A 72,089-nucleotide genomic window follows, 5' to 3' on the forward strand; every position below is an offset into this window, starting at 1 on the left:
CACATCTCTCAAACGTATCCTATAGGTGTGACTTTTAGGGACCAGTTGATCACCGCCATCTGTATGACAATAACGTCAAACTTATCTAGCAAGCCAACCGTTATTGATAAACGTGGATCAACTGATAATAATACCAAACGTATGCCCTTTGATCCTTTTAGAGATTTGTAAGTCCTTGCACTAACTGTAAAGGACACCAGCCCCAACAACTAATCCTTTTCCCTTTTTCTCATTTTATTTAATGTTTATTTTTCTCCTTTTTGCTTTTATTCTTCCCTTTATTATGTCTAGCTAATTTCTCTGCTAGGATTAGGTGATTCGATGGACTATTGTTAATTGCTAATTAGGTTTATAGATTTGTCGTTGTTGTTTTAGTCTATGTTGTTAATCACTGCTATAATTGTATCCTGCTAGTTGAGTCGACGTAATTAGCTTATTTAACTTTGGTAAGCCTTGACCTAGACCGGAAGGTTGGAAGGGGTGAGACCTGCAGTGAGCAATAGGATGCTTTAGTGAGGGCGGAAGTTAAGCTAATAGCATTTTAGGGCGAATTGAGACCGGAAGGAGATATTCGTTGCCCCTTAGACTGACACATCGACTAATCTGTGACCTTAACTGCAATTAGTTGACGTTCATTGATGACCCGAAATCCTAGTTCCCTCTTTCTCCTGTTAATTTCTCTTATTCCTTTTTCTCATGCTTTAATTCCATTAGTTTAGTCAAAACAATTCAAAACCCCCATTAGTGACACTAGACAGACCGAATAGACAAGTAGATAGTGACCGCCTCCCTGTGGAGATCGACCCTACTTACCGCTGACTTCTGTTAGTAGTACCTAGGTATTTTATTTTTGGTACTTGACGACGGTATCAAATTTTGGCGCCGTTGCCGGGGATGACTCGATCGAGTACTTTTTGTACTCGATGGAGAACTTTTGCTGCTAATTTCACTCGATCGAGTATTTATTTTACTCGATCGAGTTAATTTATGTGCTCGATCGAGTGAATATCATGAGGAAAGCTTTCGATCGAGTAACAATTCTACTCGATCGACTGATTTGGCCAGTGAGAGCATTGATTCGTCATGTGGGTTTGTTCTAGATGACGATTTTGATGATGATAATGGATACGGTGAATCCCCCCTTTTCAAGGCCGAGCTGGATGCACTTGAGGTTGCGATTTATGGGACGATATCCACAGAAGAGGGTGACGAGCAGACAACTGAGTCGGTAATTGCTCCTAGCACGGATGAGGTAATATATTCTTTTGTCAATGATTCCGACATTGAGAGCAACCCATCTGAGGTAGTTAGCGATAATTTTATTGTTGTTAATATTAATAGTACGCTACCTCGTATGACTCGTGTTTCTTCTTTTAATGCCATACCCCCTCCCAGTTGGTCAATTAATTTAACGATTTTTCACCGTTCTTATCATTTCAATTTTGTTAATCTGAAACGATATCCTAATTTATTGTTAATTGCTCCTGAGCTCCTTCATTTTGTGGACAAATTTAGGAGCTGTCATAGAAAATTTGTTAGGCTTAAACAGTTGTACATTGTAATTTCCTATATCTTTATTCCACTGTGGTGCTACTTACATTTTTGTGTAGCACATGCGCAGCTATTTAATCGGTTTCTGCGCGCTTTGAGTTGTTTTGATTATGACTGATTAGAGAGGCTCGAAGAAAAGAAGGTCGAGCTGGGACCTGTCTGAAACTAGCGCTACTCGGGAGGCAACCCGGAGATATTAATTTTAGTTGTTTTTCAAACATTGCATTTTATTTCAGTTTTAGTTGTAATAATTGGTCTTCGTACCATAGACTATTTGGCTAAGCTTGTTTTGTTAGTTTTGCGGGCTGTTTTGATGCGTCTTTGCAGGAATCCACTGAGAATGGCTCGATCGAGTACTTTTTGTACTCGATCGAGAACTTTTGCTGCTAATTTCACTCGATCGAGTATTTATTTTACTCGATCGAGTACCCGCAAAGAGAGAAGTCTTCGATCGACCACTATTCCTCTCGATCGAGCTGTTTTTGACGCCCATTCCACTCGATCGATTATTATTCCCTTTCGATCGAGTGGTTTTGACTTAGATTCGCTTCTTGTGACGATATTTGGCAGCTGTTTGCGACCTCCCATGTTCATGGTCGGTTTGGGGAGGTCCCTTATTCGCGTATTTCTCTGAGATTTCCGTATTTACTCTCTTTCTCTTTTAGTTTGCATTTCCTTTCCATGTTTTGGTACAATGGGGGCATTGTACGGTTTGGTTTGGGGAGGTTATGCATCCATATCTGTGTCTGCATGTTGTTTTTATTGCACTTCTGTTGTCACGTTTAATTTCTGTATGCATTGTTATTTATTTTTAATAAAAATTCAAAAATCTCATAAAAATTGGAAAAATTCAGAAAAATTTCAAAAAATGCAAAAAATTTCAAAAATTTCACGTTTATTTTAGCATGTAGGTTGAGTCGGAACGGTAGATTTCTATGATGATATTGCACTAAAATTGTCTTTTCGCTTAAGCCCTGCATTTAAACTAATTATCTTTTTCGCTTTGTCTTTTTGCATATCTACGAGTTCATGTTAAAATTTAGCCGAACGAATAGACTTGACCTGAAAATTTTGGCAAACTACTTATAATTTCTAAGGAATTAGAGCCGTATAAACTGGTGTCATTTGTGACTAGTTTCATGTAGGATTGTGAGTAGTTACTTCTTGCATAGCATGTTCATCAATTTGCACGTATATGAAATTCAATTGCTTTTTGCCTACATACATTCGGGTTAGTGGTTGGTGTCACATGCAGGGAGGTGCTTACATTCCCTTTTCTTTCATTTTTACCCATTTAACTCCACATTAGCCAAATCTTCCTGTTGACCCTTAGCTACATCCAAATTTAGCCTACCTTGTCAAGCTAGTTTAGATTTTTTTGCGGTATATAATTTATTGTGCCAAGTTTGGCTTGCATTATTTGATTTGGAGTTGGTAGAAAAGAAAGGAGGATGAGATGAAAAAAGAAGAAGAAAAAAAACGTGAAAAAGAAAAAGTGAAAAAAAAAAGAATTTGAATATGAAAAGAAAAAGAAAAGAAAGAAACCGTAAAAAAATGAAAAAAAATGAAGAAAAAAATGTTGTTCGACAAGACGGTTTCACTCCTATGCTTTATTTTCATTTATTGAGGAGTATTTTCAGTTCGGTTTGGTGAGTTTTGTGCCAAATGAAGGGCATTGTGCTTAATTCTATAATTGAGCTGGAAATGGATGTTGTTATTTGGTATTGTTTAGGTACTAGCTTGGCCGCCTATACCTCCACATTCCCATAAATGTTTTGCCTTTTCTTACCCATTGCCTCACTTAACCATCTTTTTGTAAGCCCTCGGCTGTGATGGACCTTCTTTGGTTGGAATGTATGTACGGTAGCTAGAATTGTCTATTATATTAGTTGCATGCATGTTTATGTAGGTCGTAGTTTAGGTGAGCGACTATTTTCTTTCTCTCTTACATTTATATGTTCACCCTTTGCTTCATGAGAGAAGAGTGACCCGTGAGAGTCCATTATTAAAGGTCTTGCAAGGTCGACGGTTCAGCTTTATTATAAACATCTTACAACTCATTTGCATTTGACTATTTTGCTATAAGTGTTAGTTTGCTTGCATTAAATTGGCTTAAGTGGGCATTTGTAGCTAGCTCTGAGTTATCTTTTCCGTTCCATTAGTTTGCATTTAGTTTACTCGAGGACGAGTAAAGGTTTGGTTTGGGGAGATTTGATACGTGCATTTTATATAGTCCTTTTTGGCCTTTCTATGCACGTATTTCTATGCTATTATCGTAGTTTTATGCTACGAAATGCCCCAAATATGCTACTTTGGTTTGTTTTGTTCTATTTGCAGGAATGGACCAGAAAGTAGTGAAATCAAGCCTTTTACCGTCCGTTTTGCATGCATTTGGAGGAAGAGTGAATTTGGAGCGGAAATGTAGCTATCTTGGAATGCGTGAAGCCGTTTCGGGAGCTAAAAGACAAGTCAAAGCTGAAACTAACGAGATTTTGAGCTGCTGAAGTTAGATATCACTCGATCGAGTACTTTATTGGTCGATCGAGTGGTTTTAGATCAAAAAATAGGTCGATCGAGTACTTTTTCAAGTCGATCGAACAATGTCTATTTAGTGTTTTCTCGATCGAGTATTTATTGGTCGATCGAATGGTTTGAGTCTGATTCTGCTCGATCGAGTGGTTTTAAATCACTCGATCGAGTGGTTTCTCTAATGGGCTCGGGCTTTTTAGTTTTATTTCGTCATTAGGTCAAATAAAATCGTCTCCTCTATAAATAGGACAACGAAAAATACATTTGGGAATCTCTTATCATCGAATACTGGATCGGACGCTGCTTTTCTCCTGTTACTTTGCTTTCTCTTTAATTCCGGATCTACTGTAACTAATCCTTTTCCCTTTTTCTCATTTTATTTAATGTTTATTTCCCTCCTTTTTGCTTTTATTCTTCCCTTTATTATGTTTAGCTAATTTCTCTGCTAGGATTAGGTGATTCGATGGACTATTGTTAATTGCTAATTAGGTTTATAGATTTGTCGTTGTTGTTTTAGTCTATGTTGTTAATCACTGCTATAATTATATCCTGCTAGTTGAGTCGACGCAATTAGCTTATTTAACTTTGGTAAGCCTTGATCTAGACCGGAAGGTTGGAAAGGGTGAGACCTGCAGTGAGCAATATGATGCTTTAGTGAGGGCGGAAGTTAAGCTAATAGCATTTTAGGGCATATTGAGACCGGAAGGAGATATTCGTTGCCCCTTAGACCGACACATCGACTAATCTGTGACCTTAACTGCAATTAGTTGACGTTCATTGATGACCCGAAATCCTAGTTCCCTCTTTCTCCTGTTAATTTCTCTTATTCCTTTTTCTCTTGCTTGAATTCCATTAGTTTAGTCAAAACAATTCAAAACCCCCATTAGTGACACTAGACAGACCGAATAGACAAGTAGATAGTGACCGCCTCCCTGTGGAGATCGACCCTACTTACCGCTGACTTCTGTTAGTAGTACCTAGGTATTTTATTTTTGGTACCTGACGACGGTATCAGTTAACTTATAAATTGATTGTTAAATTGCTTTTGATTGTTGTTTAATTATTGTCTTACTTCTAATTAGTTAATTACTGATCAGAATTGATTAATTAGCCTTGCATAAACTAGGATTTTCACCGACCGGGTTAAGACTAGTATAGGCCACGATAATTGAATTAGACCGACTTAATGATAGAGATTGCATGTTAAGTTTAGATCTAAAAAACATATTAGAATCGACCGATCATATGACTTTCAACAATATAAATTTCTCAATCAATGAACTAAAACTTACCCTTGGATGACTACCTAGTGAACCCGATACCTAGACTCTTTTAATATTATTGTTACCCATCTTTATTTCACTTGCAATTAGTTATTAGAAATCAAACAAACAAAACCCCCTTGAAATTGTTACTTTAAGACGAACTTAAATATAAACAAACTAGATTAATTACCTCGCCTCCCTGTGGATTCGACCCTGACTTACCACTAGCTATTTTGTTAGTACTAAGCTAGGATTTATTTTGATTAAGCACAAACGACTAAAATAACGTTATCAGAATGGCCCCATGAAGTCAATGCCCCACACATCGAATATCTGACAATATATCATCGGAGTTTGTGGCATTTCTCCTCGTCTTGAAATGTTGCCAACTCTTTGGCATTTATCACAAGCCTTCACCAAGGAGTATTGTGCGTCTCTAAAAAGTGTTGGCCAAAATAAACCACTCTCCAACATTTTCTTAGTCGTCTTCTTGGCCCCAAAGTGGCCTCCACAAGCATACTCGTGGCAAAACCGGAGAATTGACATGATTTCGGTATCCGGCACACACCTCCTCACTACTTGATCGGCACAAAATTTCCACAAGTAGGGATCATCCCACACATAATACTTGTAATCACTCTTGGCTTTGTCTTTTTGATTTCGAATAAAACCCGAAGGAAACTTGTTCAAGACCAAGTAATTCACTATGTGTGCATACCAAGGTTCGGTAGACATCAGGGCAAAAAGGGCTTCATCCGAGAAGGTCTCCTTTATTGGAGCTTGTGGTACCAAGGAGTCTTCTTGGATGATTCTAATAAGGTGATCCGCCACCGTATTGGTGGAGCCTTTCTTATCTTTTATTTCAATATCAAATTCAGTTAAGAGAAATACCCACCGCATCAAACGGGGCTTAGATTCTTTCTTGGAGGCAAGGTGCCTAAGGCCATATGATCGGTGAAAATGATAGTTTTGGCTCCAAGGATGTAAGAGCGGAACTTCTCTAGTGCAAATATTACTGCAAGGAGTTCTCGGTAGTAGTATAATTTCATTGAGCTTTATTCATCATGGCGGAAGCATATTGAATAACATGAGGTAACTTCCCTACCTTTTGGCCTAAAACCGCGCCAAGGGCATAGTTGCTTGAATCCGCTATTATTTCAAATGGCTCATTTCAATTGGGTGCTTGACTGATTGGGGCCGTGATCAACTTCTCTTTGAGTGTATCAAAGGCTTTCTTGCATTCTTCACTCATGACAAATTCACTTTCCTTTTGAAGAAGCTTGCACAAAGGGGCGACAATCTTGGAGAAGTCCTTGATGAAACACCGGTAGAAGCCGGTATGACCTAAAAAAGATCTCACTTTATGCACATTAGTAGGATAAGGCATGGTGCGAATGGTATCGAGCTTGGCCTTATCGACCTCAATTCCCCTAGAGGACAAAAGATGTCCCAACACTATTCCTTCCTCAACCATGAAATGACATTTCTCATGGTTAAGTACAAGGTTGGTTTCAATGCAACGTTGGAGAACCCATGTTAAGTGACTCAAACAATCCTCAAATGATTCACCGTGAACGGTGAAATCATCCATGAATACTTCAATAAAATCCTCCACATGTTTCGAAAAGATGATCATTATGCACCTTTGAAACGTTCTAGGCGCTTTACAAAGGCTTAAAGGCATTTTACGGTACGAAAACATCCCAAAGGGGCATGTGAAAGTTGTTTTTGTTTTGTCCTCGGGTACTATATGGATTTGAAAGTAGCCCGGGTAACCATCCAAAAAACAATAATAAGATTTTCCCGTTAGCCTTTCCAACATTTGATCCTTGAAAGGAAGAGGAAAATGGTCTTTCCGAGTGACCACGTTTAGCCTACGGTAGTCGATACAAACTCGCCACTCATTTGAACTCGGGTGGGATTCAAGACACCGTCTTTGTTTTCTACTACCGTTAACCCGGACTTCTTTGGAACAACTTGGGTGGAACTAACCCATTGACTATCCGAGATAGGGTATATCATACCTACATGTAGAAGTTTGAGTACCTCTTTCTTCAGAACCTCCATCATAGGAGGGTTCAAACGCCAATGCGGTTGGCGAACGAGTTTGGCTTCTTCTTCCAAAAGAATCATACGCATACACAATGTTGGGCTTATCCCCTTGATGTCGGCCATTGTCCACCCAATAGACTCTTTGTGCTTCCTTAAGACTTGAATGAGAGAGTCTTCTTGCCTACATCTAAGCTTGCTCGAAATAATGACGGGCACAATTTCTTCTTCCCTTAGAAAAACATACTTCAAGTGACTTGGCAAGGGCTTTAACTCAACAATAGGAGCCTTCACTATTGAGGGAACAAGTCTCTCCTTTGGTAACTCTTCTAACAAAGAGGAAGAAACGAAACAAAAATCATGGACAAGGGTCTGGGCGCACGGTGCGCCCTAATGGACTGGGTTGGGCGCACGGTGCGCCTGGACTACTGCCCTGTTTTTTGTTTCAATTGCTTCTCACTCTTCTATGAATGGGGTTGCTTCCAAGTCTTGAATAGTTTTATGTAAATTACAAGACAAAACATACTCGATATCCTCTCCAAGCATTCCATTAGTCAATGCAATATCCAAAGAATCATCTTTACTTAATTCATAGAAGGTTTGGACAATAGGTTCGAATATTTCCAAAAAGCATAGTGAAGAAGTCTCGGTGGGGTATTTCATTGCCTCATAGATATTATATTTAATCTTTTCACCTTTAAATTCCATGGTAAGACATTCACTAGACACATCATCTTAGTGTTTGAGGTATTCATGAAAGGTCTTCCCAAGTGGATGGGAGTGGAACCTTTTTCGGGATCCATCTTAATCACATAGGAATCGACGGGGAAAATAATGTCCCCCACCATGACCAATACATCCTTAATGATGCCCATGGGGTATTTATTAGAGATATTGGCTAAGGAAATAACTACATGAGTTGGTTTTAAAGGTCCTAACTTAAGAGACTCATAAAGATAGTGAGGCAAAACATTGATTGAAGCTCCCAAATCGAGCATGGCACTTTGGCACTCCAATTCACCAATCTTGCAAGGAATAGTGAACATGCCCGTATCACCACACTTTTGTGGTAAATGCTTTTGAAACATAGCCGAGACATGTTCACTAGCCCTCACTCTCTTCATACTCTTAGCTTTGTTGATCCTCTTAGCAGTGCACAATTCTTTCGAAAACTTAGCATGTTTTGGCACACTACTAAGAAGGTCAAATAGAGGGATGTTTACCTCCATCATCCGCAAAATTTCATAGAGGCTTGAGGTCTTCTTATCCATGACTCTTGTGTCATTCAAATCACTTGGAAAGGGAGCTTGTGGCTCGTTCCGGAAGTGGTTCATTAATCCTCAATTTTCCAGGTGTAGATGCTCTCTCATTAACCACCACCACTTCAATTTCATCCTCAATTACATCCTACACTTCATGGACAACCAGAAGTGGCCTTGATTTCTTAGGAGCCTTGGGCGCCTCTACCAACTCCCTACCATTCCTCAAGGAGACGTCTTGTTCTTGTTCCTTGGTGGGTGGAGGAATGGTATGAGAAGGGAGATTCCCTCCTTGAGTAGGTTGTTTAGTGAGTGTGTTGATAATTTGACCCACTTGGGTTTCAGGTTACCAATCCTAGAGTCGGTGAGCCAATTTTGTTGAAGCATGGCGGTTTGGAACTCTTTGGTATTGGCTTGCAAAGCTTGGGTGTCTTTTTGCATTGCCATTTGATTCATGGCAAGTGTTTTCATCATGTCTTCCAAGGAATTTTGTGATTAGTTTTGATTTTGATTTGGCTTTTGAAATAAAGAGTTTGAGGGTCCTTTTTTATTTTGGTTTTGGTTTCCACCCCACCCAAGATTAGGATGAGCTTTCCACCCTTCATTGTAAGTATTGGAATAGGGGTCAAATTTCCTAAACCCAAGAGCCTTCACCGCTTCACTTGCTTATTCCGTTTGCAAAGATGGACACCCATCGGTGGGATGGGTTGGATCATTACAAAGGCCACAAAATTTCACATGAGATGTACTCCCATTTCCTTTTGCAAGTTCCTTAACCAAGTTGGTAAGAAAATCAACTTTATCTTCCATATGGTTGGAGTTTTGCCTTGAAGAAGATGCCACACTTGCGTTCTTGAATCTCCTTCCAAAATTTCTAGAACTTCCCACTATTCTTTCAATCAAATCATTTGTTTCTTGGACCGACATGTACTCAATTCCTCCTTGAGTAGCGGCCTTAATCATCCTAGCATCATCCTCAAGGAGTCCACCACAAAATTTCAAGAGCAAGTCATGATCTGTATAACCATGGTAAGGACAACTAGCAAGAAGTTGCTTGAACCTCTCCCAATACTCATATATGTTCTCCCCATCCATTTGCTCCACATTATTTCTCTCTTTCTTGAGTTAAGAGGAGAGACTAGCGGGGAAATATTTCTCCAAGAAAGCCTTCTTCATATGGTTCCATGTGGTAATGCTTCTGGTGGGAAGATAATAAAGCCAATCATTTGCGACATCCTTGAGTGAAAAGGGGAAGGCTCTTAGTTGGATTTGTTCATCGGTAACTCCATTGGGCTTCTTGCTAGAGCAAACCACATGGAATTTGTTCAAATGCTTATTGGGATCTTCCGTACTCGTCTCATGGAATTGTGGCAATTGGTGGATAAGCCCGGATTTGAGTTCAAAGGTGGCATTCTCCGCTAGGGCCGAAAAAGAGATACACAAGGGAACTTGTGTAAGGTCCGGAGCGGTGAGCTCTTTGATAGTCCTAGGCCTTGGTGGATTCTCGGCATCTCCTATGATGATATTTATGGGTTTTGGATTGGTTTCTATAACAAAAGTGATGTTGTTATCTTCCTCTCGGTCTTCTTGGTCTATTAGATCAATTTGTTGAATAACCGGGTTATCTCTTCTTATGCCTCCTCCTAGCCAAGCGAGATATCTTTGAATTTCCGGGTTGATGGGAAGTAAGGGCTCACTTGAATTCCTAGTGTGGACCATAAAAGACTCTACACAACAACACACAATTAATAACAATAACACCAATTGAGGAAAGATTAGAGTGTCTTACAACCAAAGATAACAACTTTGAGTTGGATTAAGAAGAGAAGATTAGTTCTCCATAATAAATCTCAAACCCAAATTAGATGATAATTCTTCAATTACAACTTGATTAACAAAATTAAGCATAAGATGATGAATTCATATTCTATATATAGTCCTAGGTTAAAGAGGAAATGATGGTCTTAAGTTGGATGGAAGCTCGTAATCAAAACGCGTAATGCCCAGGAAAGGCGCACGGTGCGCCCTATAGCATAGGGAGGGGCGCACGGTGCGCCCAACATGCTGAACTCCGCTTTAAACTTTCTCCTTTACTTCTTCACATGGAGAATTATTTCATTGTTCTCTTGTAGCTTGCTTCCATACTTCACTTGGGACTTAGAACCACCCCGAGCTTCCTCTAAAACACGACCAAATCCTCTTTAACAACTCGACACTCGAAATTGGCTAACAAGGACATAAATCAAGCAAAACCGCTTCCTAGTGTCGCTTATTATGCATAAAATACGGTAAATAGATGGTAAATATATGAGCTTATCACCACGTTATCAAGAAGACTTTCGACACGAGGAACCACCACAATCACCAATCGCGAGGTCACATAGGGGACTCATCCACATGGTCAAACACAATCCGTTACCTTGGGCTCCTCCACACACTAGACGCAGTCCAACCATTTGCTCTAATAATACTTGTTTGGGCCGGCGCTCCTAACACTCCGTCACATTAGGATTATATTGTTCGCTTTTGTTAAGCCTGCACTGATTTATAACTACCTTTCCAAAAAGGTCCCATACTAATAGATTTTTAAGTCTTTTATAAATATAAAGAAGACAAGACGACTCTACTTTTGTAATATGTGACTTGAGTTACTATCCCAACGTTATCAATGGTATAGTCTCCTTATATAAATTGAGCAATTTGCAAGGGAAAATTGTGAAGAATCTCATATTATCCCACATATAAGTGTCCACATTGAATAAGAAAGAGAGATTGTACCACTTTATAACCAAGAGGGCTACTCTTGCTATTGTCAATTGATTTTAGGATGGAACCTCCCTTGTGTTGTTGAATGGTTCGTCTCTCCTCCATTCGGGTAAGGATCAGACCCATTTGCATGATTTAACAAAAATTCTCAAAGAATCATCATCTCTTAATATATATGGGATGAATAGTAATTCGAATAAATAAATGAAACTAAAAAAGTCGTACCAAAAGAATTTATTTGCGCTGTCTTGTTGAATTTTACATAAGAAATTCGAACTTTTATACTTACTAATCATTTTAAAAAATGAATAAGATGTTGAGAAACATCAACGTTCTGGCGTCCGAGAATCCCGATCCGGATACGGGCGAGTAATAATCCCTGTTGGACGGGTACCCTCGTCAGACGCCTGAGCGACTAGGGTACTCGGAAAAGAGGGTATAAATTAGGTTATTAGTTCACATAATGCTACATTGATTTTCATCAGGAGGAAGCGAACACATGTAATATTGAGGATTTTGATAATGATACTGTGGTGGTGGTGGACAAGGTGGATAGTAATACATTCCTGGGCTTGGACAAGAACAAGGGCAAGCTGGTGCCTTTGACTCTGGCTTTTTAGTTTCCTTTTTCTCCTCCTTTTCAGCTGGTTTCTTTTCATCTGCTTTTTTTTGTTCTTCTTTCTTCTTCTCCTCTGGTTTCGGATCCTTCACTTCTTCTACACTTACTAAATTTGCGCTCCCCGTTTTCTTTCTCAATGCTGTGCATAGCCCCGCTGAGTCAACCTCGCTTCCCACCACCACAATTAGGTCTTTGTCATTCCCTTGTATCGTTACTGAGATCACCCCTGCATCCCATTTTAATTGTTCTTGTGTTACTATAACATGAATCAATTTTTTTGGTCGCAACCGTGAGCGCAAGTGCACAGCCGTGTCTCCATCCAAGATCAACGGTAAGCAATGTTACAAACAATATCCGTGATAAAAGAATAAAAAAAGTAAACATATAACTGAGACTAACGGAGTACTATATTACGTGTCCATTTTTATTATTTGTTTAACTTTTTATTGTTTGTAAGATGTATTTTAATAAAAGTAAATAGATAAGGTAACGCTCTTTACCATCTGTACTAGCGGCAATCTTCATTGCCTCCTTTCTACACTTTCCACAGCGAAAATGTACTTTGATAACAATTTTTTGCTGCAAATAAATACGGATTATATATGTCATAAAATCCATTTTTAAGAATGAATATGAAATGTGACAATGCAAATAGTTGCTAAACTAACCTTCATTTTCTATGCGAATGCTGGAGCTCGGAATCAAAATGGAATTTTAGAACTTTAGATATCTAATAATAATGCGATTCCAATTTTTGATGGAATTTTGGTTGATTGGAATTATAGCAATGATGGGGATGTTAAAGTCGATCACTGGTTTTGTAGGTATGTTATTATTTTAAAATTAATAAGCATGAATATGCATGTCCAAACGTTACGGATGACTTGAGATTAAACAAATAGTTGTTTGACGACTTGATGTTGTCATATTGTATGTATGAGGAAAATCACTCTTTTGTGTACGAATACTTAAGAACATAATAAATTGTTAGTTTGTTGATCTGGATTATAAAAAAAAAAAGGGTGGTTGGTCAAATAATGCAATGAAGAATGATCTGTAAGCTACGAGAGACAACATGGTAGGATGTTATGTTCGATAACGCAAAGTCAACCACGCTAAAAGGGTCCCTAATCCATCCAAATGCCGACAGTGCAGATTATTTTTCTGTGCCCGAACCCAAACTATTTAAGAAAATTGAGCGGGTTTGAACTGTTTATCAATAATGAATTCACGTTATCAAATAATGAATTATATAAATATATTTTAAAAAAATTACAGAGCGCCGCTAGCCGGATCAATGACTAGTCACGAGCACACATGGAGCAAAACAGATAGAATGATTTGTTTCGTAATTTTGAACCGAGATGTTTGAGACAATCAATACTATATATTAAATCCAGAAACCAAGAGACTTCCATGTAATTAAAGAAAGTTATACAAATTAATTATACTATATAGTTTTAAATCACCAGCACCGTGTGATGGACCCGATTAAGGGATCTTCAATGCAAATATTATATAGTTTGGAATAAAATTAAATTATATAGAAGTTTGGTAATTTTCCTAAACATTTGTAAGAGACTAAAACATGGTCAATTTTCTTAAAATAAAATAATTAATTAAGAAGGTCAATTTCTTTAAAATAAAATAATTAATTAAGATGGTCAATTTCAAGGAAACTGAAAAAAAGATGTTTGGTAATTTTCCTAAATATTTATAGAAGACTAGAAGATGGTCAATTTCCTTAAAATAAAAAAATTAATTAGTATAAACATGTACACTTATGCTATTAATTATTATCATCATAAAATTATATATTAAATTTAAAATCTATGCAATTTTATTAAACTTTATAGTTTAATAGATGCATAAAGATGTTAATTATTTAACATACAAAAATATAATATAAGTAGGTTATAAATAATTCAAGTTAGATTCCATAATATATAATATTGCATAATTGTTTCGATTTGATTTAATGCATGTATGTAATATATTTATATAAATATAGAATCCTCTTAAAATTGCATGCTTAAGTAGTAAAAGTAATTTCGTCAGTAAATAAAAGAATTGTAGTAACATTATTGGATATAGTTATATGATAGTAATCACTTATTTGAATAGTAAAAGTAATAATATTATTAGTGAAAGTGGTAGAAACAACAACGAGAGTAGTGAAATAATCAATATTAATGCGGCAATAGTGAAAGTAACCATAATTACGGCGGGAGTAGTGAAATAATCAATATTAATGCGCGTGAGTGACAAAAGAACAATAATTACGGCGGGAGTAGTGAAAGTAACAATGATTACGGGCAAGTAGTGAAATGTTATTACTATTGTTTCATTAATAACAGTAAAATATTAATAGCGAAAGTAGTGAATTTGTCTCAAAATTTATTTCATCTTAATTTTAGGATGTCATAAAAAAATATATTAATGATAAATTTATGGGTTATGCAACTTTAACTAATTTTATTTAATGAAAAAAAATTAATGGTAAATAGATGTAGCCCGGGCGAAGCCGGGCACCAATACTAGTGACTAGCTTAAAAAGACACTAATCGCTATCAGGCACAACAAGTGCTCTTGACACATCCTTAAAACAAAACAAGACCCCTTCCCCATTCACTTGTTTGAAATCAAGAAAAAAAAATTCTCTATTGATTTTCTGTTTAAATTCATCTCAAATCACTTCAATATCGCTTTCTCTCTCACTAAAAGGTAATCATTACACTTCTTTCTAATTAAATCTAGGGTACCCTTAAATCTACCTCATTACATATTAGAGTATATTTATGAGAACATTATTAGGCTTTTAGGTTTTTTCTTTTGTTAGTATAGATTGATATTTGGCTTTGCTAATTGCTTTTTAGTCTATTTAATTTGAGTAATTAAGTTCATTACTCCCTTCGTCTCGGTCATTTGTTTACTTTAGATTTTGACACAAAGACTAAAGAAAGAGGAGGGGGCCAATTACTAGATAACAAATGGACAAAATTGAGTATGAAGATCAAATTGCGCATCAAAGGCATTCCTAAATAAAATGGTGAAACATTAACTGATACACCAAAAAATGAAATAGATAAACAAATGATCGGGACAAAGGGAGTACATTATTTTGTTGTAAAAATTTTAAATGGAGAAAAGTAACAATCCTTTATGTTGTTGCGGTAAAAATAAAATATTGGTAGAAAGGAGAAAACATAAGTTATCGTGACGATGAACAGTTTTTTGATATGTTAATTGCACATGTAATACCCTTGATGTGGTACAAATTTACGGCTCAACCCCTTAGCGAGTCCCAATGACGGGATCACCCCATTATCCGAAAGGCCCAAGCCTAAGATCCGAACGCCTATACTCAGATAGTGTTGACTGCAACCACAATGGTCATATAAGTCGGCCCAACGCCTCCCATCCATCAAGTCGGCGCCGAGCCGACAAGGTGAAAATGTTTCTAGCTCCACGACATGCCTCCGCACCATGATGTTAGACGAGAGATACTCACCATTTGCCCTAGAAATAAGGGCTATTGTAATACGCCCACTTACCTAGGAGCCATAACAAGACCTTCCCTAATACGTAAAGGTGTTATCATCTCGGTTGACCGAGTTAAGTATATCAAATAGACCATAAAAGAAAAATTAATAATCTCTTTACAACTTACAGCAGAAACAAAGAAGAAGAACTCAACTATGACAACAGTAAGAAAATACAACCGGTGAAACTACTATCGACCAAGACCGACTCTATGTCATGCGACCTCTTCAACCAAGCTGCTACATCGAGACAGCAACCATAGAACCTGAAAAGTCTCACAACTCACCATTTGCCGGCAGTATCAAATGAATCACCGCAGACACAGACAAAAAGATGAAACACAAGAAACACACCACACAAGTCAGTAACAAGATATAAAAACAGTAATATAAGGCAACTCAACGGAACAGTACAAACCGAAGACCACCGATTACCGAGCTCCACCTCTCCAACCTCATAGTATCCAATGGTCCCCATCGCAACGGGTAACCTGCACCGCCAGTGGGAGACCACATCCAAAACAAGTAATACGAATAACGCCACCGTGTCACAATCTCATACTGTAACTGAACTAACACAAGAAGATACTTATAACAATGGTAATCAAATAACACGATTAAACAAACAACCATAAACTAAAACTGAGTAGGGAAACCCTATATTTTCACTACTCTATAGAAATGCATCAATCACATGCCTAGAAAGAATCCACATCATACCCTACAATCAGTAATCATGCCTTCTCACTATGCTATTAAGATTGACTAAACGATAATCAAATATCCACAAACTCACCTCGAAGAATAATTAGATGCCGGCGGCGGTGACCACCCGACTCGATGACTCAATGCATCAGCTATCTCCCTCCCCGGACTAGGGTTCAAGGTTAACTCATGATTGGGTAGGGAGAGATGAGGGAATTGAGAGACAGGGAGAGAGTTAGGTTTAGAAATGATAAAACACACCGTAGAAATGTTTTAAGTCGTAACCTCCATGTTATATAATAACACGCTCTCAGACGCGTACTCGGTCAAGTATGACATATTCGGCCGACTACACTGCATTCGGTCGGATACCTTAGCTACTCAGCCGAGTGACCTTTACTAGGTCGAGTATTTAGACAAGAACGTGATATGACTCCCCCTGTCCCATCTCCACTAAGGGTCCCCATGGTCAATAAGTCAGTTAATGGGTCCCTAACATGGCGGGTATTATAGTCTTACCCCTTAAAAGGAACTTCGTCCCCGAAGTTCGTCCCACACATCAACCGCAACACGACAAGACAACTCGAAGGATCACGCAGTACTAAACGCAATCATTAGATCAAGACAACATGTATATGTAATACTACGGTTTTCTGTGCTGTTGGGTACTCTATCGAGTAAGGCTTACTCTGTCGAATAAGTGAGTTTTGCGTGAAATAGTGTTCTGTCTGATGGGTACTCGATCGAGTAGGGGCAACTCGATCGAGTAGGGGCAACTCGATCGAGTAGGGGCCACTCGATCGAGTAAGTCACTAACTCGATCGAGTAAGTGGGTTTTACGGGTTATTTTGCCTGGTTTTGATAGCAACGCGAGAAGGATATAAAAACACTTTTCGTCAGTTTCTTTTCCCTTTTACCCTATTCTAAACTTCACAAAGATAAAACAAAAGTTACGTTGCTTTTCTCTTTCGCATTGCTATCGAATCCTAAGGTTTGTCTCGTCGGAATTCAAAGTTCTTTAAGCCGTTGAGACCGTCGCGTTGTGGGTAAGATCCTAGTACAGTTTTTATATTGTTATGTTGATTTTGGTTGAAACCCTAATTGGGTAATTTGGGGGGTTTGGGAGTATTTTGATATTAGATGGTGATTGTAGGATTGTATGATTGATAGGAGGTGATTTCGTAGAGGAACGTTTCTGATTCGCTGTTGTGACAATTGTGGTGATTGCATTTCCAGGTGGGATTTCCTACTCAGTTATTGGTTACATGTATATTAGATGGTTGGTTGGTTGTTGATGGTTGATTGATGTCATTGATCTATATCGTATTGAATTGGTAATTGTTGATGTTGTAGTTGATTGTTGTTGTTTGTATGTGGTTCGCAAGGTGCGCCCTCGGCTGAGTGGAGCACTTGCAAGAGTGGCTTCACGCCCTTGATTCGCCCCTTGTGGAATCCGCCACAAGAGGGGATGTGTACATTAAGGAACATGGGTTTACGCTTGGTATTGATGAGCGGGGCTTAGGTGGGAACGGTTGCGGTCCCCCACTAGCGGTGTGGATTACTGGTTGCGGCCGTAATCTGGCAGGACTAGACCTTCAGGCTAGTCAGGTGATTGGTGATGTGACGGTGTTGGAGGATTGTATGTATTGTTGATATTGCGTTATCTTATATTGTGTAATCAGCAACTGACCCCGTTTAATTGTTTTAAAAACTGTGGTGATCTATTCGGGGATGGTGAGCAGTTATTGAGCAGGTATGATATGCGCGGGGGATATCTGGGCTTGATTCATCACGAGTTGTTTCGAAGTCTTCCGTTGTGTTGTCAAACATTTCATTTACTTTAGTTTGTTTTGGTTTTGGAACAGTTGTATCACGTTTCTCAGTTTTGGATTTTGTTATGTAATCACTTAAACTTATCTATTAAAGTACATTCTTTTATGGTCTATTTGATATTTATTGCCTTGGGTAACTGAGATGGTAGCACTTTCATGCATTGGGTGGTCTTGGTAAGGCACCTTTGCGACACCTCGCGATAAAGCGGAAAGTAAACTACTAAATATATGCGAAAAATGTAAAGTTTTTAAAACTTTTATTTAGAAGACAGAGTTTAGTATGCGGGAGTCACTAACATTCGACAGAAGGAAAAGCGGAAATAAAAACAAGGGTCCATACAAATAAAATGGTCAAAAGTGAGGAAAACATATCCCTCGAATGACATAAAGAAATAGGTGAGTCTAAGCGGTGAATAAGAAATCTAAAAGTCCGGGGTACTCGCTAGCTCACACGTCAAACCCCATATAAGCATCTTCACCAACCTGTCATTCATGTAAACATGAAAGCCACAGTCAGTGGGGAGTAACTCAAGGTTCTCCCAGCCACAATATGTCGAAATGCAAGTAACAAACACTTAATTAAACAAATTAATCATGCCTCATATATGAAGAATAAAGAACAAGGAGATATAATGAATAATCAAGATGAGATAGGCATATTACTTTCTTAATGGAATAGGAATGGTAGGTTAGAATGAATATGCAATCGAGGGTGTAGAACAACCAAGTCAACCAACACATATCGACCGACTCAACACGTGTAAGACATATACCTAGTATGAACTCACAAGACAAACCATCTAGACTCCAACCTCTTGGTAGGACGACGATCATAATACGGTCCTAGTCTAAACCTGGATCCAGACTCTCGGGATGGACGTCACCCGATTCGACAAACGATATACCAATCATATCCAAGACTCGAAACATGGCACACACTCGTAACCAAAGGTCGAGTAACCTCTAATCGGAAACATGGCACACACTCGTAACCAAAGGTCCGAAGAAAGGCGGAAGGATATCCTAATTCGGAAACATGGCACACACCCGTAACCAAAGGTCCGAAAGAGGAAAGATAACCCAATCCGGAAACATGGCACACACTCGTAACCAAAGGTCCGAAAAGGGTAAACAAGGAATGTCAAGTAGTCATACAATGTAAAACGTCACACTTGAGTCACAATAAGAGTAAGAATGATCATGCAAACATCATATGACACGGGACCATTAATGTCACATTCATACTCATGGCTTGCATCTCACCATGAGTACGGATGGGAACATCAATCCCGACGATCATATCGCAACTAGAGGGCTTATAGCTCACCCCTAGTATCCGATAGGACCGAGACTCTCACAATGAGAACAATTTAAGACATTATTAGGAATATGACTCTTCACCAAAATAACCATTTAATAACTCGCACAGGTCCAATAATAATAAATATTTCATTTTATAAATTAACATGCCGGTTAAATAAAATATAATAAGCTATAATGAATAATTTACGTTATATGAAAATTTACGGAAGGCACACAAAATTTCAATACAAGAGGCAAGATGGACCCAACCATTAAATTGTGGTAAGCCCACCAATTTAATAGTGGTGATCCCAACCCACCAACCAAATGAGTCTAAAAGAAGTAAGTAAGTGAGTCCAACAAGAATTAGAAAGTGAGTCCAAATAGAATAAAAGATTGAGTCCAAAAGGCATAAGAAATTGAGTCCAAAAGACATGAAAACTTGAGTCCAAAAAGGGTATGAGAAATTGAGTCCAACCATTTAATCACAAAAACAGTGAACCACTAAAGCACAAATGAGAAGAGGGAAGCACGTATGAATTATGAAAGCATACGACCTCACTTCAAGCAAGAAAAACAGTCCAATGCCGAGTTTTCCAGGAGGCGAAGATTTGATATACAGGTGACGGCTTTTACACGAAAACACAAGCAAGTAAACAGAGTCGAGGGACTATTTAATCCGTCCCAAAACAGTCCTAGTAATGCATACAACCCGTCCCTAAAACTCAGCATGTACCCGTCTCAATTTCAGCTTTTAATAAGCCCATTTCGACTGCCCATAGAACTACTCAAACCATACCAAAATGGTACCCCAAAACAGAGTTCAAAACAGCATAGTCACGGCTTAAAACAACATTCAGTGGCTCTCTTTCGACCCAGTTTTAAGACGGAATTAATTCGGAAAATGGGTTAATATACTACCAAATTTACAGGAATGGATGTTAACTGCGGTTCCTACCTGAAACACTATACAAAATCAGCAGTTTTAGAAAGAAAAGTAGCACAAGCAGAGGTAGACAGGGCCCTCATAAACTTGTTTGCAGTAAGAATGAGATTGGGTTTGTTTAATGGTACCCCAAAAAGGCTACTATACGGGAATATTGGGAATAACCAAGTGTGCACCCGAGAGAACCAAGCGTTAGCTCTTGAAGCTGCTCAAATCGTGGAAATTACTTAATCTTCAGATTATGTGAGCACTTATCTGAATCATATAATTCCTATCATAAACTAAAATCTACAAGCTAATATTTGCCTAATAATACCAAAAGACAACACCCAAAATCAATAATCTATTCCAAGATGAAACCTCAAGTTTTGCAACTTCTAAAATTCTCATTCTTTTTGTGGGAATATCAAGTATTCAAACTTTCATTAATCATATCCAAAATGAGTGACACCACAAAGCAATGATGATCTCGAAAAGAAAAGCAACGGCCTAAACCCGAAAACCACCACACCCGACTGCATTATGCGGGTTAAGCCATGAAACACCCAAATAAACTAACCACAAGCATCACAAAATCATCCTCATACATGAGGGACACAGAAAGATTAAAACTGTAAGACAAAAGAGTGTAAAAACCGAGTTGAAAGGATGGAATATCGACTCATTGTCGAGTAACCTATCACCGTTACCTTAACTTTCTTCAATCTTCAAGAGAATGGTCTATTATGAACGAGTTTCCTTCGGGGTCCTCAAAGTCTTCACCTAAAAACCGTAATAAGAGCCGAGTTAGCTTAAAAACGTCACATTTATGAGACGGGTCGAGACGGGAACTCCACAAGGCTATGCCTTTATTACCTTAAAAGATGAAGGAAGAGATAAGGAGAAGAATGGTGCAGGAATTATTGAGTTTGGTCGAAAATTGAGCGAGAAATCTAGGATTTTAGGACCGCCATTAATGGGTTTCTCTCTTTTTTTTGAGCTTGCTTGGGTTACGTTTTTGGCTGCTGCAAATGTTGGTTGCAGGTACTTTATGCATTCACAGGGAACTTGAAAAATAAAGGGAGGTTTTGATGGGTTGGGATTGGTCAGGGGAGTGTGAGAGAAAGAGTAACTTAATTATTATTATATTAGTTGGGTGCCAAAAATGAGGGGTGTGTTGTCGGCACGGGGTAGGTCGAGAGTAGATAGGTCTAGTCTCACATGAGACGGTTCTTTGCTAGACGGAAATTCGTCTTAAACCTACTATAATTTAAGACGGAACTTTATTATTATTATCGCTATTATTATTATTATTATTACTATCCGACTAAAACACGTATTTTTATATAAATTAAGCTTTAAATATTACTTTTATAAAAATCTTGTTTAAAAATAAATCTAATTAAATTAAATAATTTCAAAAATATAAAATAAAGTAATTAAATGGTTAAATAGATTTTAAATGTCAAAATGAGAAATTCGCGGGTGTTACAATCACCCCATCTTTTAAAAAGTTTCGTCCTCGAAACTTGAAAGTAGAAATGAAAGGTTATAAAAATAAAAATAAAATTGAACTTTTAAATTTGGTAACCAAAACATTAAAAGGTTACAAATAGTAAGAAATAAAAATTCTTTCAAAAGTTTCAAATAAAATTTTCGACAGAACCAGATCCTCATCAAAGGAACGAAAGTGTTCTCGTTACGTATTCAATAACATCACATTCCAAATCAAAGATAAGGTCAAAAGGCAAATCATTCGTGTAAATCGAAAATCAAAATACTTTCAAAAACATTAATGAAGAGTTTTCAAAAGTACAAGCCTCTTTCATGGAACGAAATTGCTCTTGTCGTGCACACAAGACGCTAACTTTCCAAGTCAAGGACAAATTTAAAACAAAATTCATTCGCCGACAAGCGTAGAACAAGTTATTAAACGTCTCTAATAACGAGTTCTAACATCCGATCAACCTTAAAACCAATTGAAAACGATAATCCACTCAAATTTGCTTTTATAAAAGCCAAAGTAAAAATAAAGGCTCCACTTTTAAATTCAAAAAGGAGTTAAGTTCTTAAGAATGTAACTTCAAACTTGCAGAGAAATCATAAATAGATCAAGGTTAGTTAGAAATTGAGCAAAATTTAAAAGAAATTCAGGTTTAGTAATTAAAATCATGAGAAAGAAATTATATTCAAAGAACAAAAGGAGAATTAAAGCAAATTTTCATTTTTTTTTCAAATCTTTACAAATAGATAAAGTTTTGTAATAGTGATATAATTTTTTAACAAAGAACCAAAAATGGTACCTTGAAATGTTTAGAAATTGTACGAAATGGAAAAACAACTTAGATACTACGTTTACAAAGCACGCTAAGAGAATTTAAACTTAACCAGTAAAAGAACTATGACGAACTTTCTCGGGGTAAGAGTCGAAGTAAGCTCAACAAGGATGTCAAAGATATAATTTTTCATAAGCCTCTAGATTAGAATCGAAAGGAAAAGCACAACCAAAAGAATAGGAGATGCATGAACAATAAAGCTTATGGTCAAGGAAAAGGGAAAGGTACAAAGGTGACTTGAGAGGAAGAATTACAAAAGAATTCCAAGGTAAAACGGAAAGAATAATATGAGAGGAACTCCCAAGGTAAAACAAAAAGGGGTTTAGAAGAAGGATGAGTATCATGGGATAAAAGTAAGATAAGGTTGATCAAGGATTGAGAACATACCCGTAATGATATCGGGATGAGCGGCGGCTTCGGCTCGACTCATGACAAAGATGGTTCCTCTTGGCCTAGCATTTGGAGTAGGAGCATCCTTCTTCTCGGGGCAATCCACGGCACGATGTCCGGGCTTCGCACAATGAAAGCAAGTCAAGGGCTTGCCATAGCATCCAATTCCGGGGTGTAGAGCTTGCCTACAATGGTAGCACTTATGGTCTTTCTTAAGCCTATTAGTTGAGGTGTGAGCTTGTCCTCTGGTTTCTTGAGCTCTTGGTTCTTGTCCTCCATGGTCTTGTATCCTTGGTACAAACCTCCTCTTGTCGGCATAGTTGGAAGTAGAAGGTACAAATGGTCTCTTGCCATGAAAGTCAGGACGGTAAGAATGAGAAGAGGAGTGGGGCTTGGATTCTTCTTCAATGGCCTTCAAAGAGTTTTCGGCCCAAATAGCATCATCATAAACTTCCACAAAGGTAGTTGAGCTTCTTCTCACCATGCTTTCCACCTTAGGATTCAACTTGTTCTTGTAGAAGTAGACACGATCCTCTTCATCTTTCACGAACTTGGAGGCATAATGAGCAAGTTCATTAAACTTGTCGGTGTAGGCTTGAATTGATAGCTTCCCTTGCTTGAAGTCCATGAACTCCTTCAACCTTTGTTGCTTGAGCTCCTTAGGGTAGAAGCGGGTCTCCACAAGTGACTTGAAGCGGCTCCAATCAAAGTTGGGGTCTTGAGTAGCGGTAGGACCGGTCAAAGTCCACCACCTATCGGCTTCCTTCACAAGAAAGTGAGAGGCTAACCTCACCTTGTCCTCCTCTCGGGCATCAAAGAGAGAGAAGTTCTTCTCCATATCACGAAACCACTCCGAGAGAGCAACGGGATCCACTTCACCACCATAGGTCCTAGCCTTGTTCCTTGCTAGTTGACTTGCAATCCAAGCATAACATCCTTGACGGTTGGCTTCATGTGTAGGGGGAGCGGGTTGAGCATTTTGTTGATTAGCAAGCACTTGGGTGAGGGCTTGCATGATAGCATTTTCCACATTGGTTGGTCGTACCATCTTCTTAAGACACCAAATAAATCAATCAAGTTAGCACCTAACAAATAACATACACAAAAAGACTACCAACTTAGGTCCTTATATCTACCCATCTCTCATTCATTATTTCAAGGTCAAGTTCAAACTAAGTTTGGGGTACACGTGTGTGCGTCGGGAGCAACAAAGGCTCTGATACCAACTGCGACACCCCGCGATAAAGCGGAAAGTAAACTACTAAATATATGCGAAAAATGTAAAGTTTTTAAAACTTTTATTTAGAAGACAGAGTTTAGTATGCGGGAGTCACTAACATTCGACAGAAGGAAAAGCGGAAATAAAAACAAGGGTCCATACAAATAAAATGGTCAAAAGTGAGGAAAACATATCCCTCGAATGACATAAAGAAATAGGTGAGTCTAAGCGGTGAATAAGAAATCTAAAAGTCCGGGGTACTCGCTAGCTCACACGTCAAACCCCATATAAGCATCTTCACCAACCTGTCATTCATGTAAACATGAAAGCCACAGTCAGTGGGGAGTAACTCAAGGTTCTCCCAGCCACAATATGTCGAAATGCAAGTAACAAACACTTAATTAAACAAATTAATCATGCCTCATATATGAAGAATAAAGAACAAGGAGATATAATGAATAATCAAGATGAGATAGGCATATTACTTTCTTAATGGAATAGGCATGGTAGGTTAGAATGAATATGAAATCGAGGGTGTAGAACAACCAAGTCAACCAACACATATCGACCGACTCAACAAGTGTAAGACATATACCTAGTATGAACTCACAAGACAAACCATCTAGACTCCAACCTCTTGGTAGGACGACGATCATAATACGGTCCTAGTCTAAACCTGGATCCAGACTCTCGGGATGGACGTCACCCGATTCGACAAACGATATACCAATCGTATCCAAGACTCGAAACATGGCACACACTCGTAACCAAAGGTCGAGTAACCTCTAATCGGAAACATGGCACACACTCGTAACCAAAGGTCCGAAGAAAGGCGGAAGGATATCCTAATTCGGAAACATGGCACACACCCGTAACCAAAGGTCCGAAAGAGGAAAGATAACCCAATCCGGAAACATGGCACACACTCGTAACCAAAGGTCCGAAAAGGGTAAACAAGGAATGTCAAGTAGTCACACAATGTAAAACGTCACACTTGAGTCACAATAAGAGTAAGAATGATCATGCAAACATCATATGACACGGGACCATTAATGTCACATTCATACTCATGGCTTGCATCTCACCATGAGTACGGATGGGAACATCAATCCCGACGATCATATCGCAACTAGAGGGCTTATAGCTCACCCCTAGTATCCGATAGGACCGAGACTCTCACAACAGAACAATTTAAGACATTATTAGGAATATGACTCTTCACCAAAATAACCATTTAATAACTCGCACAGGTCCAATAATAATAAATATTTCATTTTATAAATTAACATGCCGGTTAAATAAAATATAATAAGCTATAATGAATAATTTACGTTATATGAAAATTTACGGAAGGCACACAAAATTTCAATACAAGAGGCAAGATGGACCCAACCATTAAATTGTGGTAAGCCCACCAATTTAATAGTGGTGAGCCCAACCCACCAACCAAATGAGTCTAAAAGAAGTAAGTAAGTGAGTCCAACAAGAATTAGAAAGTGAGTCCAAATAGAATAAAAGATTGAGTCCAAAAGGCATAAGAAATTGAGTCCAAAAGATATGAAAACTTGAGTCCAAAAAGGGTATGAGAAATTGAGTCCAACCATTTAATCACAAAAACAGTGAACCACTAAAGCACAAATGAGAAGAGGGAAGCACGTATGAATTATGAAAGCATACGACCTCACTTCAAGCAAGAAAACAGTCCAATGCCGAGTTTTCCAGGAGGCGAAGATTTGATATACAGGTGACGGCTTTTACACGAAAACACAAGCAAGTAAACAGAGTCGAGGGACTATTTAATCCGTCCCAAAACAGTCCTAGTAATGCATACAACCCGTCCCTAAAACTCAGCATGTACCCGTCTCAATTTCAGCTTTTAATAAGCCCATTTCGACTGCCCATAGAACTACTCAAACCATACCAAAATGGTACCCCAAAACAGAGTTCAAAACAGCATAGTCACGGCTTAAAACAACATTCAGTGGCTCTCTTTCGACCCAGTTTTAAGACGGAATTAATTCGGAAAATGGGTTAATATACTACCAAATTTACAGGAATGGATGTTAACTGCGGTTCCTACCTGAAACACTATACAAAATCAGCAGTTTTAGAAAGAAAAGTAGCACAAGCAGAGGTAGACAGGGCCCTCATAAACTTGTTTGCAGTAAGAATGAGATTGGGTTTGTTTAATGGTACCCCAAAAAGGCTACTATACGGGAATATTGGGCCTAACCAAGTGTGCACCCGAGAGAACCAAGCGTTAGCTCTTGAAGCTGCTCAAATCGTGGAAATTACTTAATCTTCAGATTATGTGAGCACTTATCTGAATCATATAATTCCTATCATAAACTAAAATCTACAAGCTAATATTTGCCTAATAATACCAAAAGACAGCACCCAAAATCAATAATCTATTCCAAGATGAAACCTCAAGTTTTGCACCTTCTAAAATTCTCATTCTTTTTGTGGGAATATCAAGTATTCAAACTTTCATTAATCATATCCAAAATGAGTGACACCACAAAGCAATGATGATCTCGAAAAGAAAAGCAACGGCCTAAACCCGAAAACCACCACACCCGACTGCATTATGCGGGTTAAGCCATGAAACACCCAAATAAACTAACCACAAGCATCACAAAATCATCCTCATACATGAGGGACACAGAAAGATTAAAACTTTAAGACAAAAGAGTGTAAAAACCGAGTTGAAAGGATGGAATATCGACTCATTGTCGAGTAACCTATCACCGTTACCTTAACTTTCTTCAATCTTCAAGAGAATGGTCTATTATGAACGAGTTTCCTTCGGGGTCCTCAAAGTCTTCACCTAAAAACCGTAATAAGAGCCGAGTTAGCTTAAAAACGTCACATTTATGAGAGGGGTCGAGACGGGAACTCCACAAGGCTATGCCTTTCTTACCTTAAAAGATGAAGGAAGAGATAAGGAGAAGAATGGTACAGGAATTATTGAGTTTGGTCGAAAATTGAGCGAGAAATCTAGGATTTTAGGACCGCCATTAATGGGTTTCTCTCTTTTTTTTGAGCTTGCTTGGGTTACGTTTTTGGCTGCTGCAAATGTTGGTTGCAGGTACTTTATGCATTCACAAGGAACTTGAAAAATAAAGGGAGGTTTTGATGGGTTGGGATTGGTCAGGGGAGTGTGAGAGAAAGAGTAACTTAATTATTATTATATTAGTTGGGTGCCAAAAATGAGGGGTGTGTTGTCGGCACGGGGTAGGTCGAGAGTGGATAGGTCTAGTCTCACATGAGACGGTTCTTTGCTAGACGGAAATTCGTCTTAAACCTAATATAATTTAAGACGGAACTTTATTATTATTATCGCTATTATTATTATTATTATTATTACTATCCGACTAAAACACGTATTTTTATATAAATTAAGCTTTAAATATTACTTTTATAAAAATCTTGTTTAAAAATAAATCTAATTAAATTAAATAATTTCAAAAATATAAAATAAAGTAATTAAATGGTTAAATAGATTTTAAATGTCAAAATGAGAAATTCGCGGGTGTTATAACCTTGGTATATGGGGGTGTTATAGTATACCACAATGTTATTATGCCATCACCAAAACAACCATGAAACTAATGTTTGCCAAATATAGAACCAACGTTTGCCACACAGCTACATTATCACTATGCTCTTATCTACCAATTAGTAAAGAAAGTTGGTACGATTAATAGCAAAATAGCTTAAGGAAGTTTTTATTGCCGCGATCTTATCTATACCTCGTCCCCGAAGTTCACTCCCAAGTTGTAACAAAGAAAGCATAAACACATGAACACGACAAGTAAACCAAATCAATTATCACACCTCATTGTCACATATAACTACACACGAAATTGATCCAAAGCAACTATGCGTAAAGATTGAATGGAATTAACATGAGTTCTATAAAAAATTCATGTAATGATATATAATAAATCGAAACACGCAAAATAGTACCACATTTTTACCATGTTTCTATTTACACCGATTCACATTCCACATCCGACCCAATTTCCAACCATGTTGCTAAACCATCACGAAACTGTCATGCCAACACCACATCGTCCGTGCCTCAGGCCCACATAAATCACACTAATTATAAGAAAACCACCTCAAAACTCAACAAAACGTTATACAAACAAATAACGGAATAACGAGCATAAGTCACGGACACCATCCCATAGTAGTTGGTCGAGTAACAGAGGGCATTCGGCTGAGTATCCGGTAGTCGGTCGATTAGTCAGTACTCGGTCGAGTACTCCGAAAACAGAATGTCGTTTCATTAATTATCGTCATCGAAACTCAAAGTTCACCTGCAACGTGAAGTCTAACCATCAAATAACATAGGAAATCAAGTCCTAAGCAAAACATAGTCTATGATAACGTAAAGTTTAAGCCTTATGGCCTGATTACACACACCTTAAAGAAATCCAAATGTCAAAATGTAAAACCAAATCCGCAACAAGTGCAAAATCAATACAACAACAATAAAACAATCTCAAGGGTCCATGCCCACATCATCCTGCATGTCATCATCACCACCAGCACCCGATGTTCCAGCTCCATGATACCCTCCAGCAGGGGCGTCACCACCAATTCATCTCCCCTCCTTACCAAGCTGGCTACCATAGTTAGCTCCCCACGGCCCTGCAAGACAACCATATTCGTAACTAGTCGAGGCTCCCCATGTAGCGCGGTTCACCCCGATAGCTATCGAACACTCCACTATTGTCTCCCAGTCCTCTACACCACACCGACTGAGCAAGGTTAGTCCCTACGTTCTGAAGATGTGCCATCTCCTGCATGTTCCACAATACTAAGGTGATGGACAGCCTCTCGGTGAGCTTGCTAACGTGCATCCTAGGGTCATGAACCATTGGATAAGACGGGTACTGGTATCGGGAGTAACTCTGCGGGGTGTAAGATGCCTCGGTAACCACCTCTCCAGTTACCCTCGCTCCATGAGTCTCACGAGGTGTTGGAGCGGTATTCTGCAGACTAGAAGCTATCACCGGCTTGAGTAAGTCCTCAAGGATCTCGACAGAAATGAGGTAGAATAGCGGCTGAGGCTCGGGTTCCCCACTCTCTAGGTCATACTCCCCCAAATGGTCAATCACTGTCATGTTCACCTCATCAAGCGACCTCATCCACCTAGTTTCCCTCACCCTCCAAGCTAAGATTCCATCGTCCAACCTCCTCAACCATTTCGTATGGCACAAGTAGTCTTAGTCTATGGTAGGGGATTATCAAGCAAAGGAGAGGACGACTTAGCAGGGCTACAAAGTTGGTCAGTCTCTAAGCCAACCGGGTCTTTATGGCCCCGCAGCTAAGGTAACGAGTCTTAGAATGGTCCATAAGTGCTAAAATAGCACACACTACCCCGGGAGCACTGTAGTAAAAACGCTCCCTCCGGAGGGGTTAAGGTAGGACATCAGAAGCATGACCTCATGAGTGTTTAGCTTTCCCACATCACTCCAACCATAAAGCAGACAAGTCATCATCCTCAAGAAGTTGCGAAGGGACACATGTTGAACATCATTAATCGATATGGCACTCGAACTAGGTACGGGTCGGCCTGTAATGTAAGGAATGTAGCTAGGAGCCCCGCTATCAGTCGCTACATCACTCAAATACCATTCCTTCTCCGTCTCCAAATGCAAATGTTCAGCAAATTGATCCTGGGTCAAGGCAAAGTCGTTGTTCATAAGACGGAACCAGATGGTTTTTCCAGCAGCATCATATTTAAATGAACTCATAAACTATAAGGTCGGGAAAGGGTAAGACTTCTTACGGGGGTGATACAACCCCTCAAAACACAAAATTTCGAATATATGGTTTATATCTGATTCAATGCCCAAATCCTTTAAGACACTTGGGTCCATACAACGAGTTGGTGTCATGGTACGTTCCAACAAGGCAACAAAAGAAGCCCGTTGGTCAAAATCGGCAAATATTACCATAAGGTATTGATCTACCGAAGGAACAAGCGGGTCCTCACTCATTTAGCCATGCTCGGCTGTGCCACCCCCATACTCCAAGTGCCTTACCAGGACCACTCAGGTATAAAGCTGTCACCATCTCGGTTTTCCGAGGCAATGATAATCAAAAGACAATAAAAAAACAACATTTAAATAGTATAAAGTTTAACTGAGTAAAATATAATCCAAAACCAACTGCCAAAATACGGTTTATATGATCTCAAAACAACTGTCCAAAAACTATCAAAACTACAGCGGAAGACTCTATCTTCTGGTGGCGACACATCCAAGCTATCCCATGTATCTCGACTCATACCTGCTCAACAACTGCTCACCATCCCCGAATGGATCACCACAATTTTTAAAACAATTAAACGGGGCCAGTACTGATCACACAATTTACATAACTCAATAAAACAACACACAAAACAGCTCAATCGTCACAGATAAACCCCGAAATCCATCACCAACTCCACAATACTGACTACACACTAAAGTGTGTAGCCCTGCCAAAGCACCCATCGCAACAGGTTACTCCTTGCCGCCAGTGGGGGACCACAGATGTTTCCACCTAAGCCCCGCTCATCTCCGTCGAGCGATAAACCCAAATCCATTAATGTGCACATCCCTTCTGTGGCGGGTTCCACATAAGGCAAATTGATGCGTGTCATTTATATGATGTTTTACACCCTATTTTACACGCATTTCAGAGCTCATTTATGTAGTTTAAGGCTACTATTTGCCCCATTTCGTCTACTTTCATATTTTTATGTAATATTGCAGATTTATGAGGAAATGAGTAGATTTTGAGCCAAATCCGTCTCCGAGTATCTTGCATTGCATTTGTCGTGAAGTATTCACTCAAGGAACGAGCTTGGTGCGCATTTCAAGGCCCAAAAGACAAATCCACGAGAAGTTAGAAGTCAAGTGTCAGCTACTTCGGTCGATCGACCACTGCCTTCAGTCGATCGACCAACCCACGGGTTCAGTAGCCACTGTTCAGCATAGACCAGTCGATCGACCGGTCCTAGCAGTCGATCGACCAAGATGCTAACTCAGACGTGAATTAGAAGATCGAGAATTAGCAAGCCCATGATATATTAGGTTTAGAAATAATAGCTGCGGACTTTTCCTTTATAACGCAGATTGAGTTTTGGGAATAAGATATTCAGTTTTCAATCAAGTTACATTTAGTTTCATCAGTTTTTAGAATATTAATTAGGGTTCGAGGATTATTTCGGTATTGAATACAATTCACTTTGGCATTCGACTTGTTCTTTTCCTTCGCAATTCACACGGTACTCTCTGGTTTTGTTCAGTTATTTTGCTTTCGTTCATAGTTATAGAATTGCTAGATCAGTTTCCCAGCCGAATTGCCATCTTATGTTAATTGTTTATTTTACCGTATTAATCATGAATTCTGTAGTTTATTTAGCGAATTTTATTGTTGCCTTTAATTTCAGTATGAGTAGCTAAATTGCTTGTGCTAGGATGTAGGGGAACTATAGATTAGGCGGCGTAGAATTAACATGGACTGAAATCGCGTGTCAGTCGATCGACCGCCATACCTGGTCGATCGACTGACCACGTGAGGTGTTACCTTCGTTTTAATTATTTTAATTCTTTATTCGACGAATCGAGTGCACACGACTAGTTGAATGTTTAGGATATGACTGACCCATTAGATCGAGAGATAGGGACAGTTGTTAGATCACCAATTAAAATGACTAGACTTTGCTGAGATCGAAAGATAGATAAAGTTTAGATTATTAGTCACTTTTCAGGACGAGATTCAGTATTAGTGATATTAGGGACTTATAGCGAGATCGAGAGATGCTATCTGTTAAAAGTGGACCGAGAGGACCTCTTGTTTTCTCGCCTCATGTGTTTGATTTAGACCTACTTAGTATGCTGCCGCCGAAACTATAGTGAACCGACCATCCTTGCACCCTTTTAATATCTGTTTTTATCCGTCTTTTTAGTTTATTGTCTTTTATCGCCCTTAGCTATAGATCAAATCAACTCAACCCCCCCCCCCCCACATTTCTGTTACCTTAGACCGAAATTAAACAAGTAGAAATTACGTCTGCCTCTCTATGGTTCGACCCGACTGCCGCTAGCTATAGTTGTAGTTGGAGATTATAAATTTATTTTTGACACCTCACGACGGGTATCAAATTTTGGCGCCGTTGCCGGGGAGGCAATTGTTCTAATTTTTAGTTGTTTAATTTTTAGTCTTTTCTTAGTTTAAGGGACATCCGTTCCTTAAACTTTTCTTATATTCTTTTTGTAGTTTCTTCTTATGCGCAGGTCACAGGGTGGTGAATTAGTACCGTTCAATCCTGAGATTGAGAAGACCTTGTGCGAGTTGAGACGATCATCTAGGATATTGCCGACAGAGGAAGAGCTGAGTACTCTGTCTAGTTACTACGAGAACGAACTGTTCGAAGAAGACCCACCTACATCTCTTGCTTCTACTTCTTCAGCTGAGACAGTCACATCTCCGGAAATTCCAGTCATGGCTGAAGAAGCAACTATAGCAAGTCATTCTGAGCCGACAGCTGCAAATCTATACAAGGGGTTCGAATTACCTGGAGCTGATAGGAAATTCGAACCGAAGCCTTCTTATATCAACTTGGTTGAGAGGAACCAGTTTGGGGGTGCTGCAAATGAAGATGCAGCCAAGCATATGGAGATATTTATCGATTATTGCTGCTCTATACCCCCACCGATCGGTGTGACCCAGGACCAGATAAAGGAGACCATGTTTATATTCTCACTCTGCGATGCTGCAAGGGAGTGGTACAGAGATCTGGATCGAGCCGCTCATGGGATCACCGACTGGAATTCTTTGGCCTTGGCATTCTACAAGAAATACTTCTCTGCCTCGAAGACGAATGCCATTAGAGCTTAGATCACGAGCTTTAAACAGGGACCTGATGAGAACTTTCATGAAGCATGGACCCGTTTCAAGAAGCTGGTGCGAACCATTCCGCACCATGGGTTCGAAAAATAGAGTCTTTGCAATCAGTTCTATAACGGGCAGTATGACGATCAGAGGGCTATCTTGGATGTTGCAGCCAAAGGCCGATTTGCTGAGAATATGGGAGAGACTAGGGGGTGGAAGATCATTGATGACTTAGCCACCCATAAAGCTGAATATGGGAATTCCAAAGGCAATCAGAGGAGGAGGAGTCTTTGAATCCCCTTCTCGTAGCCGCATTAGAGGCTCTCACAGCGAGGTTTGACAAATACGAGTTGGGAGGAGCTTCAAAAGGAGGGATGTATCATGTGAATGCTGTTTCAGACGGTCCTTTCGTCTGTAGAAGATGTGGAGCTGAGGGACATGTTTCAGAAAATTGTCCTAGTCCCTTCGAGTCTTGTGCTGCCTTTCAACATTATAGGCAAATGAATACCTATTATGAGCCGAATGTTCATCTAAATCTGAGGTGGAGTAGTCAAAATATCTTAAATCCTACTCAACCTCCACAGCAGCAGCAAACTTATGTGCCCCCTCATAAGCAACAACAGTTTCAAAAACCTCCTTATGTGCCGCAGCAACAACAATCTCAAAATTTTGACTTTGCTGAGTTGAAGAATATGTTGCAAAAGGAGTCCCAAGCTAGAGAGGCCGGGATGAAACTACTAGAGAGCCAAATTGCTCAATTGGCTAGCAAGAGTACAACTCGAGCTCCGGGACACTTACCGACTCAGACGGACCAGAAAGAGACCCTTAATGCCATCACTTTGAGGAGTGGGTCTACCCTTGAGGGGCCCATCATGGTCGAGGACGATGCTACAAAAGATGAGGCGGAACCGAGTCAAAAGAAAGCTGGAACGAACAAAAACAAGAAAAAGACGAACAGCAGGTATGTCAGTCGATCGACTGACATACCCGGTCGATCGACTGAAGTGCAACAAACAGTAGCTTCTGGTCCCGTTCAAGTCAGTCGATCGACTGACCTAACCGGTCGATCGACTGAGATTGCTGCTGATAGTGAACCTTTTCGTCCTCCAATACCCGATAACTTGAAGGATCATTTGTTTCGGGGTACGACTGCCCCGAAAATATTGAGGCCAGACTCGACTGCTGATGGGTTTGTTCCGGTTCCGAAGTACGACCCTATGTCAATTAACGGTTCACATTTGAGACGGTCTGAAGAGGGTTCAAGCTTCAATAAGGAGAAGGTGGTGGATTTTCAGCCTAAATCCACCGACGCCGGCATGCGAGATTTAGAGGAGAGGGCTAAGTTACTTCTTACAACCCCATATCCAGAGAGATTAGTGCCGACAAAGGAACAAGCATCTTTTAATAAATTTGAAAAAGTTATTCGTAGCTTGAATGTACAAGTTACTTTTCTCGAGTTAGTAAACCAAGTGTCTGCTTACACTAAATTCATGAAACAACTTTTGTCCAAGAAGCGGTCACTTGAAACTGTGCATACTATCGCACTTACTAAAGAGTCATGTTCTTATCTGACCCACACTTCACCCCATAAGTTAGAAGACCCAGGTAGCTTCTCCGTTCCTTGTAGCATTGGTACCTTTCCTATAGAGAAAGCCTTATGTGACCTAGGAGCCAGTATTAGCGTTATGCCGTTGAGTCTTGCTAGGAAGCTGAAGTTTAATAGGTTTGCAGTCACAAATATGACAGTACAGATGGCTGATCGCTCTGCGGTCCAGCCAATAGGAGTCTTAGAGGACATCCCCGTGCAAATAGGGAGGTTTTTCTTCCCTGTTGACTTCGTGGTGCTTGATATGCCCGAAGATGCACACATACCTATCATACTAGGTAGACCATTCCTGCACACTGCTGGTGCAGTTATTGATGTTGGTTCAGGTACTTTGACCTTTAAGGTAGGCAAGCATTCCATTGTCTTTGCCCATACAGCTAGGAAGAAAGACCCCATGTGGCCTGTCACTTGCAATACGATTTCTGAAAAGAAATCCTATTTTATACTTCCTGATATGCCTGTCTCTATTCCTACTCCTGTTGTAACACCTCCGCCCCGGATTGGGAGCAAAGTGGAGGAAGATTCTTCTGTTTTAGACATTGCAGGAGCTGGTTTGGGGAAGGGAGAGATGCCTGTTGTACCAGCTGTGAAGGAGCCAATCATTTCACGAGACGGTCTTGGTTGCCTTAGCTATGGCACTGATGAGGAGGTTGATGATGAGCCGGTCAAAGTAAGGGAGTCCGATTTGGACTTTGATGAGCTAGAGGAGGTCATTGACTGGGAAGATACAGAAGCTGTTGATCCGTTGAGTTCAGCGGATGTTGAAGCTAGGAAGGGTGCAGCTGAGAAGATGAGTACTGTTGAGGCTACCTCTTGTCGCCAGAAGCCAGTCAAGTGGGCCATACCGTGGCCATTCTTGATCAACTATTAGTTGATCACATGCTTTACAAACATTCTTTTTTATTGCTTTTAGACTTTTTTTATTGCTTGTGTGTGCGCGAGACTTCGCATTTATTTTGTTACTTAGGATTTTTAAGCACTTTAGACTTTACTTTGGGTTTTGCGCAATTTTGGGCGCGTATTATTGTGCATTTGCAGGTTTTTAGACCTCAGGAGATCAAGTTATTGAGAAAATACGAAGAAATCAGAAGTTACAGCAGTATTTTCAGTCGATCGACTGGTCTGTATGGTCGATCGACTGGTCTGCAGTTTCCAGGAGCTACTGTTCCTTTCACCTTGGTCGATCGACTGAGTGATGTGGTCGATCGACCGCCCTGCACTGCTGTACTTGTTCACGACCTCTCCCCTGCGGTGTTTGGTCGATTTGCGGAATTGCGGGAGTCTTTCCTCCACTTTATTCTCCGCTTAATTTCTGATTTCTTCTGTTTTTCTTATTTTGCACATAATTTTACCGTTTCATAATTGTTTTCTCGAATTACGCGTGGTATTGTTTGTCTTTTCAGGTACTTATTGGTAGCACTGCTGGCTACTGAAACCTCCTAGCTCACGCCGGTTTGGGGAAGTTTCCTTTTGCTGCGCTTAAAGTCTTGTGAGTTTCTAAGCCTTACTTCATGTCGTATTTCTTTATTTTATCGCAAATTCCCGTTTCTCTTTTCTTTCATTACATGATTTTGCACAATGGGGACATTGTGCGATTTGGTTTGGGGAAGGGTTTTGCATCGCATATCATTTGCTTGCATTCACGTTTACATTTTGTTTTGCATTGTTTATTTCATTTCTCATATATACAAAATTCAAAAAAAAAAATTGAAAAATTTCATCAAAATTCAACAAATTGCACGTTTATTTTAGCATATAGGTTGAGTCGGAACGGTAGTATTTCAATGATGACATTGCATTTGCATCTGTTTTATTGCCTAAGCCTTTCTAATTGACATGTTATTAGTAGAATCGTATAAGTGCATATCTACGAGTTTTCATTATATTCTTGCTGGACTTGAGACTTGACTTTGATTTTTGGCAAACTACATCATGTTTCTGAGATTTAGAGCCTATAACTGGTGACATCTATGACCGGTTTATTTAGGAATGTGAGTAGTACTCCTTATGAGACATGTTACAAAAATTTGCATAAATATGAACTTAATCTGCTTAATACCTGTATGCATTCGGTTTGTGGTTTGTTGACACATGTGGTAGAGGTTTCCCTTTTCTCATTTTACCCATAAGCTCCACACTGCCAAAAATAACCTTTTTGTCCAGTTTACTACATCCTACATTTAGCCTGCCCTTGTCAAGCTAGTAGTTTAGTTTTTGGGATTGTTACTCGTTTTTGGTAGCATATGCTCTGTTGAGATGATGATTGGAAAATGAAAAAAAGGAAAGAAAGAAAAAAAAGAAAAAAAAAGAAGAAAATAATGTTTCGGAAAAAGAAAAAAAGAGAGTGCTGTACGGTTGGCCGATCGACTGCTCTACTTGGTCGATCGAGCGAAGCCCGAGAAAGAAAAGAATCAATTCGCATAATTCAAGTCTTAATCTTATGGCGATTTTTGCTCCCATGTTGCATTAGTATCTTATGGGGAGTTGGTTGATTGCTTTTATACCAGAGGTTGTGAGTTTTGTGCTTGCTAATAGCACTGCTTCGATTGAATTTGAGCAAGAAGTTGGATGTTGCCATATGGTTCCGTTTTGGTACTAGCTTGATCACCTGTACCTCCACTTTTCCATAAATGTTTTGCCTCTTCTTACCCATACCTCATATATCCATATACACCTCGGCATGTGTCATGGTCATTAGTTCGGTTGCAATGCATATGTACGGTCATAGAGATTACTTTCATATTATATTGCAGGCATGTTCTTATAGGTCATAGTTAGGTGAGAGTCTTTACAAAATGAATTCTTTCTATCCTCTTATATAGTCACCTGTCCTTATGTGTGATATGAGCGACCCGCAAGAGTCCAATTTGATAAGTCTCTATAGTCGACGGTTCAGCAGTTTTTAACGACTTTATAATTCGTTTGCATGATTCGCATTGCTAATTAACTGTTAGTTGTTGCATTAAAATGGTTTAAGCTTTACATGTTGCAATTCGCTCTGAGATTGAACTCGTTCCAATAGGCCATTAGATCGAGTCTAGTTCTTGCTTGAGGACAGGCAAGGGTTTGGTTTGGGGAAGTTTGATGCGTGTCATTTATATGATGTTTTACACCCTATTTTACACGCATTTTAGAGCTCATTTATGTAGTTTAAGGCTACTATTTGCCCCATTTCGTCTACTTTCGTATTTTTATGTAATATTGCAGATTTATGAGGAAATGAGTAGATTTTGAGCCAAATCCGTCCCCGAGTATCTTGCATTGCATTTGTCGTGAAGTATTCACTCAAGGAACGAGCTTGGTGCGCATTTCAAGGCCTAAAAGACAAATCCACGAGAAGTTAGAAGTCAAGTGTCAGCTACTTCGGTCGATCGACCACTGCCTTCAGTTGATCGACCAACCCACGGGTTCAGTGGCCACTGTTCAGCATAGACCAGTCGATCGACCGGTCCTAGCAGTCGATCAACCAAGATGCTAACTCAGACGTGAATTAGAAGATCGAGAATTAGCAAGCCCATGATATATTAGGTTTAGAAATAATAGCTGCGGACTTTTCCTTTATAACGCAGCTTGAGTTTTGGGAATAAGATATTCAGTTTTCAATCAAGCTACATTTAGTTTCATCAGTTTTTAGAATATTAATTAGGGTTCGAGGATTATTTCGGTATTGAATACAATTCACTTTGGCATTCGACTTGTTCTTTTCCTTCGCAATTCACACGGTACTCTCTGGTTTTGTTCAGTTATTTTGCTTTCGTTCATAGTTATAGAATTGCTAGATCAGTTTCCCAGCCGAATTGCCATCTTACATTAATTTTTTATTTTACCGTATTAATCATGAATTCTGTAGTTTATTTAGCGAATTTTATTGTTGCCTTTATTTTCAGTATGAGTAGCTAAATTGCCTGTGCTAGGATGTAAGAGAACTATAGATTAGGCGGCGTAGAATTAACATGGACTGAAATCGCGTGTCAGTCGATCGACCGCCATACCTGGTCGATCGACTGACCACGTGAGGTGTTACCTTCGTTTTAATTGTTTTAATTCTTTATTCGACGAATCGAGTGCACACGACTAGTTGAATGTTTAGGATATGACTGACCCATTAGATCGAGAGATAGGGACAATTGTTAGATCACCAATTAAAATGACTAGACTTTGCTGAGATCGAAAGATAGGTAAAGTTTAGATTATTAGTCACTTTTCAGGACGAGAGTCAGTATTAGTGATATTAGAGACTTATAGCGAGATCGAGAGATGCTATCTGTTAAGAGTGGACCGAGAGGACCTCTTGTTTTCCCGCCTCATGTGTTTGATTTAGACCTGCTTAGTATGCTGCCGCCGAAACTATAGTGAACCGACCATCCTTTCACCCTTTTAATATCTGTTTTTATCCGTCTTTTTAGTTTATTGTCTTTTATCGCCCTTAGCTATAGATCAAATCAACTCAAAACCCCCCACATTTCTGTTACCTTAGACCGAAATTAAACAACTAGAAATTACGTCTGCCTCTCTGTGGTTCGACCCGACTGCCGCTAGCTATAGTTGTCGTTGGAGATTATAAATTTATTTTTGACACCTCACGACGGGTATCACGAATCATGGGCGTGAAGCCACTCCCGCAAGTGACTCCACTCAGCCAGGGACGCACCCCGAAGAACACAGACAGATAAAATCAATCACAACTACTAATCAGCAATCAAACCCAACAACTGTCACAATACTCGTACGATAAAACTCAACAATCACAAAGCACAACCAACACATCATGGGACTAATACTGAGTAGGGAAACCCTACCTGGAACGCAACACAATCAGACGATCTCAACAGCTGTTATAAAAAAGCCTCCTCTACGAATCCTCCTCCTAACATATGATCACATAATTACTATCAATCATAAAAACTAACAAAAACCCCCATTCCCCCAAATTAGGGTTTAAACAAACTTAATAAAATACTATAAAATAGGTACGTAGATCTTACCCTCGACGCAAGGATCACAAGAATGTAAAGGATGATGAATTCCGACCTCTCAAGCTCCGGGATTTGTCAATAATGCGAAAGATGCGAAGAACGTAGTTTGAAATCTCTTTTGAAGTGATTAGGTTTAAGAAAGGTGTTTAATGATGATGACGGAAAGTTATATATATCTATTCGCATTATTAACAAAACCCGACAAAACATTACCCGTAAACCGAGCCACTCGATCGAGTGCCCAACACACTCGATCGAGTGCCCCCTACTCGATCGAGTACCAAGGCTACTCGATCGAGTACCCTACAGGCAGACTACTGTTTTAAAAACCAAAACACCCTTACTCGACAGAGTAAGGCCCACTCGATAGAGTACCCAGAGACTCATAAAACCGTAGTATTACAGTCTTCCCTCCTTCAAAAGAACTTCGTCTCCGAAGCTCAAACCACAACAAAACAAAAACATACCACCACACTCCCGACACAACATCCAACATAAGACTCAAAATAAAAACATGCTACCAACCAAACTCAACCCGACTCAAACCACTACAAAACATAACGACACAACACAAAAAGGGTATGAAAACTCTTTGCGATCATCTCCTACCCCCGTAAAAGAAACAAGGTTACGTCCCCGTAACCATACATACCTGATCAAAAAGGAAAGGGTAACGCTCTCTCATGGCCTCCTCTGCCTCCCATGTAGCTTCCTCTACCTCATGATTAGTCCAAAGGATCTTAAGCAAAACCGTCTCACCATTCCTAGTCTTCGTAACCTTCCGGTCAAGAATCTGCTTAGGCACCTCAAGATAAGACAAGGACTCATCTAGCTCTATGCTCTCTGCCTCTAACATATGTGACGGGTCACTCACATACTTCCGCAGCTGAGATACATGAAACACATTATGCACTCTCTCCAAAGCAGCTGGTAAAGCCAAACGATAAGCAACCTCTCCAACCCAGTCTAAGATCTCATAAGGCCCTATGAACTTCTGACTCAACTTTCCTTTCTTCCCAAATCTCATAACCCCACGCATAGGAGACACTTTCAGAAGAACCTTGTCCCCAACCTGAAAATCTATATCCCGACGATGTAGATCTGCGTAACTCTTTTGCCTATCCTGAGCCGCTCTCATCCTTTCCCTGATCATCTTAATCTGCTCAACCATCTCTTGTACTATCTCTGGTCCTAGAACCACTGCCTCAGCACTGTCGTCCCAACAAGTCGGACTCCGACATCTTCTCCCATATAAAGCCTCAAACGGTGCCATGCCAATACTGGTGTGATAGCTGTTTTTGTAAGAAAACTCAATCAAATCCAATCTCTGCTCCCAGCTACCACCAAAATCCATCACACAAGCTCGTAACATATCCTACAGAGTCTTGATTGTTCTCTCAGTCTGACCATCTGTTGCAGGATGAAATGCTGTACTTATCTTCAAAGTTGTTCCCAAAGATTCCTGCAACTCTTTCCAAAACCTTGAGATAAATCTCGCATCTCTGTCAGATACTATGTCCTTAGGCACTCCATGCAATCTCAACACATGCTTCCGATAAGCCAAAGCTAATTGTGTCTTGGTCCATGTATCTTTCATTGGCACAAAATGAGCTGACTTGGTCAGTCGATCCACTATTACCCATATCATGTTGTTACCCTGTTGACTCTTTGGCAAACCCACGATAAAATCCATAGAAATGGATTCCCACTTCCACTTAGGTACCTCTAAAGACTGCATCTTACCTTGTGGTCGTCACTGTTCCCCTTTAACTCTTTGGCATGTCAAACAACGGGCCACAAACTCAGCTGTCTCTTTCTTCATCCCAGGCCACCAGAACGTGTTCTTTAAATCCTTGTATAGCTTGTCACCACCTGGATGCACTGGATATGGTGTACAATGTGCCTTTGTCATGATGATCTTTTTCAGCTCCTCATTATTAGGGACACACCACCTCCCATCAAACCTCAAACTACCATCTGAATGAATAGAGAATCTAGACACTGTCCCTTTCTCTACTCCAGCTCTCCACTCCACCATCTTAGGATATAAAGCCTGTTTACCTCTAATATCATCATAAAGATCAGGCTACACCGTCAAATCTCCCATGGCATCCCCTCTCTGCATCATATGTATCCCAAACTTTACCACCTCGTCTCTCAACCTCATCAAAGATAAAGCTGTACACAAAGAATGTACACTCTTCCGGCTCAAAGCATCAGCAACAACATTGGCTTTCCCTTCATGGTAGATAATATCCATGTCATAATCGCCAATCAGCTCCATCCACCTCCTCTGTCTCATGTTCAACTCCTTTTGAGTGAAGATGTACTTGAGACTCTTGTGATCAGAAAATACCTTAAAGGTCGCCCCATAAAGGTAATATCTCCAAATCTTGAGAGCAAACACCACTGTACCCAACTCTAGATCGTGTGTAGGATAATTCTCCTCATAAGACTTCAATTGCCTAGAAGCATAGGCAATGACTTTACCGTTCTACATCAACACACATCCCAACCCATTCTTTGAGGCATCTGTATAAACCTCAAAGTTCTCACTCCCTTCAGGCAATTCTAAGATAGGAGTTGTGGTCAAACGCTCCTTTAATGTTTGGAACGCCGTCTCACAACTCTTATCCCAACGAAACCCGTTCTCTTTCCTCATCAACGCTGTCATAGGTCTAGCAATCTTGGAGAAATCCTTCACGAACCATCTTCAATATCCATCTAAACCAAAGAAACTCCTGATCTCAGCAACATTCTTTGGTGCTTTCCACTTGGTCACTGCCTCAATCTTTGCCGGATCCACAACCACCCCATCCTTAGAAATCACGTGCCCCAGAAAAGCAACTTTCTCTAACTAGAACTCACACTTGGACAACTTAGCATATAACTCGTGCTCCGTCAAGGTCTGCAACACAATCCTCAGATGCTTCTCATGTTCCTCCTTAGTCTTGGAATAGACTAAGATGTCATCGATAAAAAACACCACAAACTTGTCCATAAACTGACTGAAAATCTGTTTATCAAATCCATAAACACAGCCGATGCATTAGATAACCCAAAAGGCATCACCACATACTCATAATGGTCATACCTCGACGTGAAAGCTGTCTTTGGTATGTCCACCTCCCTAATCTTCACCTAAAGGTACCCCGACCTCAAATCAATCTTGGAAAAGACCGATGCACCACTCAACTGATCAAACAGGTCATCTATCCTTGGCAAAGGATACTTGTTCTTCACCGTCACTCGGTTCAGCTCCCTGTAATCTATGCACAACCTCAAGCTCCCATCTTTCTTCTTCACAAAAAGAACTGGTGCTCCCCACGATGATACACTAGGTCTAATGTATCCCTTCTCTATCAGATCACCTAGCTGCTTCCTGAGGTCCTCCAACTCCTTAGGACCCATCCGGTACGGTGCCTTAGAGATTGGCCCCGTCCCTAGTTTCAGCTCAACCGTGAAATCTATCTCCCTCTTCGGTGGCAACCCTGGAATCTCCTCTAGAAAGATATCTAGAAACTCACCCACCACTGGTATCTGATCAACTGTCGGACTCTCTATCCGGTCATCCCTCACATGGCACAAGATCAACGGGCACCCCTTCCTCAGATAAGACTTTAATGTCACAGGTGCAATCAACTTAACTTTGGGTTTGACCACAAACCCACGATAAGACACACTAACGCCCTTAGGACCTCTCAAAGACACTTTCTTTTGATGACAGTCTATCTTAGCTTTGTACTTCCCCAACCAATCCATCCCGACTATCATCTCAAAACCGTCTAAAGGAAACTCTAGCAAGTCGACAGGTAGATCAACCTGCCCAACTATCATGGATACATCTCTATACAACCTCCCACATGTTACAGACTCTCCCGAAGGTATAAAGACTTTCTCACTTAGAGACTCATATGATCTCAACCCCAACTGTTTAACATGACTCGAAGATACAAACGACTGAGACGCCCCCGAATCAAACAAAACAAAGGTATGAATACCGTTAACAAGAAAGGTACTAGTGATAACATGTGCGTCATCCTCAGCTGCTTTCTTTTCCATCATGTACAGCTTTCCACTGGTCTTCTGTCCACCTCCCTGGACAGTACTGGCTGAAGTAGTCGGCTTAGCACCCGACTCCTGGTTGTTGTTGTTATTCGTAGCTGGTTTCTGATAAGAATTACCGCCATTGCGGTTACCTCCACCCTGGTTGCTCTGACCTCCCCGGTTGTTCCATGACCCGGTGGTGCATTTGCTCGCATAACTCGTGTTGGGACCACGAGAATAGCTCCCCTGAGCCAATCTCTGAAAAGCTCCCGGTACACTCGTGCACTCATGTCTCTTGTGGCCTATACCGCCATAACCAAAGCAAGTCATCCCCCAACTACCACTACCGCTCCCACGGCCACGCCCAAAGGAAGCCCAAAGATCTGAACCCGAACGGAAGAAAATGCTCTAGCCCTTTTTGTGGTTGCCTTTCTTGTAATTAGATTGGCCACCACCCTCGCTCTCAGCCTTTCTTTTCTCACCTCCCCTCTCCCGGGCCATCTCCACCAACCTCTCAGCTCTCCCAGCCCTCTCATAAGCTTCCTTAACATCAGTAAGGACTCCCACGGGTAACTTTTCCATAATCCTGGGGGTCAACCTCTTCTCAAACCTCAGCGCTAAGTTCTCATCACTCAACCCCATGTCCTCAAAGATACCTAGACTTCTCATTGAACAGCAGGTAATACTCAGCTACCGACATATCAGATGTCATCTTGAACCCATCAAACTCCTCCCTCAGCTTACTCCTCACATGCTCAGGTACAAACTCTCTTCTCATAGCTCTCCGGAACTCTTCCCAAGGTATAGCAGGCAGACCCTGCTTCGCATACATCTCCCTAGCACCCACCTTCACCTTATCCCACCACTCACCTGCCGCTTCCCTCAAGTAGAACGCAGCTTGTTCTACTTTCATCTCATCAGGACAATGTACCAGATCCAGAATGTTCTCCATCTCACGATGCCAATTGTCAAGAAGAATTGGCTCCCCGGTCCCCTTATACTCTTTTGGGTTAAACCTCGCTATGTAAAGACTGATCTTTGAGTGATCAACCTCCTTATCTTTCCCCACTCTCTTAAGGGCCTCCGTAAGAGCATCTTGATGCTCCAACATCTTAACTATATCGTCAACGTTCATGCTCTCAGCTCTCGCATACAGGGCGGTTTTCTTTGGCGGCATCTTGAAACTATATATAAGAAAAGGGTAGATATAAACATACATACTATGACCCAAAACACGAAAACAACCTGCCCAGAACCCACTCAATCGAGTGCCCAAACCTACTCGATCGAGTGGAGGCTCCTCGATCGAGTGCCCAACATGCTCGATCGAGTGCCCTGACTCCAGAACCCAAACAGACCTTATGATCTCTAACCTACTCGATCGAGCTGACAAGCCACTCGATCGAGTGTTCCCTACTCGATCGAGTGCCCCTATGTACTCGATCGAGTGCCCCTATGTACTCGATCGAGTACCCAAAAACACGGTTCTGATCATAAAAACGTCAAACACCCACTCGATCGAGTCAGACCCACTCGATCGAGTACCTCACCCACTCGATCGAGTCATGCTGACTCGTGAAAACTACCCGCATGTTATCTCACATACCCCAATGTACTATGCATTCATTATTATCTCAACATTATAATTACAACTACGCATGCAAATCTACGCAACTCCTCATACAATCAACAAAATAATCTACTTCACGTTATCAAATGCCACGTTATAAACAACCATCATGCTTCTTTATTCAAATCAACATATAAACATTCCTTACCAACTTTTCAACCACAATTTTAATTCTCCACTTCCAACATTCAATGATTTTCAACATATATCGTTACGTACTCATACAAATCAAACACAACACATACGACTCTGACATATACCCCCCCCCCCTCCATGTGACCGGTTCAAAATTGTAGGGCGATTTTGCGACTTTAGGACGTCTCCCAAGACTTTGCATTAGCTCCTACAACCTTTACCCCGGGTTCATTTTAATTTACTCCCTATGTTCATTGGATTCATTAGTTACAGGTTTCAGGATCGTCGCTCTGATACCACTTTGTGACACCCCCATACTCCAAGTGCCTTACCAGGACAACTCAGATATAAAGCTGTCACCATCTCGGTTTACCGAGGCAATGATAATTAAAAGATAATAAATAAACAGCATTTAAATAGAATAAAGTTTAAGTGAGTAAAATACAATCCAAAACCAACTGCCAAAATACGGTTTACATGATCTCAAAACAACTGTCCAAAAACTATCAAAACTACAGCGGAAGACTCTATCTTCTGGTGGCGACACATCCCAGCTATCCCATGTATCACGACGCATACCTACTCAACAACTCCTCACCATCCTCGAATGGATCACCATAGTTTTTAAAACAATTAAACAGGGTCAGTACTGATCACACAATTTACATAACTCAATAAAACAATACACAACACAGCTCAATCGTCACAGATAAACCCCGAACTCCATCACCAACTCCACAATACTGACTACACACTAAAGTGTGTAGCCCTGCCAGAGCACCCATCGCAACAGGTTACTCCTTGCCGCTAGTGGGGGACCGCAGCCGTTCCCACCTAAGCCCCGCTCATCTCCGTCGAGCGATAAACCCAAATCCATTAATGTGCACATCCCTTCTGTGGGGGGTTCCACAGAAGGCGAATCATGGGCGTGAAGCCCCTCCCGCAAGTGACTCCACTAAGCCAGGGACGCACCCCGAAGAACACAGACAGATACAATCAATCACAACTACTAATCAGTAATCAAACCCAACAACTGTCACAATACTCGTACGATAAAACTCAACAATCACAAAGCACAACCAACACATCATGGGACTAATACTGAGTAGGAAAACCCTACCTGGAATGCAACACAATCAGACGATCTCAAAAGCTGTTATCAAAAAGCCTCCTCTACGAATCCTCCTCCTAACATATGATCACATAATTACTAACAATCATAAAAACTAACAAAAACCCCCATTCCCCCAAATTAGGGTTTAAACAAACTTAATAAAATACTATAAAATCGGTACGTAGATCTTACCCTCGACGCAAGGATCACAAGAATGTAAAGGATGATGAATTCCGACCTCTCAAGCTCCGGGATTTGTCAATAATGCGAAAGATGCGAAGAACGTAGTTTGAAATCTCTTTTGTAGTGATTAGGTTTAATAAAGGTGTTTAATGATAATGACGGAAAGTTATATATATCTATTCGCATTATTAACAAAACCTGATAAAACAATACCCGTAAAACGAGCCACTCGATCGAGTGCCCAACACACTCGATCGAGTGCCCCCTACTCGATCGAGTACCAAGGCTACTCGATCGAGTACCCTACAGGTAGACTACTGTTTTAAAAACCAAAACACCCTTACTCGACAGAGTAAGGCCTACTCGATAAAGTACCCAGAGACTCATAAAACCGTAGTATTACATCGGCGGCGACATTAGCACGGGTACGCTTCTTAGCGGGTGCTCTGATTTTCGGCATGCTGCAAGAATACAAGTCCAACAAGAATTTTCCCGAATCCAAACAATATCAAAGATGAAAATTTCAGATTTTTGCTCTCTTTTAAGACAAAGTTTTTCGGTCAAAATACCCAAAAAAAGCGTTGGGTAGAGTAGCACTAGTATCAATTGGAACGTCTATAAGCATCCTACAAGGAATTAGAGTTGTAAAAATCAAAATCTTGGGGCAAACCCTAGAACATTTTCGGTACAAACATGTTGATTTTCGGCATAGAAATCATCTTTTCCATATTCAAATCGATATTTTGAAGCAATTACTACTAATTAACAACATCTAATACATGATTCTATGAATTTAAAGGCAAAAATTTCAGATTTTGAACAACCTCACCTTTAATTAATTGAAAATAAGAAGCATTGATAATACATTAACTTGAACTAGGAATTCGATTGGATGAAAGGAGAACAAGATGATGATTCAAAGAGTAAAGATGACAATATCACCAAGGTTTTTGTTGGGAGAGGAAGTTTTAAGAGATTTTGAGTGAAATAGAATGATTATGATGAGTCATAATTATATACATATTTATGCCTTTCCTTAGTTGCTTTTGATACGGTTTACGTGCTAGTTTATATTTTTTCCATGCTTTTTATGTTAGAACGTTGATACTTCCGCTATTTGATGATTAATGCAGGAATGATGCATTTGAGGAGCAAAGGAATAAAATGGTCATCGCGGAGTGGGCATGAAGGAATACACGAAGTATAGCACGAGAATCCATAAGAATGAAGGAAGAGAAGTTAAGAACACAACACAAAGAAAGGAGCTGAAACAGGATGGTGCCTCGATCAACTATAGCCAGGATCGATCGAGGAACATTTGTACTCGATCGAGTAAGAGCAGGCTCGATCGAGGAACCACATATTTCCAGATTTTCCGCAAATTTCCTTAAGTCGGTTATGTTTTATTATAAATACCCGAATCGTACCCTAGTTTATTGGACGCTTTATTTTTACCTAGTTTTGTATAGCTACTCTAAAACTCTCTTTGAATACTTTTAGTTTTGTTTATTTATTATTAGCATCGAATCTATTATCTTTTATTACGGTATTGTTCTAATCTTTCCTCAATTATTAATTAAATTGCTTGTTCATCTTTAATGCTTTTAATCATGTTGTTTATTAATCTTATTGTTGTTACTCCCCTTTTATCATGAGTAGCTAAATCCATTATCTAGGATGAAAGGAGATCTAGGTGGTTAGAAAAGGGTTTGTTGGGTTCATGTACCTCTATTAGACTCATCTAATCATTTTATAAATTGCTATAATTTATATTTATGTAGATCTAGTTGCATGCAAGATTAAATGAACAAAATAAAGATGAAAATCACATTTCTTACATTGTATGTGAGACGAATTTAGGGCACTAGATTTGGACTCCTTCCAAATCTAGATCTTGAGCTGATGCCATTTTTGGATGATCTTCCAAAATCTTCAAACATTCAAAGTAGAATGCCTCCTCATAGTTGCACCGAAGACTCTTACCCAAACACCAATACTATTATTAACTAGATAATAGAATTAGTAACCTTAAATATTATTTCTAATATTCATATTATTACTACACTAGTAATCTTGTGGTAATATTAGATTTTTAGAAAAAAAACATGCATAAAACAATTTTATGTAGAGAGAAGGAGAGAGTTTTCATGAGCATATAATAAGTAAAAAAGAGAGAACTAATTCTCTATAATAGGGAGGGGGACCGATTTTTCTACTCATGGGGAAGGGTAATTTTTCTTCTCAAAACTCTTTTTGTTCTTACCTATAAGATAGAGTAGGTCCTAGGTTTTAAAGGCATGCTTATAGTCTAATGATGATGTCTCAAGCATACAATAAACTAATGACAAAATAATCACCCATTAACCCCTAATCCAACCGGTTTTCCCATATAAAATGGAGTCCATTTTAACTTTGTAATTTGTCATTTGAATATGTTGTGACATGTGACATGTAACATGTCATTAGTAATATAAATGCATATTTAACTAATTAAATATCATTATATATTAAATAGATTACATTTAACAAATTGACAAGTAATTCATAATTACATGTATATAAAATAGGTCACATTATGTCTAGTTAATATAATCTACAACATTTTGCAATTATGATTAACTAATTACTCTTATCTCAAATGTTCCATAAACATTAATTAATTTTAGTAATATAACATTTTATTTACTAAAATAAATCTTATTTAATCCTGTTACAATAAGATATAAAATTCTCACTTATAAATAAATTTGTTCAATTTAGGGATTTAATTAATCCGTATCAATAATCTTATAGGTGTGACCTTAAGGGATCTACTGATCACCACCGTCAAACGACAATAATATCAAACTCTAGTTAGCCAATCATTACCGATTAATGTTGATCAGTTGACTATATAATTGAATCATCCCTTTTGTATTCTTGTTATGAGATTTTATAATGTGATCGCACTATTGTTGAGGACACTTACTCCAACAATCTCCCACTTGTTCGAGACAAGCGTGCATCACCAATTCTCTTGTCCTATTACATCATCTCCCACTCAATGCAAGGTGTCTTGCAGGTCGTACTTGCATTTGATCATATCTTGAGTGCTTTCCTCGATCTGGAGAGTAACTGTTTGACCGGAATTATCTACCGTAGATACCTTCCGAGCGTGGCCACACTTTTCAGATCACTACTCCTCGAGTGGCCCTGAGTTTTTATATATAACTCTGACAAGGGGGTGGACAATTCTTATCGCACTATTCCCTTTGAATAGCCATATCTCATCATGACCCAAAAGATGCCCATTTGACCTCAGTTACGAAAATCGTAGAGCATAAATCAAAGTCACTCAGAAACTGTGCCACCATGGGCGAACAGTCTCTAGTCAAAGAATTGACTCAAAAGAATACTATAGTAGCTCTCGCCACGACCAGGCTTTATAAAAATTACTAGAACTCTATAAGCGGTCACTGTCCGACAGAGTGTCCTATACAGTCTGCCTATGTGATTGACTAGTCATCTCTTATGACTATATGGCACTTGAACTTGCCATCAATCGCATCACACTCTAGTAACTTCTAGACGTCACCTCATATAAGCAACTAGGGGTCAATACTATGTTAATCCAGTTCACTTTAATAGGGTTCAACATTGTCCTTACAACCTATTTAGATATAACAAAGTAATAAAAGAGTTTTTAATAAAACTCAAACGATGAATGCATTATCACATATGTAAAATTGATACCATATCAATTACTACATAATCTATAATCCATACTTAATATTGTATATAATTATACATCTCAACTCAATTGAAATGGCATGACTCATCATGCTTAGCCTATGAAAAGGCCTTGGTTAGCAAGTTTTAGCAACAATTTGCACTTTCCCTAACCTTACTATATACTATTTCCTATTCTTGTGAATAATCTTGTATTATAAGAACTTCTTTGTGTACGTGTCTAGATCCAATTTGGACATAAGCTCTCTTGCCTTTGAATAACTCCCACTGTCCTCACAGTGTGTAGGGATAGGACTTTCGGTTATTGGAACGAACTACCATAGTTCCTCCAATTTATAAAACCGAATCCTTATATGATCCCTTCCTTCTTGCCTATCCCATTATTGCAAGTGTACTCAATTTCCGTTGTGTATATCTCATTGTTCTACTGCCTAGGACGTTTCTAGTGTTGGAGTTAGTGTCCTCCACAATAGTGCGTTAACATAATAAATCTCATTAATGGAATATCATCAGATATTTAATTATTTGATCCTCGTCAGTTGATTAACGTAAATAGATAACGGTTGGCTGACTAGAGTTTGACGTTATTGTCGTGAAACGGCGGTGATCAACTGACCCCTTTCGGTCACACCTAAAGGAACGAACCCCAATATACAACTAATTAATTGTATGAGATACAATTTATTTAGTCCCTTGATTTATAGACTAAAAGGTTAGTCGATTATTTTTAGAGAGATTTCGAGTTGCGAACTCGAGGAGGAGTGGCAGTTATTATTTAATTATGCGATAATTGAATAATAAGTTTGGGAGATGGGTTTTAGTTAATTAACTGTTAATTTACTAAAATTGTACTAATTGATTAATGTGATTAATATTAGTACCATAATATGTGTAGTGGTACACGTATATTTACGGAGTGAATTGGACGAATTAATTAAGGAAGTATTTAAACATGATACGATGTTTAAAATAAAAATTACACGGATTTGTGCGACAAATATAAGAACCAACATGGATCCGTAAATGGTCAAGTGGACCGTGTAAAATAAGAGTAGTGGATGATTACTCACATAATCAGTTCACCTTATTTTGTATACTACCATAATTTATCTTATGTAAGAGTTTGCATGTGATGTAAGATGAAAAACATAAGACAAAATTTGTCCACTCCCTCACTCCACCTCCACCCGCCACTTCCCTTCCTTTTCACTCCATATATTGTTCATTATTTTACACTACCTCACTTCTTCACTCAATATTTTTGCATGTGAACAATTCTCCAACATCTCTCTAAAAATATTACTCATCTTTACTAAGCTTGTTAGTAAAAATATATTATTACTAAGACTAGTTAGTAATATTACTAATAATATCAAGGGTACAATATTAACAAGTTCTAGTTCAATACTTGTTATTATTTTTGGGTTAGTTCTTGGGTGCAACAAGAAGGAGATCTTTTTTTTGAATATTTGCAAGGAGGATCTTCCATTTGGTATAAGCACAAGAACAAGCTAGTAAGGTGAATTAGTTTGTGCCCTTTTTACCACAAATTCAATGTAAGGAAATTGTTTTTCCTTATACTTTCTTTTTATGCTTATATATTAGCATGCATGTTACATAGATCACCTAAATAACAATTTATGAGATAAATTATTTTTTATTAGAGAGTCTAATATGGATCTATGATCTTTCAAGTGGTATCAGAGCTTAGGCTTGTAATTTGCATGTTGATTTTAAGCATTTTAATGAATTATGAGATAATTTATAAAAACTCAAAAATTGTGTTAGAAGAGGTTTTAGCAAGAAATTTTTGGGACATGCATACCTACTGATCGCAAAAGGTTTGTGGTATTTTCTGGTAATTTTTGAAGTTATTTTGCTATTTTTAATGATTTTTGGTAGAAAACCGAGTCAAAATGTCGCATTTTAGTTAAAAATTGACTAAAAATAGTTAAAGCTAATTCGGTGCATGGATTTTTCATGGTAGTTCATGCATGTTTTCTACTGATTGTATGCAAAAAGTTGAAGGTTGGTTCGAATTTTTTGCATGTTTATTGATTTTATGAGATAAAAGTCGATAAAAGTCAAAATAATTAATCATAATTTCGAAACTTTTGATTCTGCCTATTATAAATTTATTTACATTTAAGAATATTATTTAAATGTTAAAAGTGATTTTACATGTGTGTTTTCACTTTGTTTTGATGTATATTGGTTTAGTGGTTAAAAACCGATAAATATCGATCTTTTTCTTTATAAAATTTATCCGGATTTTTTGGGCAATTTTTCTGACATTTTGGGGTTCTTGGGAGTGTTCCAGAATACTAAAAATTTTTGTTTCAATTTTTTGGGTAATTTTTCAATTATTTTGGATTTTTACTTAAATATTATGATTTTATGGATTAAATTAGCAAAATATCACCAAATCAAACTAATTATTTATCATAAAATTAGTGAGGACTAATTTTGAGGTTCAAAACAGTTTGGACAATTAGTTTGGACTTAATGACATTTAAGAGTTGATTATTGATTTTTACATGTTAAAAATCGATTAAATCCACAAAAACCGAGACGGATACCAACGAATGATATATAGGGCGATTTTGGCATCATTTTACAGCCTTTTAAGCATAATTATTTAAGTTTAATGAATTATTGTCATTTATTTAAAGTATTTATCTTGTTGTACCTAGTATGGCCTAGTTAATTTTAATCGTTATTACCCAAAATGAATGGGAATATCGATTTGTTTGTAATTAAATACGATCTCGTATCGTCGGTTTGTAATTAATTAATAGTTTTTGTTTATTTTCTTAATTAATGTATAATAGGAATAGCTATGTAATTTAATTGTAATAGTTATTTTTACCGGCGTTTCCAAAAGACGGATTACAACGAGACGAAGTCTATTTTTGGAAGGTGTTCCAAATCCCACAAGGAAGAGCCACTTATGGAATGAAGAGGCAAGGGACCAAGGAGTTGGTTTCCGAAATGTAATAGACTAGTTTTTAATTAACTAGGTGGCCATACTAGGATTTATTCATATGCTTACATGTTTGCTTTTTATTTTCGCGCATGCCAAAATCGCCATTCACATGCACTTTATTTTCGCGGTTGTCAATTCATGTCATTTACATTCACCGAATTAATTCACTTATAAGGAATTTATGACTAAATTGACAAGATCTCTCACATAACTAAAATTGAGATTAGCCTTACCAATTAGTAACACCTATGAATCTCTTGTTCATTAGAGCCACGCTCGCCCAAGCGGAGTGTTCTCTTTTTACCTTGGGTAAGTAGGGTGATAAACGGTTATCACACGCTAAAAATTGGTTGGACTCAACGGGATATAAGACGGTCTTGTGTTCCGGGGCTAGTAGATGAATTTGAGGAAATTCGTCGACCAAGAGTTCTAGAGGTAGAATTAGTCAACGTGACTTACCGAATTTACGCAATTATGGGATGTTTCGCCCAAGCGATGCTCATTTTTTGTTTAATATTTGGGTCTTGAAATCATTTATATAATTTAGTGGGAGGTCATTATATAAATGCTAAAACTTGCTAAACATGTTTTTACAAGTAATTTTTAAAAACAATGAATGTTAATTTTTCCTTTTTGTTGTAGCATTTTAATTTGCAATGGCAACTTCATCAACTTCATCGACTACTTCACTAGGCAAAGATTCATGGCTAAGGTCCGTAATGGACAAATGTATTTTAAAAGATGACGGTAGTAACTTTCTTGAATGGGAATCCAACATCAAAAGTGCCGCGTTGTCCGACAATATGCTCACTTACTTGACCGATGCTCCTCCAATTGAGCCCGGTGCAAGAGCTTCATCGGCGGTGCGGACCGCCTATGATGACTATGTGGATGTTGAATGATATCAAGAATGTGTTGATATGGTCAATATCCCCAAAGCTTAAGCTATCATGCATTTCTTTAAATGCGTACGAGATTTTCACTCGTATGATCACTATGCTTTCACAAACACCTAGAGTCCGTCAATACGATGCGGCGGCACGCTTCTTTGAAGCTAAGCTTGAGAGGGGCCAAAAGGTTGGTCCCCATGTACTCAAAATGGTCGAATATGTTGACATCCTATAGCTTCTAGGGTGTAAGATTCCTAAGACTCTTGTGGTGGATCGTATCCTCCGCTCGCTCCCCACCAAGTTTGCCCACTTTAGGGTAAACTACAACATGAATGACATGAATAAGAGTTACCATGAAATTCATGCACTCCTCACCCAAGCGGAGAGGGATATGGAAGCTAGTGGGAGTGAAAAGGGAGATGTTTTAACCATGAAGTTAAAGAACATGTCTCTTGGAGTCAAGAAAGGAAAAGGGAAAGAAAAGTCCCAATTCAAGAAATCGTCAAAGAAACATGACAAGGGAAAGGGGAAGGCCGTTCAGAATGGCAATCCCAAGGCAAAAAGTGTCAAGCTATCCGAGGCCGAATGTTTCCATTATAATGGGAAGGGGCATTATAGGAGGAGTTGCCCCAAATACATGGAGGTTGTAACACCCAGGATATTTAAGAACATTGTTGACCGTTAATGTTGACCAAACAGACCTTAGGGATGAATGGGTGATGGATCAGACTTGTTTCATGAGGTTTATAGGATTACTTGCTCGACCTAGCTGAGGCTACTCGGCCGAGTATCACCCATACTCGACCGAGTAGAGCCTACTCGGCCGAGTACTCTTGTACTCGACCGAGTATGGCTGCTGTCGACACGTTAACATAAACGCAAGTTCGCGAGATTCATTTCATTTTCTCATTTTTTCGACAGTTCCTCTTTCTATAACCCTAGCCTATCTCTACCCTATCACCCCATATCTTCACACTTTAATGAAATTAGCCTAAACCTCTACCATGGGAATGACGGGATTCGCCGAGAAAGGATGACGGAAGTGGTGGTCGTCTATGTCACCGTCGATGCGTAATGTAGGTAAGTTTTTGCCTTGTGTTCTTGTGAGTGATTCTTTGAGTATAGTTGTGTAATAGGAGATGGTTATCATTGTTAGGATGCTTATTGGAGTTATGCGTGGCTGTAAATGGGAGTCTTGCATGCTTTGCGATGAGGTAGGGTCTCTCTACTCAGGTTGCTGTTAATTGATTTAAGATTGTAATTGTATTGTGTATGATTGTTATCTGCTGATCATCGGAGTATGGGTGTAGTGGTGATGGTGGTATTGTTGTGGTGTTGTGACAGCTGTAAGGCTGTGTGTGTTGTGATGGTGGTGGAGTCAGTTGCGGGAGTGACTTCACACCCTAGTTTGCCGTCCGTGGAACCCGCCACGAGAGGGGATATGCACATTAAGGGACAGGGATTATTAGTCGCTCGTTGATGAGCTGGACTAGGTGGGATGAGCTGCGGTCACCCACCGGCGGCGAGGATTACCTGTTGCGATGGGTAATCTAGCAGAGCTATACCCCTCGGGGTGTAGTCAGTTACTGTGCGAGGTCATGAGACTGGGATAGAGGATGATCAGCTGTTTATATTGTTATACTGTCTTACATTTGATTAGTCAGTACTGACCCCGTTGTTGTTGTTTTGTGAAACCTGCGGTGATCCATTTGGGGATGGTGAGCTGTTGGCTTAGCAGGTATTTTTGATGATGGCGGCTAGGATTGGAGGGATCGAGTCATCATGCTACCAGTCTAGAGAGGCAGAGTCATGAGTGTTATAGTTGTACCTTTTATTATAAAGACGTTGTAATGAGTCGTACTGTATAAGATATATTAATGTTTACAATAGTTTTTTTATTGTCTAATTTGATCTACCTCCTCGGGAAACCGAGATTGTAACACCGTCATACACTGGGATGGGCCTTGGTAAGGTATCCTGGCGGACGGGGGTGTTACAAAGTGGTATCGACGATTTTGGAACCTGAACCAATGAATCTAATGAATATAGGGTGTCGATTAAAATGAACATGGTGTATGTACTGAAGGAAATGTAGATCTATATACATACTAACATACTCATATATGTTAAAATTAATTTGTCATAAAATTAAAGGTGGATTTTATGCATGCAAACTTTAATAAAAGAAGATAAGAAAACATTTTCTCACCATAATAATTTCGGTCATATTGGGCACCAACAAGATCTCCTTCTTGTTAGTTCTTGAGCTTTCCAATAATGGATGAACATACAAAAATCCCAAAGTAGAGATTCTCCAATTAGTAGCACCCAAGACAATCCCTTAATCCCACAAACTAACATGTACTAGATGTTTAAATTGTGGTTTACCTTAAATTTGATTACTAATACTCATATATTACTTTGATAAAATTAGTAATCTTACATGAACAATTTGGATTAAAATCTCATCTTTTTGATGAAGATTAAAGAGAGAGAAGAGAGAATATTCATGAACACTTGCATGTTAATTGAATGGTAGTGTAAGAATAAAAGAAAAAAAACCAACAACCCATAAAGAGAGGGAGTGTCACGGTTTTTGAAGGCTCAAATGGCATCATTTCTTTTCCTTTTACTCTTCTCAAAAATAGTAGGTGTGTAAGATGTGTAAGACTAGTTGTAGGTAGGCATCATTATGTTTATTTTATCAATTAAAATAAAACAACCAAAACCCACTAAACACCCCTCCATTTTCGGTCCATTACTTAAAATGGACTACCATTTTATTTTGTCAATTTGTCATTTGTCACACAATATGTCACATGTAGTATGATACATGTTATTAATCAATTTAATGCATATTTATCACATAAATATCATTTCATGAATTAATTAAATTACATACAACAAATTGACAAGTGATACTTGATAACATAAATAAAATGGGTCATATAGTTATAATTCACAACTTCTTGTAATTATAATTAATCATTCATTCTTATCTTTATTGTTTCTCAAACAATAAATAATTTTAGCAACAAATCATTTTATTACTAAAATAAATCTTATTTAATCCCATTACAATAACATATCAATATTCTCTCTCACAAATCGAATTGTTCAATTTTAAGGAATTAATTAATTTGTATCGGTATACAACTAATTAACCTTTTCAATTAAGGGAATCATCCTTTAGGTGTGACCTCAAGGGATCAACTGATTACCACCGTCGCACGACAGTAATGTCAAACTCTAACCAGCCAATCATTACCGATATGTGTGGACCAGTTGACTATATATGTAATGTATCATCCCTTCCGTATTATTGAAATGAGATTTAATAATGATATTTAAATCATATGATCGCACTATTGTTGAGGACACATTTCCCAACAATCTCCCACTTGTCCTCGACAAGTGTGCGTCACCAATTCTCTTGTCCTATTACTATCTCCCACTCAATGCAAGGTGTCTTTCGGGTCGTACTTGCAAGTGATCATATCGAGAGTGGTTTCCTCGATCCGGAGAATAAGCGATTGACCGGATTTATCCACTCGGATACCTTCCGAGCGTGGCCACGCATTTCGATTAATTACTCCTCGAGTGGCCCCGAGATATTGTTTTAACCCGACAAGGGGGTGGACAATTCCTATCGCACTTATTCCCTTCGACTAGCCACAGCCATCATAACCCAAAATATGCCCATTTGACCCCATTTACGAAGGTCGTAGTAACACAAATCAAAGTTAATCTGAAACTGTGCCATCTTAGGCGAACAGTCTTTAGTCAAAAGAATTGACTCATTAGAATACTATAGTAGCTCTCGCCACGACCAGGCTTTATAAATTTGCCAGAACTCTATAAGCGGTCACTGCCCGACAAAGTGTTCCTAACAGTCTGCCTATGTGATCGACTAGTCTTCCTACATGACTCTATGGCACTTGAACTTGCCATCAATCGCATCACACTCTAGTCACTTAGAGACGTCACCTCATACAAGTGACTATGGGCGAATACAATGCTAATCCGTGTTCACTTTAACGGGGTTCAATTGTCTCTACAACCCGTTTGGATGTAACAAAGTATAATAAAAGAGTTTTAAAGTAAAACTCGAACGACAAATGCGATTATCACATATGAATAGTCAATGCCTGATTACTATTTCATGTTCTATAATCTAATTTGATCTTGTACGTAGTTGTTCATTTCAATTCAATTGAAATGACATGACTCATCACGTTTAGCCTTTGAGAAGGCTTTGGTTAGTAGGTTTTATCAATTTCTTATACCTTACTTAACCTCACTACATACTCGTTTTCCTTTGTAATGTATACATTTGCATTACAAAACTTTCTGAGTACGTGTCGAGATCCAATCAAGACATATGCCCTCTAGCCTAAGAATAGCTCCCACTGTTTTCACAGTGTGCGGGACTCATCCTTCTTGCACATCTCATGATCGCAAGTGTACTCAATTTCCGTTATAAATATCTCTCATTGTTCTTTATTGCCTAGAACGATTCTAGAAAATCTACTTCTTAATAAACATTGCCACAATGGTATCTTAACCATCCTAATGTGTTTTGATTATGGTTTTGTCGGAAACCATGCGCAATCTCAATTGTCAATTGTCACTTGTGTAACACCCTTACACAATATTGCATCATAAACACTTTGCATCATAGCCTTAATGCTTCTGCAAGCACTTAAGGGTAATCTTTATAGCTTACTTGGTAAAGATTACTTAAATTCGATTTTGAAAACAATTCATCATACTCAAAGCATATGAAGTGTTATACATCATTTCTTTTTAATTGATTCGGCAATTTGAAGCAAATGAAATCAATCAAATATATTCAATTTAATTGAACTAGTCATGAATCTTATCAACATAAGACTTCTTAATGACGCTAATATCATGTGGATTTATCTTCATAAATCCGGATATTCAAGATGTATTATAATACTCCAAAAGTCTTAAATCATTCTCAATGATCAATATGTCATCCACATATCGGACTAATTAAAAATTCCGTAACTCTCACTAAACTCCATGTATAAACACAACTTCTCGACTTATCGAGAAATGTTTTATCACATGATCAAAATGTTGATTCCAACTCATTGATGTCCTACTTAAGATTCTCTCTTAAGTTTCACATTATCTTAGGATTGCAAGAATCTATAAAACTCATGAAATGTATTGAATACATTCCTTCTATTGAAGAAGTGGGTTTTAGATTCACTTCTTTGTGTATTTTATAATAATGAAACACAATCCCTAAGAAGATCCAAATAGACTTAAGCATTTCAACTGGTGCAAAACCCTTTGCAACCAATCAAACCTTGAAATTTCTCTTTATTAGTGCAAAAACCCTTTGCAACTAATCAAGCCTTTTATATTGGATTTTCATGGCTCTAAGCCTTATATTGAGTTGCGACTTAAACACTCTTATGTAAGTCATTTGTTGATTACTTTCCAGAAGTAATCAACTTGAATCAAACAATTTCTTTTGTAAGTTATAAGCTCTTTACTTTCTTAAAAGTAGCATGAATTCATCATTTTTAATAAGTGACGAATTTAACCTCCTAGGTTCAAAAAGAAACAATGTCTTACACAAAACGTCTCATGTAGCCAAGAAAGACCAGTTTCTTGCGACATAACATTCTCTGTGGCATTCTTTGTGGCTCTTGAATAATTTCTCCCACTCTGTCTTCTAGAAATAAACTTGTATTTTAGAAAAAAGATGACTTCACGAGCCGCAAAACCCGTCGTACTCGTGATAATTGAAGAGGGAAAAATGAGCATTTGTTTCTTATGAAAACTTACAAACATGGTACTTTTACAATTTCATATCTTATATGATTCGATTTAGTGGAAAAATAATTTAGACAAAACGATAAAATCCCCAAAAGGATCAAGTAACTCAAAGTAACTTGATCGAAGTCCAAACCTTATCGAATAGCGTTTGATTTCTTATCCATCCACACATTATTTCATAATGCGTGCTAAGAGAGATTAACTTGTGATACTATATCACATTTCCTTGGCTTATATCAAAGTCTTCACTTTGATAATCCCATCACGACTAAATCGTGATTCCTTGAACTCTTGAACTTCTTCAAAGATTTCTTTATTTACCTTATTAAGTGAACACACTAGCGTCAACTTAAATCGTTGGTAAAAGAGAATGATCAACCTATTATGGATCAATGATTTATAACCTCGATCTCCTTTTCAACCAAAAGGCACGAGACATCTTGCTTTGAATACAAGATACGCATATACCATTAACAATCTAATGGTTTCAAGAGTACTCGTTAACTCTTTGCGTTCATTATTCCAAAATTTTAAGGTTTAATCTTGGGTTACCAACTTGAGTCTAGAATCATCTTCATGATATATTATTCTAGTTTGGTTTAGAATATAATCACCTTGATGATGGGCTAGCCATACATCAAATCATGGTGTATAGGGTCACAAAAGTGAAACCTCTTTTGTATCTATAACAAATTGTATTCTTATTTAGAGTTTATGTACTTAATAGTCACAATTAAGTACAACTCCAAACCCGAAAACTAGATTTAGTACACAATGACTCTATCTCTTGACTTCATTGTTGCTAGTCGTCATATTCTAATCATCCTATGTATCAAACATAATGATGAAAACCACCACCGGTTTCTAATATTGACGAAGTAATACTAGCAAAATTTATGTTTAATCAAATAAACATTTAACGAAGAAGGTCCCATTAGATGTCCCACAACTCACTTGTTGATTCTTCAATAATTTGGGGTAGTTTCCTTTCTTGTGTCCAACATTTAGGACAATGGAAACTTTATCGGTCGGAATTGATAGGTTTAGTATCGTCATTCTCAACAACTTTACCTTTAACATTACCTTGTATCAATTCCATTTACTTCTTGAACCTCGTCCTCATCTTAACAGTTTAAGAGAATGCTCCCACTTATTTCAATGAGTCTTTGCTTTGAGAAGCAAAATTGAATTCACGAAGATCACTCTTCATTTGTTCGTTTTAGTCTTAAAACTTTCATTGAAGTGGTTGCGTTATTTTGGTCAATTACGAATTGTTGACAAAACTAATTACCAAAACAATTTATCGCTTCAAGGTACTTAATTCATTTAAGTACATGAAAAACAATCCATTGTAAGTAGATGTGTTAGTCAAGAATCAAAAACCTGTTTGATAATGAATAACTTTAATCTATACTCTTTACAAGAGATCCTTAGCAATGGTTTATATGAGGTTTTAGAAGCAAATTCAAATTTTGTCTTTAGTTACGATGTTTTAATGGAGATTTGTATCAAAATCGAAATGATATCGTATATGAATTGTGGTAAAGAAATAGAACAATATAATAACGGAATAGTGAAAACAAAACATTTATCGTTATATTAATACTTGTAAATAACAAGTAAAGTATTTACATAGTGACCTCTACCCAACTATGATAAATGATTCCAAGACCCAAATTCATATCGACTTAGGCACGGGGTAGCCGATGCAACCTTCATCAATATAACTCGGTAGATTAACTTTTTAATCGATTCTACTTTTAGAACTCTTGGTCGATAAAATTACTCTAATGTTTATCTATAGCCCAAAACACATCAACAAGGGCACGGGGTAGCCGATGCAACCCTTATCAATAACTTTTGTTGAGTTCAATCCAAATTTCGAATAAATGTGTCCATTATCCAAACCCACATTAACTTAGGCACGGGGTAGCCGATGCAACCTTCATCAACATGAATTCGGTGGATAGACATTTATCACCCACTTCCCCTACGTAACAAGGTTTGTACCCGGGGTAGCCGAGCGCACTCCCTCGCGAAATAGGTTTTCATGGTTTCTACTATTTGGTAAGGCTATGTCTCAATTAATTGTTTTAGCGAGAGGTCATGTCAATTTATTATCTATCACGTTTTAAGTGAACTAAAGCGGTGAACTACGATAATTCGAATTGACACGGTCGATAAACTCGATAAAATAAGGATGCATGTTTAGTTATGGCGATTTAGCGATGCATGTGACATAAAATAAAATGCAAGCATAAAATAAATAAATCCTAGTATGGCCTTTCCTAAAATAGAAAAACTATTTAACTATTACATATTCGGAAACCAACTCCATTGGTCCCTTGAACTTCGGTTGTGGCACGCATCTCGAGGTAACACCGTCTTTATGTATCGCCATTCTTGAAGAAATCCGTCTTTGGGAACTCCGGAATGAATAAAATTACATAATAAATTACATAATTTCCTATTATACATTTGTAACTAAAATAAAATAAATCTATTAAATTACAAAACGGTGATACGAGATCACAATAAAAATTACAACCGAATCGATATTCCCATACATTTCGGGAAATACCAATTAAAAACTAAGGCCATACTAAGTAAAATTACATAATTCAAAATTACATAAATTAAAATTATGACAATCATAAAGAAAATGCAGCATTATAATATGTATAAACATGCTCAATTTTATGCTAAATCGCTTTTAATTATCCAATATCGTATATTACTTGGTTTTTACGGATTTGCGTGATTTCAACATTTTATAATCACAAAAATTTCATAAATTCATATTTATGCATAAGTTAATTACCCTAACCTCTTAGGACTCAAAATTTAGTCTTCACTGATAATTTGACCATAATTAACCCATATTTTATAAAATTGTTCATAAATGGACCAAAAATTACAAAAATAAGCTATAAACTTCAAATAAATCACAAAATTTCAAATAAATTCAAAATTTGAAATTTAAATTCATGAACATTCTGGAAAAATACCATGACACTCATAATGTTCAAAAACTTAGGTTAAAAATTTGAAATTTTTTTAGGAAAAACAATGTTGCGGTTTATCGGTTTTAACTAAAATAATCATAAAATCATGGAAAAATTATATTCATTAACTTTTCAATTTTAGATCTGAAAACGATAATAAAATGCAACATTAGACGTTTTTCCTAAGTCATAGATTATGTTTTATTAATCTTTTTCACTAATAATGTCACTATTTATGCTATTTTTCTTCAAAAATCCATAAATCATGCAAAAAGACTTCTTTATAGCCAATTATTTTACACACATCTTGTAACATTGCATGTGACAACATATTAATTTTCTATGACCAATTCGAAATTTAACTCATATTAACCTATTTTTCACTTAAATCCGAATTTAATAATGAAAAATCCATTTTTCGAGCATAACAAGTCCAAAAATTATGAAAATTTACAGGTTATCTCAAAATAATATATATGACAACATATCCAAAAATCAATGGAAAATTCGAAGTTTAGCTAATTTTAGACCAAAAATGACATTTTTACTCATAAAATCACATTTAAATGCCATTATAGTAAATTATGAACAATAAAAATCCGTAAAATTAACCAAAATATCCTAAAACATTTTAGGACCAGAAATATTAACATGCATGGATTAATTTCGTGATATCTCATAATAACACAAATTTTACAAGTTTTATTTGTTATTCTTATAACTCGGAAAAACTTTTAACCGATTTGCATGCAAACAACCGTGGCTCATGATACCGATTGAAGGAAATGTAGATCTATATACATACTAACATACTCATATATGTTAAAATTAATTTGTCATAAAATTAAAGGTGGATTTTATGCATGCAAACTTTAATAAAAGAAGATAAGAAAACATTTTCTCACCATAATAATTTCGGTCATATTGGGCACCAACAAGATCTCCTTCTTGTTAGTTCTTGAGCTTTCCAATAATGGATGAACATACAAAAATCCCAAAGTAGAGATTCTCCAATTAGTAGCACCCAAGACAATCCCTTAATCCCACAAACTAACATGTACTAGATGTTTAAATTGTGGTTTACCTTAAATTTGATTACTAATACTCATATATTACTTTGATAAAATTAGTAATCTTACATGAACAATTTGGATTAAAATCTCATCTTTTTGATGAAGATTAAAGAGAGAGAAGAGAGAATATTCATGAACACTTGCATGTTAATTGAATGGTAGTGTAAGAATAAAAGAAAAAAAACCAACAACCCATAAAGAGAGGGAGTGTCACGGTTTTTGAAGCCTCAAATGGCATCATTTCTTTTCCTTTTACTCTTCTCAAAAATAGTAGGTGTGTAAGATGTGTAAGACTAGTTGTAGGTAGGCATCATTATGTTTATTTTATCAATTAAAATAAAACAACCAAAACCCACTAACACACCCTCCATTTTCGGTCCATTACTTAAAATGGACTACCATTTTATTTTGTCAATTTGTCATTTGTCACACAATATGTCACATGTAGTATGATACATGTTATTAATCAATTTAATGCATATTTATCACATAAATATCATTTCATGAATTAATTAAATTACATACAACAAATTGACAAGTGATACTTGATCACATAAATAAAATGGGTCATATAGTTATAATTCACAACTTCTTGTAATTATAATTAATCATTCATTCTTATCTTTATTGTTTCTCAAACAATAAATAATTTTAGCAACAAATCATTTTATTACTAAAATAAATCTTATTTAATCCCATTACAAAAACATATCAATATTCTCTCTCACAAATCGAATTGTTCAATTTTAAGGAATTAATTAATCTGTATCGGTATACAACTAATTAACCTTTTCAATTAAGGGAATCGTCCTTTAGGTGTGACCTCAAGGGATCAACTGATCACCACCGTCGCACGACAGTAATGTCAAACTCTAGCCAGCCAATCATTACCGATATGTGTGGACCAGTTGACTATATATGTAATGTATCATCCCTTCCGTATTCTTGAAATGAGATTTAATAATGATATTTAAATCATATGATCGCACTATTGTTGAGGACACATTTCCCAACATGTACGTTGGGAGCCCCAGCCGATGCTAGATTTTGGGTGAGTAGACGCCCTCATTTCAAAATCATGGCCCCATCGGACTTAAGCCAGACACGGGAAAAGGGTAGCTAGTGGGAGTCGTTGATTGCTTGGTGATGATTTGTTGTGTGTATCTACTATTAGGGTGATATGTGTTTGATGTATGTGCGGAAAAGTTGAAGTGATCGATGGAATTGTTGCAATGTGCGATCGGTGATAAGTTAGCCTATTTGTTTCACGATGAATGTGTTGTGTGTTGAATTGCTACGTTGCAAATGTGATTATGGTGTATATCTGGTGATTTAACGGAATTAGAGATGATGTGACATAAGAGTTAAACCTTGCAGGTACTGTCATTAGATTGTTGAGTATGCTATAAGGATAGAATATAATAGTTTCATGGCAAAGTGAGGAATGAAGGTAGGAGTGATGATTATTCCGATGATGGATGTGATGTTATGTGTTTACGTGGTAGAAATCAGCTTTAATAGTGATGAGCCGGATGCAAGGAACTCCGAACGATATTATTTGGTTTTGCAGGAACAATGAAAAGTTACGACTTCTTCTCTGTTTTCGGAAAACTCGACCGAGTAGATGAGTGTACTCGACCGAGTAGACCATACTCGGCCGAGTATCAAGCTACACAATCGAGTGCTCGTTTTGTGAGAATAATAATCGCTTCTGTTCTTCAAAACTCGATCGAGTAAGAAAGGTACTCGACCGAGTAGTGGACACTCGGCCGAGTATCCTAAATACTCGACCGAGTAGTCGACACTCGGCCGAGTATTGGGAATACTCGACCGAGTATTGCTGTAGCAGGACTTATACGAGTTATACAAAAACCCTATTTTCGTTCCTTTCTTCCTTATTTCCGCCTCCCATCTTCCTTTTCCTTCTCTCTAAAAACTCCGTATCCTACCTCCCTCAAGCTTTTGGGTAAAACTTGGGTATTCTACTTGTTCTTGCTTGCCTCAAAACAGTTTAAGGTAAGGTTTAAACTCAATTTTCTCACTTGTTTTCAAAGTTATGGTATAATAGCATGCTATATTTCGATTTCCTTGCTAAAACAATTGAAATTTAGTCTTTAATTTGTTGATTCTTGGATTCAACTGTATACCAATCTTGTGTATGCCTTGATTGATTAAGTTCATCATTTAAAACTCAATTTCTGAAATCTAGGGTTAGTAAAAACGAATTGTTTCGGAAATCTTCTGGGTGTTTATGATTATTCCCTAATTTGAAACAAATTAAAGCTTGTAACCATACAAATTGTAAGGTAATTGGTGATTTTCTGATAATTTATCTTAAAAGGATGGTTCTAAAATCGATATACAATTGAAAACAATCCGTCTTTTGCGCTAAGAAATTTTGTGTCAATCCCTGTTAAAGAATTGTTCTCTTGCAGTATGGTGAAAACCAGAGGCTTACCCAACAAAAGAACTCGTGCTAATGTTCAGCTTGAGACTGGTCAGTCCAGCACTGAACCGGTAGTTCCGCCGGTGGAGGCACATCCATCGGTAATTTTCTCTGATTTCAATCATCGTAAGGCTTTTGTGGCTCTTATGCGTCGTCCTTTTCGCCCCACCCGTTGTGTTAACCCTAGTATCCTTGAAACTTTGGGGATCTACGAGGACATATTTTATATTTTCAAGATTTTGGGCATGGAGGGGTTGTATCATCTGAGAAAGAAATCCTACCCCCACTTGACCTTAGAGTTTTTGAGCTCTTTTGTTTATGATAAGAAAGGAAAGACCGTCTCTTTTCGTCTCATGAATGAGGATCATGAGCTTACCCTGGACGAGTTGGCTGACCATTTGGGTTTAGAGGCTGATGAGGATGATTACCTTAGTGATGTGGCCAAGAATAGTGGTGCACCCCTTTACCTTCCATATTTGACTGGTAGACCGGCCCCTAGTGCCAGTGCCATGCATATTAATGATGTTCAGCACGTTTCCCTTTGTATGTTTGTAAGGATGATGACCTGTTTGTTATACTCGAGAGATGATGTGAGCAAGCTTAATTCTCATGAGGTCATGTTACTTATGTCTTACCTCAACCTACAGCGTCAGAAACCATTCTACTACAGTGCCCCTGGTGTAGTTTGCTCTAGTCTTGAGCGCATGGCACAGTCCGAGACCCGACACATTGCCTGCGGGGCCATAGTGACCCGCCTAGCTCAGCGCCTGACAGATTTTGAGGCCCCACCTCCTGAGAGGAATGAGTATGTAGAGATTGTGCCTACCATGGACGCTCGCATGCGGTGTCGAATCGATGGTTGAGAAAGATGGATGATGGGTCGTATGCTTGGAGAGTGAGGGGAACCATGTGGATGGTGCTTCCGGACCCAGCTCATCTCCCTGTTGTTGATCATTTGGCTGAGTGGGAGACTTGTGCCATTCCTAGACCGAGCCCAGATCCTACCTCATTGACCGCGGATTCTCTTAGACTTACCCGAGCGGTCACCGTGCCTCGAGGGACAAGGCGAGCACCTCCCCCACCTAGGGAGCGCCGTGGGGTGAGGCAGTCTAGAGCAGACCCGGTTATACCTGAGCCCTCTTACTCTACTCCTGACTCCTATCCTTGCTACCCTTACCAGTATTCGCCCTACCCCACAGTGCATGATCCCAGGATGCAGCCGCATGAATTGGCTGAGCGGATCTCCTCTACTTTGGTGCTCCGCAACCTACATGAGATGACCCTTAACCAGGGCATAGGGACACAGTTAGCACAGCTTGTCTGGTGGAGGGGACCGGGGGTGGATACATGAGTATTTCACAGCTATGGGGTTGACTCGAGTTACTGGAGACCTCCGGAGGAGACTGAGTTTGGCTACCTCGCGGGACCGTGGGGAGCCAACTCTGGCAGTCAGTTAGGAGGGGACTACGCAGCAGCAACATCAGGCTTTCCAGGAGCAGGGAGTTCAGGTGCAGGTACTTATGGCGCAGGTGGTGATGATGATATGGAGGAGGGTCCTCGTTATTGATCTTATGTTGTTAGATTATTTAGTTTGATTTCTTTGATGTTGGACTTACTTGGTTGTGATGGATTTGTTTTGATTGTGTCGGATTTATTACTTCTTCTTTGGATGTTGCTTTCGGAATTTGGTATCTTCCGTTGGATGACTGTATTTGGCCATAAGGCCGTTATTTAATTAATTATCGGATGGAGATGTGTTGAATGTCGTTTAGGTTAGGAATTAGTTGTGCTTAATATTGCTGCGAAGAATTTTATGCAGGTTGATTGTGAATGCTCTAGGTAATGTCGTCAAAACGCTCTCTGGTTGTGATAACTTGACCGAGCATAGTCACCACTCGACCGAGTAGAGCTTACTCGGCCGAGTATACAAATATACTCGACCGAGTAGAGCTTACTCGACCGAGTAGCCTTTCATACTCGGCCGAATATTGAGGAAACAGGGAGCTAATGGGAATTAGCTGGGTGAACTACACAAGTTATATGATAATTGTATGAAGAGTTGTTAGTACTTTATTTTGTTATTTTATACTATAACATGCTCCACAGATGGATTATGTCGTATCACGGATACGTGATTGTTGGAATAAGCTACGAATTGGTGAATGTTTCGTTATATAACATTGCTTGGTTACCAGAAACTTAAGTGGTTTAGGGGAGGAAGACCCGAATCACTAAATTATATGAAAGGTAACACCATACTCAGCCAGCGTGGTAATTGTAATAAGTTTTATACGGATATATGTTTGATTACAGTGATAATTGCCTCAACGAGTTACGCATAAGACTGATATTCCTCATTAATTATATTTATATTGTTATACATTACTTGGTTGCTGAAATATTTTTGTCTTTATAAGTCACAAGTGTGTAATGTCATAAAGTGAGATATGCTACAAGAGTCTATGAGTAATGTCACCGTCATGAGGTACGTATTAGCTTTGGGCACGGGAAGTGGTTAGTGGTGAACTTCGGGGACGAAGTTCCTTTAAGAGGGGAAGAGTAATGTCGCGGAATTAAGTATTTAATTATGTGAAATATGTATTTAGTTATACCTATGATTTTGGAATCACATGTATGTTAGGCATGTTAGCATTCGGAATTTACGTTCATGTTTCCTTTAAGCTGTAGCCATGTTGTATTCAAGTAATATGAAGGTTATACTGTGCACGGGTGTCTCAACTCAATTTTTATGATAATTGATATAAGTGTACAGATCGTGGTGGTTCACATTTGTGTATGGTTTGTATTTGTATATGGCTATGTTTGTATGGTTGAGTGCTATTTAGAGTATTGCTTCGCATTTGTGTATGGTTAATGGTAGTTGTGTTGTGTTTGGCAACAGCATGCATGTGAGTTCATTAATTTCCGTAAGAGTATGTTAAGGTTGGTGATTAGTATTGTTTGGAGGAGTAGCTGTGATAGGTGATTATTTGTTTGAGTAAGATGGTAGGATGGTAATGTCAGGATGATGTAAATTTGTACACCTTGGTGTGGGTGGTTAATGTCACGGTGCGTAAACCTGAGGAGAGGGTCGTGGGGGCTGAACTTCGGGGACGAAGTTCTTTTTAAGGGGGGAAGATTGTAACACCCAGGATATTTAAGAACATTGTTGACCGTTAATGTTGACCAAACAGACCTTAGGGATGAATGGGTGAGGGATCAGACTTGTTTTATGAGGTTTATAGGATTACGTGCTCGACCTAGCTGAGGCTACTCGGCCGAGTATCACCCATACTCGACCGAGTAGAGCCTACTCGGCCGAGTACTCTTGTACTCGACCGAGTATGGCTGCTGTCGACACGTTAACATAAACGCAAGTTCGCGAGATTCATTTCATTTTCTCATTTCTTCGACAGTTCCTCTTTCTCTAACCCTAGTCTATCTCTACCCTATCACCCCATATCTTCACACTTTAATGAAATTAGCCTAAACCTCTACCATGGGAATGACGGGATTCTCCGAGAAAGGATGACGGAAGTGGTGGTCGTCTATGTCACCGTCGATGCGTAATGTAGGTAAGTTTCTGCCTTGTGTTCTTGTGAGTGATTCTTTGAGTATAGTTGTGTAATAGGAGATGGTTATCATTGTTAAGATGCTTATTGGAGTCGTGCGTGGCTGTAAATGGGAGTCTTGCATGCTCTGCGATGAGGTAGGGTCTCCCTACTCAGGTTGCTGTTAATTGATTTAAGATTGTAATTGTATTGTGTATGATTGTTATCTGCTGATCATCGGAGTATGGGTGTAGTGGTGATGGTGGTGTTGTTGTGGTGTTGTGACAGCTGTAAGGCTGTGTGTGTTGTGATGGTGGTGGAGTCACTTGCGGGAGTGACTTCACACCCTAGTTCGCCCTCCGTGGAACCCGCCACGGGAGGGGATGTGCACATTAAGGGACATGGATTATTAGTCGCTCGTTGATGAGCTGGACTAGGTGGGATGGGCTGCGGTCACCCACTGGCGGCGAGGATTACCTGTTGCGATGGGTAATCTGGCAGGGCTATATCCCTCGGGGTGTAGTCAGTTACTGTGTGAGGTCATGAGACTGGGATAGAGGATGATCAGCTGTTTATATTGTTATACTGTCTTACATTTGATTAGTCAGTACTGACCCCGTTGTTGTTGTTTTGTGAAACCTGCGGTGATCCATTCGGGGATGGTGAGCTGTTGGCTTAGCAGGTATTGTTGATGATGGCGGCTAGGATTGGAGGGATCGAGTCATCACGCTACCAGTCTAGAGAGGCAGAGTCATGAGTTTTATAGTTGTACCTTTTATTATAAAGGCGTTGTAATGAGTCGTACTGTATAAGATATATTAATGTTTACAATAGTTCTTTTATTGTCTAATTTGATCTACCTCCTCGGAAAACCGAGATTGTAACACCGTCATACACTGGGATGGTCCTTGGTAAGGCATCCTGGCGTACGGGGGTGTTACAGAGGTTCTCAAGGAAGGGCGTGTGACACCTATTGGTATGATTTCCTCTCTCTATGTGATAGACGTTAATTATGCTTGTACTTCCACTTGGGTACTTGATACCGGATGTGGCTCTCACCTTTGTAACCATTTTCAGGGTTTAAGGGACGTGCAAGCACTAACAAAAGGTGATGTGGATCTCCGCATGGGCAATGGAGCTAGAGTAGCCGCCGTTTCCGTGGGGACCTAAGTGCTCACTTTAGCTAGTGGTTTAGAGTTGTATTTAAATAAGTGTTATTTTGTACCAACTTTAACTAAGAACATCATCTTCATTTCCGCGTTAGATGCGGAAGGCTTTTGTTTAATGATTAAGGACAAGTGTTGTACTTTTTCTTTTAATGATGTGGTTTATGGCAAGGCCATTTCAATTGGAGGCATTTATGTTTTAAATGATGTTAATGACGTTTATCATATGGAAACAAAAAAGCTCAAAAAGGGTGATCCAAATGAATTCTACCTTTGGCATTGTCGTTTAGGCCACATAAACGAAATACGCATTAAGAGACTTGCTTCATCAAAAGTTCTCAAACCATTTGGTTTTGAATCTTATGGTACATGCGAGTCTTGCCTTTTAGGCAAGATGACTCGTGCACCTTTTGCGGGAAAAGGGACACGAGCTAGTGAGGTTTTGGCTCTCATACATACGGATGTCTGTGGACCATTAACTATCACCGCTAGAGGTGGTTTTCACTACTTCATTACTTTTACTGATAACTTAAGTAGATATGGGT

The 72,089-nt window shown here is 38.7% G+C and overlaps 3 protein-coding genes and 2 non-coding genes across 5 annotated transcripts; 1 reads left to right on the forward strand and 4 right to left on the reverse strand.

Moving 5' to 3' along the window:
• Positions 1 to 5,636: 5,636 nt before the first annotated feature.
• On the reverse strand, positions 5,637 to 8,665 carry LOC141639813 (uncharacterized). The gene is made up of 3 exons (XM_074448856.1): positions 8,416 to 8,665; positions 7,370 to 7,723; positions 5,637 to 6,199 (listed from the first exon to the last, which is right to left on the reverse strand). Exons 1-3 carry the CDS (start codon positions 8,663 to 8,665, stop codon positions 5,637 to 5,639), a joined length of 1,167 nt encoding a protein of 388 aa, XP_074304957.1.
• A 1,009-nt stretch (positions 8,666 to 9,674) lies between these two features.
• Positions 9,675 to 9,781, forward strand: LOC141639835 (small nucleolar RNA R71). The gene has a single exon (XR_012542699.1). It is a non-coding gene; the product is annotated as a small nucleolar RNA R71 (small nucleolar RNA).
• A 1,945-nt stretch (positions 9,782 to 11,726) lies between these two features.
• On the reverse strand, positions 11,727 to 12,712 carry LOC141639736 (heavy metal-associated isoprenylated plant protein 16-like). The gene is made up of 3 exons (XM_074448784.1): positions 12,707 to 12,712; positions 12,539 to 12,617; positions 11,727 to 12,264 (listed from the first exon to the last, which is right to left on the reverse strand). The coding sequence occupies exons 1-3, from the start codon at positions 12,710 to 12,712 to the stop codon at positions 11,876 to 11,878; spliced, it is 474 nt and encodes a 157-aa protein (XP_074304885.1). The 3' UTR covers positions 11,727 to 11,875.
• Positions 12,713 to 18,396: 5,684 nt separating this feature from the next.
• On the reverse strand, positions 18,397 to 27,256 carry LOC141639721 (uncharacterized). Its single transcript, XM_074448773.1, has 5 exons — positions 27,213 to 27,256; positions 27,047 to 27,119; positions 23,068 to 24,118; positions 21,055 to 21,127; positions 18,397 to 18,600 (listed from the first exon to the last, which is right to left on the reverse strand). The coding sequence occupies exons 3-4, from the start codon at positions 24,116 to 24,118 to the stop codon at positions 21,066 to 21,068; spliced, it is 1,113 nt and encodes a 370-aa protein (XP_074304874.1). The 5' UTR covers positions 27,047 to 27,119; positions 27,213 to 27,256; the 3' UTR covers positions 18,397 to 18,600; positions 21,055 to 21,065.
• Positions 27,257 to 33,181: 5,925 nt separating this feature from the next.
• Positions 33,182 to 33,288, reverse strand: LOC141639836 (small nucleolar RNA R71). Its single transcript, XR_012542700.1, has one exon. It is a non-coding gene; the product is annotated as a small nucleolar RNA R71 (small nucleolar RNA).
• Between the last annotated feature and the right edge of the window lie 38,801 nt (positions 33,289 to 72,089).

The sequence above is a fragment of the Silene latifolia genome, unplaced genomic scaffold (assembly GCF_048544455.1).
Source record: "Silene latifolia isolate original U9 population unplaced genomic scaffold, ASM4854445v1 scaffold_57, whole genome shotgun sequence".
In the NCBI taxonomy this organism is placed as follows: Eukaryota; Viridiplantae; Streptophyta; class Magnoliopsida; order Caryophyllales; family Caryophyllaceae; genus Silene; species Silene latifolia.

Coding starts and splice junctions, on each gene's coding strand:
- LOC141639813 (XM_074448856.1), bottom strand. CDS start 8,665: ATGGATAAGAAGACCTCAAGCCTCTATGAAATTTTGCGGATGATGGAG. Junction 7,724..8,415: donor CACTATTCCTTGCAAGATTG/GTGAATTGGAGT, acceptor CCTCTTTGTTAG/AAGAGTTACCAAAGGAGAGA. Junction 6,200..7,369: donor ACTCAAACTTCTACATGTAG/GTATGATATACC, acceptor TTGAAATAAAAG/ATAAGAAAGGCTCCACCAAT.
- LOC141639736 (XM_074448784.1), bottom strand. Junction 12,265..12,538: donor GATTGCCGCTAGTACAGATG/GTAAAGAGCGTT, acceptor AATGGGATGCAG/GGGTGATCTCAGTAACGATA.
- LOC141639721 (XM_074448773.1), bottom strand. CDS start 24,118: ATGGTACGACCAACCAATGTGGAAAATGCTATCATGCAAGCCCTCACC. Junction 21,128..23,067: donor TCATCCCGATATCATTACGG/GTATGTTCTCAA, acceptor TACGGTTTTTAG/GTGAAGACTTTGAGGACCCC.